A 72,089-nucleotide genomic window follows, 5' to 3' on the forward strand; every position below is an offset into this window, starting at 1 on the left:
AAATCTTGCAAATAAGTCTCACTCCATCATCTTGGATTGAGTTGACTTTCATGTTCCTTCCATCGAAATATGTGTTGAGATTTGCCTCAACAAGTTTGCGCACATTCTTGATGTTTACTAGATTGCTGCCCTGATTGCTCAATCCCATAACCTTGTGAATTAGGTCATTGTCATTGCTAATGATAGAATCTCCTAGCCATAGAAGATCATCATGTACTCTGCTAAGGATTATTCTTGTCCAATCATTATTATCGAAATCTGTGTAGGACATATGCTTAACTAGGTTAAGACGTTCTAGATATCTATGTTTGGATTTCAATGTTAAATCATTGTTGCACATCTTCTCCAAATCCTTTTGAATCTCAAAATCACCTATACTTTAAATCTTTCAGTGAATATAACCTTTGATAACTTCCACATGAAGAACATTTTCTGGAACTCGCAAAAATGTTCTAACGGGGTCATCGAGCAAAGAAACAAATGGGTGTTTCTTGAAATTATACCTAGGCCTATTGCTTACATTATGAACTTCTTGCCTTGCAATTCTTGAAGGATTATGCTCAACAATTTAGAAAATGCTTCAATTTTGCATTCTAGGGTTTCCATTAATTTCACATGCTTGCAAGGCTCTTTAATTTTCCAAATCTTACTTTAATCTCGCACACAAAATTTGCACAAGTAAATGATGTATGCAAGTTAATTCACGTCCTTTAAATCTTTTGCAATCTGTACTGTGCAATAAATGCATATCCGCTGCTAGTTTAGTATACTATCTCTGTGCAATAGAGAGTTTTGTCCTTTCATATATCCTCATCTTGATCATGTCAAACAATGCACACTTTACTGTATACTCTTCTCAATGTCTACTACCTACTATTAACTATGCAACCCTTGATATTTTCCTCTAGCATCAATTATCAATAACTGATACTCTGTTCCACTGAGAATACTCAATTCTGGTGAGAGGAGTCACAGATAATAAGTGAATTCATTATCCTGTTAGGTGCATTTTCTATAGTTGTATGAGAGCTTTCTAGTTCCTTTGCCTTCACAAATGATTTCTTCAATTCATTTGGTTGTTCTTTTACTTTATTTCTTCTATTCTTCCTTCTATACTTGTGATTCTTATTTAGATCTCTTCTGTCCATTTTGCAAAACCTCGCTATGTGTCCAAAGTTGTTACATAATTGACATACAAGTACATCTCTTTACTGTTCATTTAGTTTGTCATTAGGTGTTTTGTAATTCCTTGCAATGTGTCCATGATTATTACATCTATAGCAAATAATCTATCTTTTTCCTCCACTTTCATTACTGTGAGATCTTCTTATGGTTCCTGTGTGGTTAGTATTCCTATGCATCCTACTATTTGCATTATCATTATCAAATTTAGGTTTATTATAATCTACTACATAATGACCATATCCATGACAATTATGAAAATAAAATTTAGAAATAGATTTGAAAGACTTACCTTCACTATTGACTTCAGTGTCCTCAAGTTTATCACACTAGGCAAAAGATTCCTTTCTTCTGTTATTCATATCTTGATTAGATTCTTTGACTATCTCAGAGTGAACAACATTCACTTGGTCTTTAGATATATCATCTATCTTGCTTAGGTCCTTATTGACTTTAGAAGTAACAAGTTCTTTTGTTTCAACAAATTTCTTGGTGGATTGACCAAGAAAGAATCCAAGTCCACTTTTTTCATAACTGGGTCTTTGCACACATAATTGTTCTTCAATTTTATCATTGCTGGTATATAATTTCTCAAGTTGTTGCTTGGTTTTTACTAACTCTCCTTTCACAATGGTGTTCTATTTCTCTAATTCTACATTTTCTAACTTAATAGATTCTAGTTCTAATGTTACCTTACTTAACTGGGATATCAGATCTGCATTTTCAGCTTTTATTTCAGAGTCAATCTTTCCTCTGTTTTCCTTAAGACTTAGCTTAAGTTCAACTATCTTTAATTCATGTTTTAGGATCTCATTTTCTTTCTTCAGATCTTCAATATCATCATCATTGGTATGATTAGTAGATCCTTTGTACTTTAGGTCATCTATCTTGTCCTTTAATTCACCAATGTAGCCTTTACCATCCTTGTATCTATCTTTGAGGTCACCTCTTTCATCAGTCAGAAGATCAATTTGTTCAAGTGATTCTTCAAGATTTTTCTTTATTTGTTCCATATCCATAGGGATCTTATTCAAGCTATTAAGCCTCTTCTGAATAACTAAGCTCTAATACCAATCATTAGAAATAGATAATACTAAGAGGGGGTGGGGGGTGAATCAATATTTTCAATCCTTTTATCCACAACTGAATATTATTAGTTACTTTAACATGTGCATAAGAAAATAATCTAATAATGCTTATAAATGTAAACAACCATACAAAAAGAGAGATCATAACACCATATTTTGTTAACTAGGGAAACCCTGGCCAAGGGAAAACCCTAGTGGGGATGAAACCCACTAGATAGTTCACTATATAAAGAATCCAGTTAAGGATATTGACCCTGTTAGGAGTCTATAAAGCATGTATAGTGTCTTGAGTCCCTGTTTGGAGACTGGGCCTTGTTAGAAGCCTCAAACCTATTAGGATTTGGTGAACCATATACAAATGTGTGCAAGAAGATCCCACTACCCTAACATGCAACTTTACAATAAGTTCTTCAAGAAATAAGCATACATACAATACTGACTTGTTTGTTGTACCTTGCAAATCTTCTGATTGATGATTCTTCACACAAGAGTGACTACACACATATCAAACTACATTATATCTTTGCATAATAATGCTATGCATCATATATCACAATGTCACATTCACTTGTTACTCTCATTTTACAAGATCATATCAAATTCGCAATCACTGATTAATCATCATTATTATCATATTCTTTGTCCTTCTAACTTCACAAATGAAGTTCTTACTTATACAAAAAAAATTAGTAAATTCTTCCTTAGTCAACTCATATGACATCATTAGAGTCAACTTAACAAGAAATTATAACTCAAAACAATAAATCAAATTGTTAAACAATTCTGCTGATATGCTCTATTCTGCTCTATGTCATTACTACATTACTAATTCCTTCATAACTCGAACTTGATTGACTGTATAGACATGCACACTGGTATACATCATCATTATGACATCATGCATCTCTGGTCAACTGCATAAGAGAATATTCCAAGGGAATATTCTATTATCATCTAAACTATCTTGTTGCTATAACACTATTTGATACTTAGACAATTTTCTTCTGCAACTGAATGGGGCTAATCTGCAAAACAAATATGTTACCATAAATGAAAACCATAACTTACCTTATTTGATTGATTGGACATATTGCCAACATGAAAAAGCCAAGCTAAACTTGCTTGAGGAAGAGAAGAAGATAAAAGAAGAAAAGAAAGAAAAGGAAAGGAAGGAAAAAGAGGAGAAGGAAGAAGAAGAGAGAAAATCAAGGGAGATAGTAGAGAAGAAACAAAAGGAAGATGAGACTAAAGCATCTAGCTCATCCACTCCACTATCTCTTGTCAACCTTACAGGTGATGATGATGATCAATCTAACATGATCTCATCAATACCAAGTTGATTGAGAAGAACAAGAAAGTCAAGAGTCTACAAAGGATATAATTGGAGGTGACTGGTAGATTGCATAGCACTTTGGCACCCAAACATATAGAAGCAGACCCCAAACAAAGAGCCAAAGTAGTACTAAAATCTTTTGATGATGAATTTATAGATTTGCTAAGTGTTGCAGAGTCTAAGGCTCAAATTTCTCATGATGCTAATCTTTTTAGCACTATTTGTCAAAAAATAAAGAATGATTTGTTGAGTCTTGATACTTATATCAAGGAACTCCAAAGATGTCGACAAGATGGCAAGGTATTGTACATCAAATGTACTTTATCTCATAGATTGACTAAAGATTTGGATAATAAGATTGAAGGGAAGCTGAGTGAGCTAGAAGCTTTGACAAGTCAATTACAACAACCCTCTAGTAGAGTTGATTATTTTGAAGGACAAGTTGCTGGTGTTCACACTAACATCATGAAACTGCAACTCGAAAAAGAGAAAACTTTGAGAAGATTATCATATTTCAGAGAATCTATAGCTCTGAAACTATCAACCATTGAGAGACAATTGGAGGAATGTGTTATAATAAAGGAAACTTATTCCAATTTCATATATTCCAACCTTAATGTAGTTGAGATTACATCGTATGCATTATGTGTAATTCTAACTACTACCAAAGTAGCCAAGGACACATGGGAGAAAGGTATGGACATTCTAAAGACAAATTTTGATGATTATATGAAGATGATATCATTTTGAGGCAGTGAGATGAAACTTTTTGACAATTTTTGGACATTCTAACCTTTGTCATTGATGTCAAAGTGGGAGAATTTGTATGAGAAAATTGTAAGTTATGAATTTTGTAGTCATATCAAAAGGGGGAGCATTTTTCATAGATGATAAGTGTACTAATATTGTAAGTTTTGGTAAATTTTTGATACTTAGCAATTTTTCTACTTTGTTGCCATCAATGCCAAAGGGAGAGATTTTTGACAATTGGCTATATGAAGATATGTAAATGTTGTCATTAATGGCAACAGATGATGTACATGCTTGTAGAAAACCTCAAAAATAAAGATACTTATCTTTTTGGTACTCGGAAAATTGTCCAAGTATGAAAATGGTTTAAAATAGTGTATTGTTTTGTATGCAACTTGTTGTTGACGTCATACTATGACTAGAAAGGTTGCATGTAGGAAGAATGAAGTGAGATGAACATGTGGTAAATGTTTCTTGTAGGAATACTAACTCTAACACTTGTTATTCAAGTTCTAGTGAATGTAGTTATGTGTTTATCAGATAGGAACAAATAATAGTATTTGAAGTATAACTTATTTATATGATGTTATTTTTTAGAGAGAAGTTATATGAAAACAATATACATGTTGATGATGATGTGTATAACCACATACATCAGTACAGATAGTACAAAAAAGAGAAATTTAAGACTTACCAGTATAACTGTGTACAGAACAATGAAATGAAAGGTAAAGGAATTATTTTTTTCACAAAATAATTACTTGACCACTTAGGGATGACATCCTAGATGTTTACTCTAAGTTGGAAAGTTTATTTTTTTCCTAGTTGACCTAGCAACAATTTGTGAAAAGGCATGGTATTTATGCAAAGACATCTTGCAAAATTATTTAGTTATGTATGAAAGATATGAATGTGAAGTTTTGTATCATACGCGTGAAGTGATTTTTTCATAACCTAATTTTGTGATCCGAGATTGAGTTGAAGTCAGAGATCAGCTGAAAATAAGTTACAACATCTATACTTTTGTATTTGAGGAACTTAAAGGATAAATTACTTGTTTGGGCAGTGAGCTCTTCTTGTAATTGAAAGTGCATATTTGGGCAATGAGCTCTTCTTGCATCCATTGTACCATAACTCCTAACAGGGTTGGAATCCCCTAACAAGAATTCAAAGTCTCCTAACAGGGACTCTTATGTACTAAATGTGTTTATAGACTCTTAACAAGGCCCATCCTCTAACAAGGAATATATATATCAGTATATCTTTGTGGGCATCATTCCCACTAGGGTTTTCCCTTGGCCAGGGTTTCCCTAGTTAACAAAATATGGTGTTATGAGTTCTTTTTGTGCATGGTTACTATTACTATTCAGCATTATTTATTTAATTTCTTATGCACGGTTCAAAGTAATAAATAATATCCAGTTGGTAACAAAAGTTTGTAGAATACTAATTCACCCCCCCTGCCTAGTATTCCCTATTTCTAATAGTCGAAGTGCCAAAAACATGTAGTATGAGGAGTACCTAGTGAAGTGGAAGGGATGAACATTGGAAGATTTGAACTGGCTACCCAAGACAAGGGTTTCCTATTTGGGTTTTCCTCTACCAACTATAAAGTGATATCATCACTTTTCAATTTACCTTGGGTGTCTGATGCAAGAGCATCCAATGGTGTAAGGAAAATCTTGTATCACTCAAAAATATGCTTAGTGTTAGTTTTTGTTTAATATTTTTATAAATATGGATACCCATTTGGGCCAAATAGAGATTCCAAGTCTCATAGTTCCACTATTGATTGTTTGGGTTAGTATTTTTGAGCACCTTGGGATGTGCTAGTGTAGAAAATAGGTTATTTTATAATTGAGAAATAATTATGATGTGTTAGAGGATGTAATTTTCAAAGATGATTGTACTTTTAATTTAAAGCATTCCAACATAAGAATTGGGTCAAAAGGATTTATATTTTAAAAGTTATTGTAGTTTTATGTTCCCTGGAGACCCCCTAAGGAATGCTTAAAAGTCAGATTTGAGGCACTAAATTGCCTCGTACGAGTCTAGAAAATGGGAGACAACCTAAGCTAGTCCATATTGCTATAGAGAAATTGGAGAGCTTTTCAAAAATGAAAAAAATTCATCAATCAAAGTGCCATATCAAAAGTTATGTCTTCCGAAAGTTGGACTACCATTTCCAGATTCTTCTATTTTTGCATTGACTTCTGACATATCTTCTAGAAAATTCTTCTTTAGCCATGGATGCAAAATGATATATTATAAAATGTATTCCTAATCCTAAACCTAATTTGGCTTACTTAAGGTCATTTCTTGCATAGTAATGATAATTTTTTGTGGAGTTTGGGACAAGGTCCTATGAAAAGGGTTTTTCTCTAGATAATGGTAATATTGTAAGCCCATAGGGCATGTAGTTGAGTCTATTTTTCATTGTATCAAATGTAATAACATATCATTTATAATAATAAAATCATCCTTTTCTTTTTGTGTTCATTTTGTCTTGGGTTGCACCCTCATCATTAGTAAAGGTTGGAAAATGTTGGTGGGAGTCAAGAGAAGCCAGGTGACTAGTTGAAACCGTTTAGTGAATCCTTTTTTCCATCTTCTTTCAAGATCTTTTAAATCCTTACCTTGTATAAGCAATATAGGCCCACAATTGGATTAGACTTTGTACGAAGGTCATGACCCAACAATCTAGAAAATATTTTAGGTCTTCCAAATGGGTATTTGAGATGGTGATTTGTTTTGGGAGTCATTTGACAAAGTTATGAAAAAACTCTAAAAAATGATAACAAAGGCCTAATTGGGGCTAAGTCCAATTATGTTTGTTTTTCTTTTTTTTGCAAGCAGTGAGCTTTGAGTTCAACAAACCATTAGCTTAACTTGAGACAAGTAAGGGATGAGTTGTTTAAGACTAGTCCACTCCTAATTGAGTCGTGCTTCTAGAATATATTTGTACCTCCGCATAAATGTTTGTCATCTCAACAAAATGGTTTTTTACTTGTGCTTTAATTGTAATGTTTTAAAGGTTTTTTATTTGTGTTTTAATTGTAATTTTTAAATTTTATTATTGTTATTATTATTATGTTTTTAATTAAGAAAAATAGGTTTTGATGGGGCCCTGAAACCCTACATAACTAAAAGATTAACATAGATAAAGAAAATAAAGTATCAACAAAAAAGTAGCCACAAGCTAAAAAACAATAACCTTCCTCGAGATAGCTAGATAAAACTAGAAAAAGAAAATAGGGAAGCAGAATAAAAAACCAAGAAAGGCCTAGAGTCGGGAGAACAACTTAGGCAATTTATCTAAGAATTTTTGTAGCACGAATCTCTAGCTTAGACACTCTTCCAACCGCCTCCTTAAGGTCAAAAAGATCATTATTAGGTTCCTAGGTGTCCTTTTTCTTTGTGCTCGATCTAGTCCTCTTCTTTGATCCATCCTCAAGAGACTTATCCTTACCACTATTGGGAGAATGGTCTTCCTCCTTACTAACCTTGTGTTCCTCAATTTTGTTTATCAACACCTTTATGTTGTCATTAGAAGCTTTAAGAATGTTATAGCTTTGTTCAAAGATTTTCTATAGGGTGCCCTCCATGCTTTGGACTATCCTCTTCACTTCTTCCACTCTGTTTTCCATATCCTTTTCCTCCTCAATTTTCCTATTCTTATTGTTTCAATTGTCCCTCTCTAATTTGCCCACTCTATATATAAGCTCCTAGATTTCATGGTAAATCCATTTTGTGGTTCTAAAGCTGTCAATTGCGCTGTTCTTTGCATTATTAAGCACATTCATCTGAGGGTTTTCCTTAGTGATGTCGTTCAAAATAACAAGGGAAGGATAAATAAGCTCCTCCATTTGAATTTTGTCTTCCTTATTCTCCTTTACTAGATTTTTCATCACCTCTCTATTGAGCCCCATTCTTGCAGAAACATTGTCAAAATCTCTCCAAATCACCTTCCTATCTTTTCTTGAAATCTTACAAGTGTAATTGCCAGACCCATATTCCTCAAAAGCCTGCTCATTATCTTCCCCACTCCCCTGATTCTCCTCAATAATAGATAAGTATTATACATAAAGTTTATAATATTAAAATAATAGATAATGTATAAAATTATTATAATTATACTAAGATACAAATATAAATTATATCATAATAATATAATTATAAATATCAATTGTATATATGAATATTATTATATATCCATATATAATTAGATATTTAAATACATGCTATAGATAATTAATATATATGTACATATATATACTATTTAAGTACTATAGTATATGGCAATTATATCTTTATTATATACTAAAATAATATTGTTATAAATAAATGATTTATATATAATATATAATCATATATAATTTTATAATATATAATATAGTTATCTTATTAAATATAATTAACATTATTGAAAAGGCATGTCTCTATGAAATATCACACACACACACACACACACACACACACATATATATATAGAATATCAACTTTTGAGAAAAATAGGATATGGATTATTATGAAAACTTATAAAAATAAAAAGCAAATAAGAAAATGTCTAAAATGGGACATTACAAGTGGTATCATAGCTCAATGTCATGCCAGCCTGTGGAGAGTAGTTAATGCAAAAACACCAAAGGTATCAGAAACTGTGTTGCAAATGTGAAACAAATAAGTGAAGTGGAAAAGGCTCAGATGAAGCTTGTTGCTACAAAAAATTTGTTATGTTTGTGAAAGCATTGGGACCAGTAGAACACTCATGAACTTTTGTGTTCGGCATTACAAATTTCACAGGGTCCTTATCACAAAGTAAGGAGAGAATTTCTCAAAGAAGTGCATTAGTATCTCAAACAGCTTGCTCTTGATCAAAAATATGTGTGCCTTGGTTCTCGGTATACCAAGAATGGATGATGAGGATTGAAAGAGGTGAAGCAATATCTAGTTGATTTTGTTGAGACATGTTGTTAGGAAATCTAGTTACGACAAACCTATGTCCATTCCAATGGGAACTTATTCACATCTTTCCTTAATATGTTATTACTTGCACTTGCAAATGATCCTAAATTCCCTTCTATTATCAGAGATTTACATGTAGAAACGTTTCAGTCATTGTATCGGCATTGGGAGTAAATCCAAGACTTGAGAAGGTTGGCAGAATTTCTCACTTGAATCTGTTTTTAGTGCCCCATTAACTCTGGTTTCATGGAAAAGCATGTGCTCCAAGATCACAAAGCCATTGTTAGTTAAAAATAATGCAGGAAAGGAAACTAAAGGTGAGAGTGGAAAGTAGGGCATTTCTTGTACATCGAGGGTGGGAGGTCCACTATCATAAAGATGATGAAGATGATGATAAAAAAATTAAGCAAAACCAAAGAATGGTTATTCAACCATCCATGAGTCAATTGCATTGACTCATATCTAATGAATGTGTTCCAAGCCTGAGGCATATGGAAGAAGTTAAAACTGAGGTAGCATGGAGTCTAGAATGTATGCATCACGAGAAGTAGCAGAAACCCTTAGAAGTCATTAACATTCTTTCCATAATAGATTATAGAGTAATTAGTATGACTATGCTTCATTAATATCTAATAGCAAGTATGTTAGAGGCGCATAGTAGCACAACACCCCAGTATCAAAGAGTTGTTCTAAAGCTCACGAAAACCTAAAAAGCCTCATCTTTCCAAAAGAAATAGTGTTGAGGCAATCCAACAAATGGCTCATGAGTACGTTTTGACCTCGATTGTGAATGAGTTGTCGAGCAAAAAGCTTCTGTTGAGCATTAAAGTATATCTGTAGGGAACTGCAAGAAACTACAATTGTATCAAAAGCTTTCTATTATGGTTAATATGTTATTTTTGATCGATGAAGATCAAAAATTTCACCACACTATAGTTACACTTTCACACTCAAGGGAAATTTAGAATCGCTTAAGCTTTCCCGTACCTGAATCATTGTAGTATGGCCTAGACACTAATTGGAAGGCTGATTGACCAGAAGAACAAACCCATTGATTTGCTACAGCAGCATTGTCCCAATACCCCTAAAACGGTTCAAGCTTTTCATTTGCATTATGAAGAACAGAAATAATGAAATCGACCCAGAACCGTTCAGCTGGCAATATCTTTGCAATAAAAATCTATAAAATAAACTTTACATGAAATTTATTTGGATAGAGGAATCATCAAGAAAAAAGATTTTGTCCCAAATTTTATAGGAATAGAGTGGGGACATCAGTGGTGTGGAAAAGACTATCGAATTAGATGCCATTTGTTGATCTATGATGGAGAAATCATATTGAAGCATATATAAGAAAAAAATGAGATAATATATATTTCCAAGTGGTGCCATTATTATGTGAAATATAACCAATCATGGACCAAGGACATATTTATGTTTCCGCGTCAACACCAATCCACACAAGGAGGAATAAATATGATTCAGTCTTTCAATACATCAACTAATAAATAAGATTTGAGGAAGCCATCAAATTGTAGAAAATGGTATCATCATTCATAATACATCCAAAGAAGATAATAAAATAGTATTTGTTCTAGAAAGATCATACTACCATCTATGATAAGGGCAACAAAGAAGTACGGACAAAGTTCATAATTACATAAACTTGGTATGTGTATAATGCAAGAACCAAGTCATTGTGCTACAAGGAGTTAAAGGCATTTGACATCGATTCAATAAAGGTATGTGTACATTATTTCAAATGTTTCTTTTCATATTAATATATAACATGTCAATAATGTTTATAAAGAATATAATATTTAACATTTTGATCTTATAAATATTGGGAATTTGAGAAGAAAATTATTAGTTTTAAGCATGGAGATTATCTTACCATTATTGAGCTACTATTAGTGAAATTTCAACTAGTGAGAACACTATGGTCATCATCCTCCAAGATAAGATAAGGCTTGTGGTGGAATGAGCTGGGTGACACCATTCGAGGTACTAGGTAAGGCCTGCAATGAGATGGGCATTGGGTTGCATCATCCAAGGGTACTAGGTAAGGCCTACGGTGGATCGAATACCCCAGGGTACATCATACAAAGGCACTATCTTGGAGATGATGATTAAGGAGAGATAATAATAATGAGGGAGAACGGTGAGGCCCATGATTGGGTAACAGGGCACCCTATTATAGTTTCTCCTCCCTTACTTAGAAAATGATGAGTTAATAAATGAACTATACTTTTGATTGACAAGTCACTGAATTGAGACCATAAATACCTTGTAAAGGATTGATATAAGGAAATCCAAAAATGGGAATTTATATATAAATGTGTACTAATAATTTTTTTGTTGCAGGAATCACATAACATATGTATTGTGTGTTTACACTATGTTTACTCCATGTCTTCAACTGTATGCATCGTGTATACTTCATGTCTTCAACTGTCTGCATCGTGTTTACTTTGTGTCCTCAACTGTCTGCATCGTGTATACTTCGCTGCTTTCAAGTGTTTACCTTGTGTCTACTTTTTTTCGACTTCATGTTTTCATTTATTAAGATGTATATCTCATAAGTCTTTTAGGGTTTGGTATGCAAATATGTTTTGTGTCTGTGAAGGAGCTTGTGTACGAATGGTTTTGCTTGAGGACAAGCAAATTCGAGAGGGGAGGACTATGATATCCCCATTTTGACATATAAATTAAATTATAGATAAGGATTATTTGTACATAAAGTTTATAATCTTAAAATAATCGATAATGTATAAAATTATTATAATTATACTAAGATACAAATATAAATTATATCATAATAATATAATTATAAATATCAACTATATATATATATATATATATATATATATATATATATATATATATATATATATATATGAATATTATTATATATCCATATATAATTAGACATTTAAATACATGCTATAGATAATTAATATACATGCATACATATATATATATATATATATATATATATATATATATATATATATATATATATATATATATATATATATATATATATATATATACATACTATTTAAGTGCTATAGTATATGGAAATTATATCTTTGTTATATACTAAAATAATATTGTTATAAATAAATGATTTATATATAATATATAATCATATATAATTTAATAATATATAATATAGTTATCTTATTAAATATAATTAACATTATTGAAAAGGCATGTGTCTCTATGAAATACCATCTATATATATATAGAATATCAACTTTTGAGAAAGATAGGATATGGATTATTATGAAAACTTATAGAAATAAGAAGCAAATAAGAAAATGTCCAAAACGGGACATTACATATCCTTCCTCTCTTCCTACCTTTTCTCCTTGGATTCTTTTTTGTTATCTTTCCCTCTTTTCAGCCTCCTGAAAGCCTTGCTAGCATAATCCTCTTTATTGACAAGCATTTTAATAGTAATGTTTATCTTTCCTCCCATCCTCTCCTTATCTTCCTCTTCTTTGAAATTTGTATCTTCCTCCCTATCAATGTTATCACCCTTCATATCCATGCCCTCTGCCCTCTCATTGTAGTCTCTGTCATACAAGATCTCAATGTTCTGTTTAGGGTCGGGAGTCTCCTTTTTCTCCATTTTGATTTTCTTTTTCCCCTTTTTATGCTGTGGGGTAGCATCCTTATTCATATCCAAATGCATCTCTTGACTGTCCTCAGTATCGGATGGGATATAATCTTCTCCTGACTCATTTGACTCATCTTTACCCTCCTTGCCCACCTTTCTATTCTTAATTTCTTTCCCCATTGTGCTAGCCTTAAAAAATTCATAAATTAATAGCAAAAACCCCTCATGGAAAGTGGGATTAACAATGGAATTCTTCCTATAGTCATTTTTGTTCTCATTAATTGATGAATATCAGAAAAAAGAGATCGAAATCTTTGCCCCATACTTGAAATGGTTAAGTAGCACGAAGTGATGAGTGTAAAGGCAATCAAATCTCATGTCCACGGAGATGTACTTGATAATAACCCTCAACACAAACCTCCACAATGGCTTGATAGAGCTTGTTAGGTAGTAGGTACTTTTCTTCACTAAAGCCTTCTTTTCCTCCACATCCTTGGTAAATTCGATCATAGCTTGCCCAGTAATACGTCTATCTTCGTAGAATTTCTTCCTAATAATTGGTATGCTCATCACCATAGAGATAACCTCCTCCATCATTGTGAAATCCACCCCATCAATTTTGACAATCCCCTCATTCCAACTCTTAACCATGATACTCATAACATAGGGTTTCACCCATGAAATTGTTCGATGAACGTGGTAACTTCACCTATTTTCAAAATGCTCCACACCTTAGAGTGTCAATGCCACTTATCTGCTTCATCCTAAGGTTCTCTCTTGTGCCTTTCCCCCACCATAATTTCATCCTCTTTGCAATCTCTTCTTCTAGTATTGATATCTTTTGAAGCTTGATTCCAATTGATATGTATTGTTTTTGCGAAACTTCTTTTAGCCTTATGCAAATTATACCAAAAATCAGGCTTCAAAGTGTGCTAATGAATACTAATAATGTGTTTCATACTTTGGCTATTGTACTTACACATCATTTTTCAGCACATTTCCCATAACATGTAACCTTTCATAATAGACCATTAATGTTTCCTAATCTACCCATGATCCTTTCCCTTTATATCAAATCTAAGATTTCCAACGAAATATTTTTTCCATCCATCCATCTTTTCATTTCATCATTCTTGATTGCCTAGTTAGCTAGTCTATTAGCCACTTGATTAGCTTCCCTATACTCATGCGCCACATATATGTTATCAAAGGGCTTAAGGATCTAAATGCACTCTTCAATGATATTCACAATCGTCCACATAGGCTGATTCTTCTTGTTAAGAGAATCTATTATATTCTTAGGATCTCCTTCCAACCATAGATTTCTGACTCCCACGTCCTGAGAAAGTTTGATAGTTTGGTGTGTTGCAATTGCCTTTGTATAGTGGTTAGTTTGCAAACCTAGAGAAGCAAAAATAGCAACTATTCCTTTTCCATGGACATTTCTAATGATTCCCCCACCCCAACCTTACCAGGGTTGCCTTTAGTAACCCCATCAAAGTTTTCTTTACACCAACCCTCAGGTGGGAGAGCCCATCTGCAGTCCTCCCTCCTATTTCTATCAATTTCCTTTGTGTTGAGAAGAGGGTTGTAACCTTTATTAATAGTATAATTTTATAACAAAGCATTAAGGCTTTTGTGGAAGACAACTTTGGCAAATTAGTTTTTTTCTCCCTAAAAATTCTATTATTATGCTCCTTCCACACTCCTCAATAGATCTAAGGCAAAGTCCATTCCCACAAGCCCTTATTCACATCCCTAATAACGCCATGGTACCATTGTTCAAAGAGTTTTGTAGTGTTATTGGGAAAATAATAGGTCACCTTGAAGAAAGACAAGAAACACTAGTACATTTGACCCCATTTTTAGACCAAAATTTTTGACCATCTATTAAAATGGGGTCAAATTGGTTGGAATAGGCAAGGAAAAATGTGTTTTTTTAAAAATCCATACCCGTGTTGGTCAAAATTTTGACCAACACAAGCTTACAATGTTAAAATGAAAAAGGCTGCAATTTCCTATTTCATTGTTATGTTTACACGAGCACAGGAGCTGCAAGAGTGAAGGAGCAAAGGAGCAAGGTCTATAATAATAAAAATCTCACACAAAATTCAACACTATTAGTTACAAAATTTCACTATAAATTATTTTCCCTATAGGAAGCTTATGCTCCATTTTCCCCTTGCCTAATTCTTTCGAATTGTATTCATTTGGTATCCCACTTTTGCTTGGAGGGGATTCATTGCATTCGAGAATCAATCATTTTTTCTCAAACTCTGAAAGGTACACCATATTGACTCTATTTTTTGTTGTCTTTATTTGTGATAAAAAATCACTGTATATTGATTGTTTGGATTATTTGAATAGATTTTTGTGTAAATCAAACCCCCACATTCACTAGTACAAGTTGTGGGTTTTTAATTGATATGGAAATGGGTGTTAGCAGAGAGGATGCAGAGTTAACTAATAACAATGGTAGGAAAAACTCAAATGAAAATAATGGGCACAGGGTATGGACTTATAAGAGTACCATTAAATAGAATAACTAGGTTTTGAGTGTCCATGGGAATTGAACTTTTGACCACCTGCTAGAAATTTTGTGTGTCTTACGTGATCGTATAATGATCATGCTTGATAGGTAATGTTGAATTGTAGATCAACGGATCTGCCACATATGCTTGCATTGCACTTTGATTATTAAAGCATGGTAAGGGAATCATCTTTTGTGTTATTTTCACAATTAGATTAGTAATCTCACTATGAATCTTTTAATTAAAGGGAAGGTTGTAGTTGAGATTGCTTCCTAGTGAGGTGCAACTGAGGCCACCTTTCAGACAAGGGAGCTTAACCCTTTGACCTATTTATTGAGCTCATGGCATTGTGATCTAACTTACTACAATGGAAGTGGATCTTTTCATGGAAAGTGATACAGTCTATGAGCTAAGACTTATTTGAGTAGGGAAGTCCTTTAACTAGTTTGCAGTGGTAATAGGAGTGGGTTATTATGTTTAGCAAGAGGTTGGGTACCATTATTTCATGCTTTTTTATGGCTAGAGAATTCCTTGGATTGGTGGCATTGCATTCATTTTTGAGTCACTATTTTGGTGATGCACGGTGAAGTGGTGAGTTGTGTTGTAAGCTTCTTTGGTGGCTGAGGTTTGAACTCAGATGATATTAACAACTGATCACAAGCATTTGAACCCTGAGCATTACCACCTCGACATCAACCTAGGCAGTACTTGTGCCACATTAAATCTTTTTTGGGAGCATAGGGATTTATGCTATAGGATGTGTGTGTGTGTGTGTGTGTGTGTGTGTGTGTGTGTGTGTGTGTGTGTGTGTGTGTTCAGTTCAAGTTTTATCTTGTTTGGGATTTTGACTCTTTAACAAAGAGTTTGGCAAGTTTTGTCAACTTGGTAACTCTGTAATTTAGTGTTCTTAATGTTTTATTGGAGTGGAGTTGGGTTTAGGAATGTGCTTAAATATTTGATTGGGTTTGTACCAATAGGGCAGTCTTTGACTAGGAATGCTAATATAAATAATTAATTAACTATAGTATGAAATTTATCTAAATAATTATATTTTTACATACCATTTGTCATGCTAACTGTCCTTTTCAATGGTTTACCCATAAAACATAGAGTGTCTGATGCTGATGAAAATGAAGATGTATAGAATGTTCACCATCCTTCTTGAAGGGGATCATCAAATGGAACTAACCCTTATTCTTCCTAATGCAATTAGGGAAACCATCTTATTTTTAAGACTTCACGGCTTTCCACATCTTATTCTTCTACTAACATATATGTGCAGATACTTTTAATTATTCTAACTTCTACTGTTATTGTTGTTCAAGGACTGCCACCTCTTGATCACAAAGTACACAATTTCTTTAGTATTATTGGTTTAAGTATGGGGACATCATAGACTCTGCAAGCCCAAGGCAGGTAACCCATTGCGATACATTGGTCAAAGTGTTTCTGCAGTTAAATCAAAGAATAAAGCAGATAGAAATATTCATATGTTATGATGAGGCTTGTGAAATTACAAGCACCATTGGTTCCCCTTGTGAATTTTATATGTGTGGTGAAAAGGTACAATAATTAAGGATAAATTACAACACTAAGATTTTCCATAGAAGCTGTGTATGGGTTGAGGGGAATGTTTCAGAGATGGATTGGTGAGTATTCATATAATAAATAAATATTTCAAGTGGTCTTAAGCCTTTGGTTTTGTTTTGTTGACTTACAATGACACAGCCAATAAATGGCATACATAATTGCATCCTACTAAACAATCTACTTGTAACACCTGTATTTCCCATTTTTATCCACAAATGATTAGTATTGTTTGTTAGAAAATAATGTAGAATAATAATATAAACATAAAAAATGTGTGTGAAGAAACTCATAACTCTTAGCTACTCTTTTCAAAGAAATACCAGATTACAAGAATGAAGATGTGGCAATTTTGCCTAGCTTGTATTCATATAATTTCAACAAGAAACAAAGTATTACAACAGAAGATGATATAGAGAAATGAGTGGAATTGGAAAGTGAACTAGTTTAGAATAAGGAGGATCAATCTAATTGCCTCTGGAGGATGCTACCATATTAACTTGGGGACTTGAACCCTAAAATCATGCTCGAGAGATTGATATTTTGAAGATGTGCTTTAAAAAAAAAAAATTTAATTGATCTTCTTTTGACCACAAAAGTAGCACACCCTTAGCTTCGTTCCCATAATTAAGGATTGTCTTTTGCACCAAATTCAGTTGGTCCCTTTTGTTTTGGCTTCGTTGTTTCTAGGATTGGATCTTGGTTTTAGAGTTGGATTCTTGCTTTAAAAGCTTAATCATTTACCATTTATTTTCAATTAATATTTCTCTCTAAGGATCTAACACTGAACTTTTGCTATGAAAGCCTATATATGAACTACTTGAGCTCCTCCTTTCCTCTTTTTGGTAGTTGTAATGATTTTTATGCATCCATAAACAAAATCCACATCAACTCTGATTGAAGACAACACAATTTACAGTTTAGAAACTATCATGTGTATGTCTATTGCTTGATGAAGATAAATACTGACTTAATTCGTTTATTTTGTCATCTCCTATGCTGCATCTTCGTAGTGTGAAAATAGAGGTTGTGATATGTTTGAACATGGTCAAACATGTAGATGGTAGGGTGGGAGAAAAAGTGAAGTATACTGGGAGGTATCAAGTGGTATGTGTGAAAGGGAAAGTTTGTGGAGGTCTATTGAAGGGGAGCTAAGAGATCTTGGAGATTGGTCATGCCAATGCCTTTTTTGTATTGTCACACCAAGAAATGTAGTGTAAGAGATGACATAACTAGGGAAGCATCTGCCATCATAAAGTAGGATATATGCCTTATGGATGCCTGGAAATAGTACTTTGTGGAACAGTGCACATGACCACATTGAAAATCAATGTCCATAACGAAATCAGGGGCAAATAATTTTGAAACATAAGGAAAAGGACTTATGCTCATCTGGATGGAGCTTCTCATTGATCTATTGGACATTACCTATAATTTTTAAAATATTCTCTTTTTTTTATAGTTCCAAGCAAATGAAACATCAGCCCATCGTCTGATACTTTTCGAGGCACTTCTCAATATCTTCCAATTTATGGTTTGCACAGTGATGGAATAGATGAGCAATTGATGCTTCACAGACCAAATTATTGAGTTTGCAATATGATATTATAACCTTTCCACTAATCTACCGAGTTTCTTAAATGGAGTGTGAGGATGCCATTGACCTTAAGCTCCTAGTTGACACTTTACTACAAAATATAGCTCACTGTTGGCCGCTTATCATTTTAAATCTCTTTATTGTCACCAAAATTGTTGCACAAGTAAGGTTTGTTTGGTTTACTAGCTGAAAAATACACTAAATTTACAAGTAACTTTATAGAATCCTTCAAATGTTGCAATAGCAGTAATATGGGGAGATTCTGTATTGCCATTCTTCTATATGCTTTTTACAAAGTTGGCTTGATGTTGCCAATTCTGCACCATTTCAAATAATCTGAATGCATACAATTACAAGCATAAGAGTCTCACAAAGAAAATTTATTTGGAATATTGGCTTCACAATGCCAAGAATAGGAAAAATATGAAAACATGAAGATCAAACTATTAGGTAAGTAAAGAGTTTGGCTCTAGAATAAGATTTTTAAACAAATGGTACTCATGTATTTATTTGATAACATTGTACTCATGTGTGATAATCATGTATTCAGTTGAAAACATTGTACTCAAACTTCTTCTATTTAATAAAAGAGATTTTTTTGGTGCGGCTGGGTTTTATCCCTCAAGCTCGAGGGGTTTTTGGCAATGACTATTTGTCATCTAATAGTGCTGATGTATGTAACTTGATGTCTTTCTATTTTGATTTGTTTAATTTTGTAACAATATTAACTAGTTCTTGTTGTATTCAGATTGGTGGAGGTTCTTACTTGTCTTTGTATTCAAGTCATGGCATGGGTGGTAGATACTTAGGTGGTAGTGGCTCATCCTATTATTAAACTGTAAGTATAATTATCAAATTTTCTATTGTAAAATTTTAGTCTCTGATAGTGAAGTCTAATATTTTGTTTGTGAGAGCTTACTGGGGTTTGAGCAGTAGACTACAAAGCTATCTTAGTATGGTGTCTCCTTAACACATCTCTATGGCATACATATATGTGATCATGAGGCTACCATAGGCTGGAATAGAATCAGGCTCTGAGAGGCATAACTTAATTTTTTAAAGGCTGCATTATTTTTATACGAGAAGAGGCTCTTGTAGCTTGAAGTAGCTGAATGAGAATCGAAGTGCAGAAATATTATACAAGCTACTAGTTGGTAGCTTGAGAATTTGAAGAGATTCTGGTGGCAACATTTACTATTTCACAAATTAAAGATGTTAATATCTCGGGTGTGGGAGGCATAGGATGCAAGATGAGTAACACATTATTGTTTGCTTGTATATGGAACTTTGTTATTTTTGTAGGAATTTTCATAGAATGACTCTTGTAGATAGAGGTTCTATGCATCATCTCCAAATACATATTACAAGTACATTTTGGTATAATGGAGCTTATGTTGATCTACAAATGTTTGCATATTCTTGCCTTTCTAGCACTTCTAACGATGGGATGTTGTTAGATTAGCAAGATATATCTAAGTTTGAACTGGTATATGGAAAACTGGAAGATTTCCTTTGTGATTGCTATAAAGTGCTTCATTATGCCATTGATACTGTCAAGGCCTACCATTAGAAAGAATGTTGGATGGTTTTCTTGTAATTGAGATACAAACCAAGTTGGCATAAACGTTTCCATTATGAGATAATTATTGGTTTTTAGACTATTTTTCATCTAGCAATGCTAATGTATATAACTTGATATCTTTCTGCTTTGATTTGTTTAATTTTGTAACAATATTAACTAGTTCCTATTGTATTCAAATTGGTGGAGGTTCTTACTCGTCTTTGTATTTGATTCGTGGCATGGGTGGTGGATACTTAGGTGGCAGTGGCTCATCCTATTATTAAATTGTAAGTATAATTGTTACATTTTCTACTGTAAAATTTTAGTCTCTATTAGTGAAGTCTAATCTTTTGTTTGTGAGAGCTTACTAGGGTTTGAGTAGTAGACTATAGAGCTATCTTAGTATGATGTCTCCTTAACACATCTCTATGGCATACATATATGTGATCATGAGATAATTATTGGTTTTTAGATTTGAGGGATAGGCATGTCAGATCCTCTACTGTAATGCCCATGTTGCTACTAAACTTAAGTGGATTAATCTAGACTGATTTTTGTTACATTTAGACTATCATCAATAAAATCCTTAACCCACTAATTTGAAGATAAGTTCTTTCTTCAGAAATTAGGATATTGGTTAATTTAAGGATTAAAGTGGGAAGGTAAAGGCTACACTACACTATCAAATCACTATCTTTTATAATGTTGATGAGTCATGCAACATATCTTCAGAGAAATTGGAAGATTTAACGAATTGTATAATCCATAAAATTGATTGCGAAATTATCAAATTGTTTCATAAAACACAATAGAGAAAGAATTACTGTGACTGATACCACTGATGTCAATAGACCTGTATATTGTTGTTAATTGTGCTAAAGGTTGTGAAAACATGTGATCATTCCCTCCTTCAATTCAATCATTCCAGTGACATAATAACATTGCTGTGTTTTTCCTTTGAAACTTCTTTTGTTTTTCGAACTTACACCTGACACATGCATCGTATTTCACAAACACTCTTTAGAATTTTGATCTTCTTTATTTTACATACAACACTGTGTAACAAGTTCACTCAGAAATCTACATTCATGCGCATGCAATTTTTAATCTTTTTGAACACTGAACTGATATTTCTCGAAGTTTTATCTCACATACTCAATATCATAAAAATGGAAATTTATATCATACGAGACACACACATCACCTTCAAATTTGATTTGAAATTTATAATATTAGTAGTCTATTTTGAACCGCACACAGTTATAACTGCTCTGGCTTCTCCAAACAATAAGTTCATAAGGATTAAATTTGAAAGGTAAAGATTTTTCTTCTATATATATAAATTCTTGTGTATTTGGACTTCTGTTATTTTGTTAATTACTATGTAGTTTATCTTACATGTAATTGCCTCACTGCATATTTCACATTTCTGATCATTGGATTTATAACCTATAATCTCACATGGAAAATGTTTGAAAGGTAAAGCTTGTATTTTTTTCTCTATATATATTCTTGTATGTTTCATAATCTTGATAATTACAGTGGTGTTTCATATTTTTAGGTCACTAAAATGCAGCAATCAACAAAAAAAGTTGAGGGGAGTAGCTCTGAGGAGGATGAGAGCTTAGAAGAAAGCGACGAGGAGCCAAAGGCCAAGAAAGGAATTAAGGTAAAAGAACATGCCTTCCTTTACCTATGATCATTTACATCTATGTTAATTTCTAAAGAGATTCTTCATATTATGAACAAGGTTAGAATTTAAAACCTATGTTTATTTTCTTGTAAATTTTATTGAATTATGTTATAAATTTCATCAAAATTAGAGCGAGTTGTTTGAGTGCTCCAATATGTTTTATCTTATGCATTTCTGGAAGAAAAAATTCCTTAGTTATTCCTTTTGATTCAGCTTAGATATAATTTTGATCTTGTTGCTTATCAGTGGTTGCAGTGGTTCTATGTGAGATATGTATTTTCATGTTTGAGAATATATTCTTGGATATAGTTGTATTTTTTGCCATTGTTGAAACTTGCCAAAGTAAAATGATTTTCCCATTTTTAGTGGTTTTTTTTTACCGTTGCATGCCTAGTCAGTAATGATCTTTCCTTAATTGTATTTTCGCCATAAGTGTTGGGAACAATTATAAAGTTGGAAATATGATTGCAGAGGCCTTGAGTAAAGTTGGTAGGAAGGGTATAGTAACCCTTGAAGAAGGAAAAAGTGCAAAAAATAATTTATACATTGTAGAGGGAATGCAATTCGATCGTGGATATATTTCCCCATATTTTTTGATAGACAATGAGAATATGATAGTAGAGTATGAGAATTGTAAGGTAACTAATATATGGATCGAAATCATTTTTTCCATTTTTAGCCTATTTTGAAAATGAGTACTTATCATTTAGCTATTGTAAGAGAGTGGTTGGACATGTATTAGGAATCAGGAAACTTTATGTAGAAATGAATTTATTTTTCTTTACAACCGATAGTTCTTGTTGGTTGATAAGAAAATAGCAAACACAAGAGATATGATTGGCATATTGGAAGATGCAATTTGTGATGGTTATCCTATCTTAATAATTGCTAAAGACATTGAACAAGAAGCCCTAGCTACCCTTGTCGTCAACAGGCTTCGAGGTGCACTAAAGATTGTTGCTTTAAAAGCTCTTGGATTTGGAGAAAGGAAAAGTTAGTATTTGGATGACATTGTTGTGTTGACTTGAGGTATTATTTAGTAGTATGACTATCAAGCGAACCCTGAATTTTTGTCTCTTAATCATTTATCATGGTAGTTTTCTATCCAATGTTAATTATGTTGGTCAGTTTGTCATAGGCCATAATGAAGTAGCCTTTTTAATATTTTGAACGTGAGTTTAAATTAAGTGCAAAAAGTAAGTTGTCATCTTAGGATTATGTCATTTTAGAGTTCATTCTCCTAATATGTTATTCAGTAATATAGACAACTATAAACATCTGAATCATGTATTCTAATGCAGGCACTGTCATTAGAGATGAAGTGGGGCTAGCCCTTGACACTGTTGGGAATGAAGTTCTAGGAACTGCTACGAAGATAATGCTGACAAAAGATTCAACAACAATAGTTAGTGATGGAATGACTCAAGAGGCTGTTGAGAGAAGAGTTAATCAAATTAGGAGCATGATTGAGGTATGCCTTCTTGTATGTGTGTGTGTGTGTGTGTTCTTCAGGCATTAACATGGACTATCAGTCATATGCTTTGTAATTAGAGCACTTTAGTTTTATTCTTTATGTTATTTCTCCTTTTTCTGCACCTAGTATTTCATCATGGTTAACACTTTGTCTTTTTTTGAGCATATCAATATATTAGTGAAGAATAACTCATTAGCGAATTGTGCTATTGTCAACCTATCTTGTAGAATGTATTTGAAAATTGAATATTTTCTTTATTTCCAGGTTTCTGAACAAGATTATGAGAAAGAAAAATTGAATGAAAGGATTGCTAAATTATTTGGGGGAGTTGTAGTTATACAAGTGAAGTTATTGAAATGTGTCTAGTCTTCTGTAGTGTTTCACTGTTAAATACTTCTCTGAGTAATAGATAAATTTTGTCAATGTATATCATTCATTAAGATAGGCTTTATTGTGCCTATATCATTATGATAATAAATAAGCATGAGCCAAGTTAGGTGATGGATGATAAGAAGTATGATTGACAGGTAGGAGCACAAATAGAGACAGAGTTGAAGGAAAAGAAGTTACGAGTGGAGGATGCTTTGAATGCTACAAAGGTATGGCAATGTTCTCTGTAAATAACTTTGTCATTTGATACAAATGCATAAAACTCCTATGCCAATTTCTATGCTATCAAAAATTAACTATTAAGGCATTTGTGTATGGAATGACAAAGTCTTTTGTCTACTATTCTCCAATGGTGTAAAGATGACTAATTCTTTTGTCTAGTATCCTTTGATCCTCCCTTGTAGAATGACAAATTAATTGAAGTTATATTAATTGTATTGGAGCAATTCACTAATTAATTTCTATAAACAGGCAACTATTGAAGAGGGCATTGTTGTTGGTGGAGGGTGTGCTCTTTTGAGGCTTGCTACAAAGGTTGATGCTATTAGAGATACACTTGAAAATGAGGAACAAAAGGTAGCTTAATTTTGTGTTTGTTACACGAGCAAGTATGGTTGGCATGGAAGTGGCTTTATAATCCTTAATGGATATGTAGATAATGCTTTGTCATATAAGACTTAGCTCTGCAATGTGTTTGTAACATCTAGCTTTGAAATTTGTTGGTTCTTTGGTGTCTACTAATTGGTGCAGGTATTGTTAAACGAGCTTTGAGCTGCTCGGTGAAACTAATTACAAAGAATGCAAGAGTAAATGGAAATGTTGTGGTTGAAAAGGTTATTACAACTCCTGAGAAATTGTTGAATAGAATCAAGTATATTTAAACTCAATTCTTTCACAACTATTCAATAAAATATCATTGATTTAAGCTCTTTTGCTTGGGTATGTCCTGTTCAATTTCATTGGACATCAGCCTAAATGCAGACAACTCTTTCTAGTCCTTATGAAGCCTGTTGAATTTAAGTAAATTGACATTATGCCTCGGTGTACAATCTTATTCAATTTCATTGGATTTCGTACTAGATGCAAATAACTCTTTCTAGTCTTCATGGTAGTAAAATGATAACCCTATCCTTGTCTTTTTACAGGTCCTTTCCAATGATAATCCCAATTATGGATACAATGCTACTATAGGTGGTTATGAAGATTTGATGGTTGGATGAATTATTGATCCAACTAAAGTAAGATGCTATATTCATTTGATGTAATTTATTTTTATTTTTTCAATTTCCTAATTGGTGAAATGAATGAAAATTAGTGTCATTTAAGTCCTTGCAAATATGGTTTATCAGGATGTTCACTAACTGTGTATTTGCGTAGTGCCCTTGTTATAAAGAAAGAAGGAAAATGCAAGCCTAAGTTGGATGTGATGTCAATTGTCTTAGGCCCTCTACCCTTTTTGAATTATGATGTGTTTTGTACGTAGGTAGGGATTATACTGTATCATATTTAAATTGAATGAGTACCAATATCTATCATAATATGACACGCAACTAGTTGCTTGCAAATTGTTAGGAAGCTCACCAAGATAAATTGGTCGCTGTAGTCAGAAAAACATAGCTACTGCAATGTCATTTTGGTTGACAATAGGGTTATTTACCATGTATGTTAGTTTACAAGTCTATAAAGAATGCACCATCTTAGTGGTTTTTGTTTTCTTTGAAATATCCCTTATCAAAAGTTAACCCAAACTTAACACAAATTGACACAATTAATAGGAAAATCAAATAGTGTCCAATATGTCTTCCCAAAATTTGTTTTACAAGAAGATAATCTAATGGTAATAACATAAAAATAGTTGTGCTCTAACATTTACTTCAATTTCAGGAATCTATGCGTGACATGAATATCGAATAGTATTTTGAAATCAATACTTCTAAGTCTCGTTATTCAGACATTAACAAAAACAATCTCAGTTCCATTTGAGCATTAGAACCCCTGACTCTGTTGTTTGGAATAGGAAAGATTCCTAAGAAATATACTTGCATGTGCAATCGTGTTATGAAATGAACTTCAGGAAATGAACTTTTTATAATTGAACATGCATAGCCATATCTAATTTCTAAAACCTTAATCTCTTCCAAGTTATATGCAAGTTCCCCAGCTTCATACTCTGCAGCAAGTGTTAGACAGGGTTGGTAGTAGGAGGAAAGGATGTATAATCCATTACATTTAATATTTCACCCTCTTTCTTGGGTCATATATTATATATTCATGGGTCAATGAGTTTGACTCAAAAAATGTACAGTTGAATCCTCATAGTAATGTCACAATTTGACTTGCTGTGGAAAATATCTTAGGCTTATCTATTGATGAGCTCAAGGGGCTTTCTAATGAATGGTTCATAAGGCACAACACTTGTTGTAGGATTTGCAAATGGGATTGCAAGTAGAGTGGTTTAAACCATGGAGGAAACTCCATAGTTACGCCTACTTGAGCTGGAGTAGTACTGGAATGGGTGAGCCTTTGAGGAAGTTGTGGTACTTCAGCTTTGTGAGCACTACCTAGATGCAATGAGTGCTAAGTGTTCCATTCATTCTCATGAGAAATGAGTTTGTGTGAACTACTATGCATGAATCATGGTTCAATGAGTTTGACTCAAAAGCTACACTATTGAATCTTGATAGCAATATCAAAATTTGACTTGATGTGGAAAATATCTCCTACTTATCAATGATTTATGTGTCTTAAGTTTTAACATATTACTTCAATAATAAATACACCTTCAAAGTTCAAAGTTTAGACAATTATGCTTTTCAACATTTTTTGGTTTTGGCCTGATATAAGACAATTATCGAAAATAGTAAGGTTTTTATATTTCCAATTATTTATTATAAAACCACTTCCCAATTGAGGATTGGCTTGTCATTTTGATGGTGCCCTTATCATTGATTTTAATTTGAAAATTCATTTTTGAGATTATTGTTCTTAAGTTTGGAAGTTTTGCTTTGATGATAATTATGCCTTTAGTGTCAAAACTATCTCTATTTTGCAACTTGTGATTTTGTTCAGATATGGAGCAATAATTGCATATGGTTATTGTTTTTAGTTTCAGTGGTTTATCATAAACCAAGTATCAATTAAAACTTGGCTTGTTATTATTATAATTACTTTGTTGTTAATTGGTTTGAATAGTCACGTTTGAGTTTTAGTTATTAGATTTTTTTGTGGATGGTAGAAAAGAGAACTGATGGAAAGAAAATGATGTCATATAAGAGAAAATAGTTTTCTTGAAATGATTTAACTTGTCACCAGTACAAATGTCAATATCCAGTGTTCAGATCCATAGCAAAACCACCACCTTTAGTTTTTTTAGATGGTCTGTTTTAAAAATCTAATCCTTATATTTAAATTCAAAAACTAGTTGTAGTGGCTGAAATATTTTCCTTTTTCATGTCATCAAACAAGTTTGTATTCCTACTTGAAATGATATATTTTCTTCCCTTGTAGTATTGATCATGTGGATTTTTTTCTATAGCACTTGCACTGGGCATCAAAGAAGCAGTTTTAGCATATCTGAATGACAATCTCACCTTAGATGATTTGCTTACAGGAGTAAGCTTTGCTTCAGGTGGCTTTGGCTATGATAATTTTACTATAGAGAGTGGGGTAGGCATAAATAAGTCTTTTTAAAGCATTTTCATTTAAGCATTAAAATGGTTACATTACCAGTGCATGTAATATGGGTAATTTGTTGTTTAGGCTGAGAGCTTTTATATTTTGTGGGAGTTGTGTAGAATGTGATATCATTATGGAAGCAAGTGTAGTATTTTAGGGAATATACATCTCGAATAAAGGCCATTTTTGGGGTAGAGCATGCTTCAAGTATTGTAAGAAATGCACTTTACTACTTGGCTGTAGGGAATGTTGATTGGGGTGTTAGTTATTTCTTCAATATAGGAAATGTTAACAGTAACCGTGTTGGGATCTATACAATGTTGGAGCTAGAAAGTTCATAGTAGTAGGGCTATCCATTTTGGGATGTTCACCTTTAGAAAGAACATTTCTTGCTATGGTAGGGAGGCCATGCAATGTAAGAATAAATGATGCATCACCCTACTTCAACAGAAACTGGGCACCTGCTCTCTCCAACTTGGAGAGCTCACTGCCAAGATCAACTATTGTTTACTCAGACATCTATGACATTGTAGTGGATGTTGTTGCTTATCCATTTAGATATGGTAAGTACAAATGACACTGTAATTTGATTTTTAAATTCAATTGTGTAAATATTTTTAGCATCATCATTTTGGATCAAATGAATTTGTGGTTTAGCATCAATGTTTTGGATCAAATGAATGTGTGGTTTAACATTATTGTTTTGGATCAAATGTATTTGTGGTAAGCATAATCTTGTAGCTAAATCAACATTAATCTATTTGAAAAGTAAATTTTTTGTTTTTCAATTTGATTGTGTATGGTATTTTTAGGATCAATGTTTTGGATCACACTACAAGATCCATCATCAAGAGACAAGAATGCAAGAGTGAAGTGTAACAGATGATTTGGTGCAGGATGTGGAAGTGTTGGTGGTCCCATTGGGGGGCATTTACCACATCAAGGTTCACATCAACCAATTGGAGGTATGGGATCTAGTTTCAACTTTTTTGGTCTTGAAAATCCAGCAAGTCAAACTTTAGTTGGAGGTCCGCTATCTCAAACTGGCTTATTGACTTAGGTAATCATGTATATTTGTTGTCTTTTGTTTGATAGGTAGGAAATACTAATAGTTGTAGAAAGTTGTGGAAAATTATTTTTGAACATTTGACTGAAGTTTGTATTAATGTGTTATGGTAGTTGCCTAATCAAGGATAGAGTCAAAGCCTACGAGATGGGAAATTAAATCATATTATGGGATGTGGATGTCAGTAGCAAGGAAGATATTCTTTGGTCGTAGGCATTTAATGTTTATGGTAGTGAAATTGGAAATTCTATAGGCAGTTGCATGATAGGCTTCCAATCTTTTGCATGATTGCTCTATTTTGTTATCTCACCTTCTTTAGGTTGAAATGCTTGTTTACTAGGTAATTGAATTATGGTATATGTCCTAGTGCGAAGTGTGTTGTATTCATGTTTTCTTTGATTTTGATTGACTTTTCATGCTATAGTGTTAGATGGTGGACTTTCTTAAATAGTTATCAGATTTGGCTAGTTTTAAATCAAATTCAACTTGATCTAGATTTTTTGCACTAAGAAAATGTGTCTAGTTCATCCTTGGCTTTTCAATTCCTATACAAATTTTAGTGAATTCTTTCTTGGGTTCTAGATTTCCAATTTTTATGGATCTCCTAAACAAATCAATTTTTTGGACCAAGTAATTATGGTTTTTGAACATTGAATTGATCAAACCTAGTGGTTTTGAACCTTTAATTTTTCAAACCTAGTACCTATGTTTTGTGAATTTTGATCTAAGTAATGTGGTATAGCTTTATACCTACCCTAGCTTTTACACTTTCAAGAAAGAATTCAATGGCTTACTTATAAGTGATTTAGGCCTTGGGTACCTAGAGGTTCTTGTAGCATGTCTAATTTTTTTAGGCTTACGATGCTGCTTGATATATATCACGATTATTTGCGATTCCATTGTCAATTCCTTTATGTACTTTGATATTTGTAGCTGTTTGATCAAGCCTTAGTTTATTCCTTGTATAATGATTCTTACTGAGATAATATGCATATCCTACAATATTGGCTTACCATTAGATGACATTTCATGGAGGCAGTCAATAAAATAGTTCAAATGCCTTACCTATGATTCCACATTTTGCATGCATGTCTACCAGGGTAGTTGCAACTTAAACAAATATATTCTCTTAATATATCTATTTTGTGCATATCCAACAACAATGGCTTTTGATGACCATGTTACGTTTAGGCATCCTATCAAATAGTTCACATGACTTATCTATGCTTCCATTTTGCAAGCATGTCTCAAAAGGAAAATGCTACTACTTCATCTACACCATCTGAAAAAATCCTTTATGCTTTGATGGATGTCTATAAATTATCCCAAAGTTCTCATTCAATAGTTATGAGATGATCAATCAAGAGGAAACAGTTGAGAGGTTAGAGTGACACAATTTTTAGATGATCATCTGAAATGAAATGGGCATGCGAGTAGAAAGAAACTAGAAAGACATTGTGTACAAATGAAGGCATGAAATGGATGGTTTTGGAGCACTTAGAACAGACACTCAACATTCAGTACATATCATCATTTGAGATCAAATGGGTGTGTGGGATTATACGCATAGTGAATAGTAAAGGAGGGAATTGAACCCTCCCTAAGGTTCACACTTGTTGAGGTCCACTTCATCAATGGCCCTTCCTATGAAATTGTTGTCTAAAACCTTTCTAATGAGATAATGTGTTATGAGCTCTTCATCAGTGTAGATGGAATGTGAATCCAAGAGGCAGTTGTGCATCACCCATATCATGACTGTAACTAAAGTTAAGAGCTTCTATTATTGAATTCTCTTCCCTATTTCCCATAGCAAAGGAAATGAATATGGGCTTTAAGTCTAATTAGGTTTGTTTTTTTTTGCAAGCAGTGAACTTTGAGTTTAACAAACCATTAGCTTAACTCAAGACAAGTAAGGGATGATTTTGTTAAGACTAGTCCACTCCTGATTGAGTAAGGTTTACATTTGTGGGGGTATTGAGCAAACCCATAGACTAAACCTTGTGTGAAATTGGAGGTTTAGTTGATTGGCTTGGGAAACATTAGGAACAAAACTTGTAAAGCATGAAGAAGTTAACAAAGGGAGTCACAAACTTGCAGGACCATCCCTTATGTTATGGAGTAGTGACCTATTGTTGAGACCAAAAGAAGCACTTCTTAGGGCACCCCTATCACCCATGAAAAGTGAATATCTAAAAAATTAAAGTTTTAAATAAACTATAAGTAGGAGGTATTTTTCACAAGAAGTCAAATTGTAATATTGTTATTAGGATTTAACTATGTAGTTTTTACATCAAATTCATTGACCAATGTTTCCTGAGATTGCTGTCATGATTTAAATGCATAGTTTTTGAGTCAAACTCATTAACCCATGTTAAATTTGACTCCAAAATTATACGATTAAATACTAATAGCAATATCACAATGTAAAATAAATGTAAAAGTAAAAAGAATTTGAAAAAAAAAACTAAAACGTAAAATAAATTTATAATTAAAAAAGAAGCGTTTTGAAAAGAAAAAAAACCAAGTGGGCACCAACTACGGTGCGATGTTGATAAGATGTTATGTTCATTTTTCTGACACACTATAATGTCAATTTTTTTTCTGACACATACTACTATGTTTCCATAATATATTTGCACCTTTGCATAAATGTTTGTCATCTCACCAAAATGGTTTTTTGCATGTGTTTTAGTTGAAATGTTTTAAAGGTTTTTTTTTATTTGTGTTTTAATTGTAATTTTTAAATTTTATTATTGTTATTATTATTATTATGTTTTTAATTAAGGAAAACAAGTTTTGATGGGGCCCTGAAACCCTACATAACTAAAAGATCAACATGGATAAAGCACATTAAGTATCAACAAAAAACTAGCCATAGCCTAAAAAACAACAACCTTCCTCAAGATAGCCAGATAAAACTAGAAAAAGAAAATGGGGAAGCTGAATAAAAAATCTGGAAAGGCTCAAAGCCAGGAGAACAACTTAGGCAATTTCTCTAAGAATTTCTACAGCACGAATCTCTAGCTTAGACACTCTTCCAACCACCTCCTTAAGGTCAAAAAGATCTTTATCAGGTTCATGGGTGTCCTTTTTCTTTGTGCTAGATCTGGTCCTCTTCTTCAATCCATCCTCAGGAGAATTATCCTTACCACTATTGGGAGAATGTTCCTCAATTTTATTTATCAACACCTTTATGTTGTCATTAGAAGCTTGAAGAATGTTATAGCTTTGTTCAACGATTTTCTATAGGGTGCCCTCCATGCTCTAGACTATCCTCTTCACTTCCTCCACTTTATTTTCCATATCCTTTTCCTCCTCAACTTTCATGTTCTTATTGTTGCTATTATCCCTCTCCAATCTGCCCACTCTATCTATAAGCTCCTAGATTCATGGTAAATCCATTTTGTGGTTCTAAAGCTGTCAATTGCGTTGTTCTTTGCATTATTAAGCACATTCATCTGAGGGTTCTCCTTATTGATTTCACTCAAAATAACAAGGGAAGGATCAATGAGCACCTCCTTTTGAATTTTTTCTTCCTTATTCTCCTTTACCAAAGTTTTCATCATCTCTCTATTGAGCCCCATTCTCATAGAAACATTGTCAAAATCCCTCCAAATCACCTTCCTATATTTGCCTGAAATCTTGCAAGTGTAATGGCTAAACCCATATTCCTCAAAAACCTTCTCATTATCTTCCCCACTCCCTTGATTCTCCTCTTCTTCAACTCTATCCTTTCTCTCCTCCTAACTTTTCTCCTTGGATTCTTTTTCATTATCTTTCCCTCTTTTCAACCTTTTGAAAGGCTTGCCAGCAAAATCCTCTCGGTTGACAAGCATTTTAATAGTAATGTTTCTCTTTCCTCCCATCCTCTCCTTATTTTCCTCTTCTCTAAAATTTGTATCTTCCTCCCCATCAACGTTATCACCCTCTGTATCCATGCCCTCTACCCTCTCATTACAGCCTCTGTCATACGAGATCTCAATGTTCTGTTTAGGGTCGAGAGTCTCCTTTTTCTCCATTTTGATTTTCTTTTTCCCCTTTTTATGTTTTAGGGTAGCATTGTCATTCATATCCAAATGCATCTCTTGATTTTCCTTAGTATCAGATGGGATATAATCTTCTCCTGACTCATTAGACTCATCTTTACCCTCCTTTCCCACCTTCCTATTCTTAATTTCTTTTCCATTGCTAGCCTTAAAAAATTCCTCATGGAAAGTAGGATTATCAATGGACTTCTCCCTATAGTCATTGATGTTCTCTTTAATTGACGAATATAGGAAAAAAGGGATTGAAACCTTCACCCTATACTCGAAATGGTTAAGTACCATGAAGTGATGAGTGTAAAGGCAATTGAATCTCATGTCCAGGGAGATGTACTTGATAATAACCCTCAACACAAACCTCCACAGTGGCTTGATAGAGCTTGATAGGTAGTAGCTACTTTTCTTTGCTCAAGCCTTCTTTTCCTCCACATCCTTGGTAAATTTGATCACAGTCTACCCAATAATATGTCTATCTTTGTAGAATTTCTTCCCAATAATGGGTATGCTTGTCACCATAGAGATAACCTCCTCCATCACTATGAAATCCACCCCATCAATTTTGACAATCCCCTCGTTCCAACTCTTAACCATGATACGCATAACATAGGGTTTCACCCATGAAGTCGTTCGATGAATGTGGTAACTTCATCTATTTTCAAAATGCTCCACACCTTAGATTGTCAATGCCACTTATCTGCTTCATCCTTAGGTTCTCTCCTGTGCCTTTCCTCCACCATAATTTCGTCCTCTTTGCAATCTCTTCTACTGGTAGTGATATCTTTTGAAGCCTGATTCCAATTGATATATATTGTTTTTGTGAAACTTCTTTTGGCCTTATGCAAATTATACCCAAAATTAGGTTTCAAAATGTGCTGATGAATACTAGTAATGTGTTTCATACTTTGGCTATCATACTTACACATCATTTTTCAACACATTTCCCATAACATGTAACCTTTCATGATAGACCGTTAAAGTTTCCAAATCTTCCTAAGATCCTTTCCCTTTCTATCAAATCTAAGATTTCTAATGGAATATTTTATCCATCCATCCATCTTTTCATTTCATCATTCTTGATTGCCTAGTTGGCCAGTCTGTTAGCCACTTGATTAGCTTCCCTATACTCATGCACCACATATATATTATCAAAGGACTTAAGGATCTAAATGCACTCTTCAATGATATTCACAATCATCCACGTAGGCTCATTCTTCTTGTTAAGATAATCTATTACATTCTTAGGATCTCCTTCCAACCATAGATTTCTAACTCCCATATCCTGAGCAAGTTTGATAGTTCAGTGTGTTGTAGTCGCCTCTACATAGTGGTTAGTTTGCAAACCTAGAGGAGTAGAAATAGCAACAATTCCTTTGCCATGGGCATTTCTAATGATTGCCCCACCCCAACCTTACTAGGGTTGAGTTCTCTTTACACCAACCCTCAGGTGGGAGAGCCCATATGCAATCCTCCCTCCTATTTCTATAAAATTCCTTTATGTTGAGAAGAGGGTTGTAACCTTTATTCATAGTATAGTTTTCTAACAAAACATTAAGGCTTTTGTGGAGGACAACTTTGGCATTAGTTTCTTTCTCCCTAAAAATTATATTATTCTACTCCTTCCACACTCCCCAATAGACATGAGGCAAAGTCCATTCCCACAAGCCCTTATTCACATCCCCAATAACACCATGGTGCCATTATTCAAAGAGTTTTGTAGTGTTATTGGGAAAAAAACTAGATCACCTTGAAGAAAGATAGGAAATAAGACCATATGTCTCTAGTGAAGTGGTAATGAATAATGATATGATCCACACTCTCACTGTGGTTTTTCCAAAGAATGCATCTATTAGGCATCATATGCCCCCTCTTGGTAAGGTTGTCCGCTATCAAGATACAGTTTTGGAGATTAATCTAGAAAAAAATGTTGATTTTGGGGATAATGCTAGAATACCAGGCTTTAGCTGAAATAGGGATTGTTTCAATGTTTAGCATGGTTTCATAGCCTAAGGCAACAATGTAGTTATCATCCTTAATCCCCCCAAATAATGGCATCCTTGTTGAGGGACAAAGGGATATGCATAATTATGTCCATCAACGACTTTAGCTCTTGGGACAACTCAGTCAGATTCACCCATTCATTATTGACCCTGTAGTCACTCACTCTATAGCCAAATCTTTCCATACATAAGTGTTCCCATCTATTATATAGCTCAATGTTCTATAAGAGCCCTTGTCTTAGCTAGTCATCATGCCAAAAATTTATATTTCACCATTGCCAAGTTTCCATTTTGCTTTCTCAATGGCTATGCCCTTAGTCCTCTGAATGCCATTCTAGATGTTGGATCCCCTTGGGTCATAGTCCCTACTGATGAACTATTTAAAATTAAAATTAGTCACATATTTGTCCTTCAAAATATCCTCCATTCCCCTATGGATTTGAAAATCCTCCATATCTATTTTGCTTGCAAAGCCCTATTGAACTGCTTCAGATTTCTAATCCCCAACCCCCTTGCTTTTTGGTTCTACAAATAGTCTCCCAAGCCACCAGCAATTACTTCTTATTTCCTGTAGCACCAAACCACAGAAAATTCCTCTGAATGGACTCCAAAGTATCATACACTTTGGTAGGTATAGAGAAAAGGCGTAATGCATAAGTTGGCAAAGTTTTCAAAGTAGATTTGATTAGAAGCACTTTACCAGCCTAACTCAAGGTAATGCCTTTCCAACCCACCGACTTTCTATTGAATCTATCAATGAGATTGTTCCAAAAGAAGTCAAGGGGTTTGGTCCCTAGAGGAAGCCCCAAATACATAGAAGGGAGAGAGACAATATCACAACCCAAAATGTCGGCGATTATCCTTTGTCTACCCTTAGGGGTGTTAATAAAGAAGACCAAGATTTTGCTCCAGTTAATGAGTTGACTAGTGGTGTTGGAATAGGTATTGAGAATTTTCTTCATGTTTTTAGCTTCTATCACTGAAGCCTCTCCCCCTAGAATGGTGTCATCCACAAATTGCTAATGAGAGAAGATCAGAGTTTCGGAAGAAGGTTTTAACCCAACTAAATCTCCTCTACTCCTTTTGTTATGAATAAGTCTTCCCAAACATTCTACCAGAATGATGAACGCAAGAAGCCCAAGGTAATTTTTTTTAAAAGGTTTCAATGCACTTGTAGATACAGGCAAAGATGAGCATGCAATAATGTAGAATTAAAGGAAATAGAATTAAAGCAACTTCTTAATAAAGGCTTTTTAATAATCGAAATTGAAGTTGTGTTTTTTTACAAACTTATGATGAATTCTTGCAAATACATTAGAAAGAAATTATTAATGATAATAATCTACAACAAGAATAATATCTCAGATCGATGAAAGAGGGTCTCCTTGCCTAAGATCCCTAGAAGATTTAAAAATATCAAAGGGAGTACCATTAACCATCACCACAAAAGTGGGGGTGGAGATCAGTTGAGATATAATCTTTCTTGTTTTAATCATTGAAACCAAAAGCTTCCAGAACATTATCCAGGAACATCTAGTCCACCCTATCATAAGCCTTAGACAGATCAAATTTGAGCAGAAAGCCTTCCTTTTTGCCTTCATCTAAGGAATGGATCACCTCATGAATGACAATGATAGAATCAAGGATTTGTCTTACAATGATTTGTGTTGTTATTATTATGTTAATTTTATGTCTTACAATGATTATGATGTTTATGTTGTTGTAAAGTCTAAATGTTTACTATATTATTATTTATTTTGGGTTTGTAAAAATATGAATTTATTAAAAATAAAAATATATTTTTATTATTATGATTACAAATTGTTAATATAAAGTAATAAAATACTATAGATTATGTTTATACTATAATTTATTAAAATTATTATGATGGTTATGTGTAGTAGGTAAAAATTTTTTTTATTAAAAATATAAATATAATTGTATTATTATGATTTTAAATTATTAGCATATAGTTAGATTAAATTTTAATTATTAGTATAATTTTTACTATTAATAGTTAGTAGTAACTTTTTTAATCGATGGGATTATATTACAATTTATATTGTTGTAAATTCTAAATTTTACTATATAATAATAATAGTAATATAAATATTATTTGTTTTAAATAAGTAAAAATTAATTACATATGCTTAGTAGTAAAATTTATATTATTTATTTTGACATCCCAATTCATAAATCTACTCAAATAATTTTGTACTTTATTAATTAAATTTATAATAATAAAAAATAAACATATTTAATTTGAATTTTTTACTATATATTTTACACATGTTTTATGTTTTAGTCAATTGTGTCTAACTTTCAAAATACAACCATAATAGTAAGAAAATTCTGCAACTAAATGCAACTAATCTACAAAACAAATATGTTGCCATAAATGGAAACCATAACTTACCTTGTCTGATTGATTGGACATATTGCCAACATGAAGAAGCCAAGCTAAAGTTTCTTGAGGAAGAGAAGAAGCTAAAAGAAGAAAAGAAAGAAAAGGAAAGGAAGGAAAAAGAGGAGAAGGAAGAAGAAGAGAGAAAATCAAGGGAGATGGTAGAGAAGAAACAAAAGTAAGACAAGACTAAAGCATCTAGCTCATCCACTCCGCTATCTCTTGTCAACCTTACAGGTGATGATGATGATCAACCTGACATGATCTCATCTTTAACCAAGTTGATTGAGAAGAACAAGAAAGTCAAGAGTCTAAAAGGATATCAATGGAGGTGACTAGCAAATTGCATAGCACTTTGGCGCCCAAACATATAGAAGTAGACCCCAAACAAAGAGCCAAAGTAGTACTAAAATATTTTGATGATGAATTTATAGATTTGCTAAGTGTTGCAAAGTCTAAGGCTCAAATTTCTCATGATGCTAATCTTTTTAACACTGTTTGTCAAAACATAAAGAATGATTTGCTGAGTCTTGATACTTATATCAAGGAACTCCAAAGATGTCAACAAGATGGCAAGGTATTGTACATCAAATATACTTTATCTCACAGATTGACTAAAGATTTGGATAATAAGATTGAAGGGAAGCTAAGTGAGCTAGAAGCTTTGACAAGTCAATTACAACAACCCTCTAGTAGAGTTGATTATTTTCAAGGAAAAGTTGTTGGTGTTCACACTAACATCAAGAAATTGCAAATTGAAAAAGAGAAAAATTTGAGAAGATTATCATATTTTAGAGAATCTATAGCTTTGAAACTGTCAACCATTGAGAGACAATTGGAGGAATGTGTTAAAATAAAGGACACTTATTCCAATTTCATATATTCCAACCTTAATGCACTTGAGATTGCATCATATGCCTTTTGTGTAATTCTCAATACTGCCGAAGAAGCCAAAGACACATGGGAGAAAGGTATGGACATTCTAAAGGAAAATTTTGATGATTATATGAAGATGATGTCATCTTAAGGCAGCGAGACGAAACTTTTTAATAGTTTTTGGACATTCTGACCTTTGTCATTGATGTCAAAGGGGGAGAATTCATATGAGAAAATTGTAAGTTATGCATTTTTTAGTCATATCAAAAGGGGGAGCATTTGTAATAGATGATAAGTGTAGTAATATTGTAAGTTTTGGTAAAGTATTGATACTTAGCCAATTTTCCTACTTTGTTGCCATCAATGCCAAAGGGAGAGATTGTTGACAATTGGCTATATGTAGATATGTAAATGTTGTCAGTAATGGCAACACATGATGTACATGCTTGTAGAAAACCTCAAAAATAAAGATACTTAGATTTTTGGTACTCAGAAAATTGTCAAAGTATGAAAATGGTTTACAATAGTGTATTGTTTTGTATGCAACTTGTTGCTGACATCATACTATGACTAGAAAGGTTGCATGGAGGAAGAATGAAGTGAGATGAACATGTGTTTAACGTTGCTAGTAGGAATACTAACTCTAACACTTGTAATTCAAGTTCTAGTGAATGCGGCTATGTGTTTATCAGACAGGAATAAAGAATAGTATTTGAAGTATAACTTATTTATATGATGTTATTTTTAGAGAGAAGTTATATGGAAATAATATACATGTTGATGGTGATGTGTATAACCACAGACATCAATACATATAGTACGAAAAAGAGAAATTTAAGATTTAGCAATATAATTGTGTACAGAATAATGGAATGAAAGGTAAAGGAATTATTTTGTTCGCAAAATAACTACTTAACCAATTAGGGATGATATCCTAGATGTTTACTCTAAGTTGGAAAGTTTATTTTGGTCCTAGCTAACCTAGCAAAAATTTGTGAAAAGGCATGATATTTATGCAAAGACATCTTGCGAAATTAATTGTGAAGTTATGTATGAAAGATATGAATGTGAATTTTTGTATCATACGCGTGAAGTGAGTTTTTGATAACCTAATTGTGTGATCCAAGATTGAGCTGAAGTTAGAAGTTAGCTGGAAAGCAGTTACAACGTCTATACTTCTATATTTGAGGAAATTAAAGGATAAATTACTTGTTTGGGCAGTGAGCTCTTCTTGTAATTAAAAGTGCATGTTTGGGCAATGAGCTCTTCTTGCATCCATTGTACCACAAATCCTAATAGGGTTGGAATCCCCTAATAGGAATTCAAAGTCTCCTAATAGGGACTCTTATGTACTAAATGTGTTTATAGACTCCTAACAAGGTCCATCCTCTAACAAGGAATATATATATATATATATATATCAGTATATCTTTTTGGGCATCATTCTCACCAGGGTTTTCCCTTGGCTAGGGTTTCCCTAGTTAACAAAATATGGTGTTATGAGTTCTCTTTGTGCATGGTTACTCTTACTATTCAACATTATTTGTTTACTTTCTTATGCACGGTTGAAAGTAATAAATAATATCTAGTTGGTAACAAGAGTTTGTAGAATACTGATTCACCCCCCCACCCGCCCTCAGTATTCCCTATTTCTAATAGTCAGAGCACCAAAAACATGCAGTATGAGGAGTACCTAGTGAAGTAGAAGGGTTGACCATTGGAAGATTTTACTTGGATACCCAAGATAGGGGTTTCCTATTTGGGTTTTCCTCTACCAACTATAAAGTGACATCATCACTTTTCAATTTACCCTGGGTGTCTGATGCAAGAGCATCCAATGGTGTAAGGGAAATCTTGTATCACCCGAAAATATACTTAGTTTTAGTTTTTGTTTAATATTTTTGTATTTATGGATACCCATTTGGGCCAAATAGAGATTCCAAGTCTCATAGTTCCACTATTGATTTTTTGGGTTAGTATTTCTGAGCACCTAAGGATGTGCTAGTGTAGAAAATAGGTTATTTTGTAATTGAGAAATAATTATGATGTGTTGGAGGATTTAATTTTCAAATATGATTATACTTGTAATTTAAAGTATTCTAGAAAATGAATCAGGTCACAAGGATTTACGGTTTGAAAGTTATTGCAGTTTTATGTTGCCTAGAGACCCCCTAAGAATGCTTCAAAGTAAGATTTGAGGCACTAAATTGCCTCGTACGAGTCTAGAAAATGGGGGAAAAGCTAAGCTGGTCCATATTGCTATAGAGAAATTGGAGATCTTTTCAAAAATGAAAACAATTCATCAATCAAAGTCCCATATCAAAAGTTATGTCTTCCAGAAGTTGGACTACCATTTCAAGATTCTTCTTTTTTTTGCATTGACTTCTAACGTATCTTCTATAACCTTCTTTTTTAGCCATGGATGTCAAATGATATATTCTAAAATGTATTCCTAACCCTAAACCTAATTTGGGTTACTTAAGATCATTTCTTGCATTGTAATGACAATTTTTTGTGGAGTTTGGGAGAAAGTACCGTGAAAAGGGTTTTTCTCTAGATAATGATAATATTGTAACTAAGTCTATTTTTTATTGTACCGAACGTAATAACATATCATTTCTAATAATAAAATTATCCTTTTCTTTTTGTGTTCATTTTGTCTTGGGTTGCACCCTCATCATTAGTAAAGGTTGGAAAAAGTTGGTAGGAGTCAAGAGAGACCAGGTGACTAGTTGAAACCTTTTAGCGAATCCATTTTTCCATCTTCTTTCAAGATCTTTTAACTCCTTACCTTGTACAAGCAATATAGGCCCACAATTGGATTAGGCTTTATACGAAGGTCATGACCCAAAGATCTAGAAAATAATTTAGGTTTTCCAAATGGGTATTTGAGATGGTGTTTTGCTTTGGGAGTCATTTGACAAAGTTCTGAGAAAAACTCTAAAAAATGATAACAAAGGCCTAATTGGGGCTACGTCCAATGAGGTTTGTTTTTCTTTTTTTTGCAAGCAATGAAATTTGAGTTCAACAAACCATTAGCTTAACTCGAGACAAGTAAGGGATGAGTTGTTTAAGAGTAGTCCACTCTTAATTGAGTCATGTTTGCATTTGTGAGGGTATTGAGCAAACCCATAAACTAAACCTTGGGTGAAATTGTAGGTTTAGTTGATTGGCTTGGGAAACATTAGGAACAAAACTTGTAAAGCATGAAGAAGTTAACAAAGGGAGTCCAAAACTTGTAGGACCATCCCTCATTTTATGGAGTAGTGACCTTTTGTTGAGACCAAAAGAAGCACTTCTTAGGGCACCCCTATCACCCATGAAAAGTGAATATCTAAAAAATTAAAGTGTTAAATAAATGATAAGTAGGAGGTATTTTTCACAAGAAGTCAAAATGAAATATTGTTATTAGGATTCAATTGTGTAGTTTTTACATCAAACTCATTGACCCATGTTTCCTAAGATTTCTATCATGATTTAAATGCACAGTTTTTGAGTCAAACTCATTAACCCATATTAAATCTAACTCAAAATTTATACAATTAAATTCTAATAGCAATATCACAATGTAAAATAAATGAAAAAGTAAAAAGAATTTGGAAAAAAAAACTAAAACGTAAAATAAATTTATAATAAAAAAGAAGAGTTTTGAAAAGAAAAAAAAACCAAGTGGGCACCAACTACACTACAATGTGGATCAGATGTTATGTTCATTTTTCTGACACATACTGTAATGTCAGTTTTTTTCTAACACATACTACTATGTTTCCAGAATATATTTGTACCTCCGCATAGATATTTGTCATCTCACCAAAATGGTTTTTTACTTGTGTTTTAATTGTAATGTTTTAAAGGTTTTTATTTGTTTTTTAATTGTAATTTTTAAACTTTATTATTGTTATTATTATTATGTTTTTAATTAAGGAAAAGAAGTTTTGATGGGGGCTTGAAACCCTACATGACTAAAAGATTAACATAGATAAAGCAAATAAAGTATCAACAAAAGACTAGCCATAGGCTAAAAAACAATGACCTTCCTCAAGATAGCCAGATAAAACCAGAAAAAGAAAATAGGGAAGCAGAATAAAAAACCAGGAAAGGCCCAGAGCCAAGAGAACAACTTAGGCAATTTCTCTAAGAATTTCTACAACATGAATCTCTAGCTTAGACACTCTTCCAACCGCCTCCTTAAGGTCAAAAAGATCTTTATTAGGTTCTTGGGTGTCCTTTTTCTTTGTGCTGGATCTGGTCCTCTTCTTCGATCCATCCTTAGGAGACTTATCCTTACCACTGTTGGGAGAATGGTCTTCCTCCTCACTAACCCTATGTTCCTCAATTTTTTTTATCAACACCTTTATGTTGTCATTAGAAACTTTAAGAATGTTATAGCTTTGTTCAACAATTTTCTGTAGGGTGCCCTCCATGCTCTGGACTATCCTCTTTACTTCCTTTGCTCTATTTTCCATATCCTTTTCATCTCAATTTTCCTGTTCTTATTGTTGCAATCGTCTATCTCCAATCTGCCCACTCTATATACAAGCTCCTAGATTTCATGGTAAATTCATTTTGTGGTTCTAAAGCTATCAATTACATTGTTCTTTGCATTATTAAGCACATTTATCTAAGGGTTCTCCTTAGTGATGTCACTCAAAATAACAAGGGGAGGATCAATAAGATCCTCCATTTGAATTTTTCCTTCCTTATTCTCCTTTACCAGAGTTTTCATCATCTCTCTATTGAGCCCCATTCTCGTAGAAAATTTGTAAAAATCCCTCCAAATCACCTTCCTATCTTTGCCTGAAATCTTGCAAGTGTAATGGCTAGACCCATATTCCTCAAAAACCTGCTCATTATCTTCCCCACTCCCTTGATTCTCCTCTTCTTCATCCCTATCCTTCCTCTCCTCCTACCTTTTCTCCTTGGATTCTTTTTCATTATCTTTCCCTCTTTTCAGCCTTCGAAAAGGCTTGCCAACAAAATCCCCTCTGTTGACAAGCATTTTAATAGTAATGTTTCTCTTTCCTCTTGTCCTCTCCTTATTTTCCTCTTCTTTGAAATTTGTATCTTCCTCCCCATCAACATTATCACCCTTCGTATCTATGCCCTTTGCCCTCTCATTGTAGTCTCTATCATATGAGATCTCAATGTTCTATTTAGGGTTGGGAGTCTCCTTTTTCTCCATTTTGATTTTCTTTTTCCCCTTTTTTATGCTGTGAGGTAGCATCCTCATTCATATCCGAATGCATCTCGACTATCCTTAGTATCAGATGGGATATAATCTTCTCCTCACTCATCTTACTCATCTCTACCCTCCTTTCCCACCTTCCTATTCTTAATTTCTTTCCCCTTTGTGCTAACCTTAGAAAATTCATAATTAATAGCAAAAACATGTCATGGAAAGTGGGATTAACAATGGACTTCTCCCTATAGTCATTGATGTTCTCATTAATTGACGAATATAGGAAAAAGGGGATTAAAACCTTCGCCGCATACCTAAAATGGTTAAGTAGCATGAAGTGATGAGTGCAGAGGCGGTTAGATCTCATGTCCAGGGAGATGTACTTGATAATAACTCTCAACACAAACCTCCATAGTGGCTTGATAGAGCTTGATAGGTAGTCGGTACTTTTCTTCACTAAAGCCTTATTTTCCTCCATATCCTTGGTAAATTCAATCACAACCTACCCAGTAATATGTCTATCTTTGTAGAATTTCTTCCCAATAATGGGAATACTCGTCACCACAGAGATAACCTCCTCCATCACTATGAAATCCACCCTGTCAATTTTGACAATCCCCTCGTTCCAACTCTTAACCATGATACACATAACATAAGGTTTCACCCATGAAGTCATTCGATGAACATGGTAACTTCACCTATTTTCAAAATACTCCACACCTTAGAGCATCAATGCCACTTATTTGCTTCATCCTCAGGTTCTTTCATGTGCCTTTCTCCCACCATAATTTTGTCCTCTTTGCAATCTCTTCTTCTAGTAGTGATATTTTTTAAGCCTGATTCCGATTGATATGTATTGTTTTTGTGAAAATTCTTTTAGCCTCATGCAAATTATACCCAAAATCAGGCTTGAAAGTGTGCTAATGAATACTAATAATGTGTTTCATACTTTGGCTATCATACTTCCACATCATTTTTCAACACATTTCCCATAACATGTAACCTTTCATAATAGATCGTTAATGTTTCCCAATCTACCCAGGATCCTTTCCCTTTCTATCAAATCTAAGATTTCCAACGAAATATTTTGTCCATCCATCCATCTTTTCATTTCATCATTCTTGACTACCTAGTTGGCCAGCCTATTAGCCACTTGATTAGCTTCCATATACTCATGCACCACATATATATTATCAAAGGACTTAAGGATCTAAATGCACTCTTTAATGATATTCACAATTGTCCACGTAACCTCATTCTTCTCGTTAAGACAATCTATTACATTCTTAGGATCTCCTTCCAACCTTAGATTAATGACTCCCATGTCTTGAGCAAGTTTGATAGTTTGGTGTGTTGTACTCACCTCTGCATAGTGGTTAGTTTACAAACCCAGAAGAGTAGACATAGTAGCAATTCCTTTTCCATGGGAATTTCTAATGATTCCACCACCCCAGCGTTACTAGGGTTGCCTTTAGTAGCCCCATCAAAGTTTTCTTTACACCAACCCTCAGGTGGGAGAGCCCATCTGTAGTCCTCCCTCCTATTTCTATCAATTTCTTTTATGCTGAGAAGAGGGTTGTAACCTTTATTAATAGTATAGTTTTCTAACAAAGCATTAAGGCTTTTGTGGAAGACAACTTTGGCATTAGTTTCTTTCTCCCTAAAAATTCTATTATTTTGCTCCTTCCACACTCCCCAACAGACATGAGGTAAAGTCCATTCCCATAAGCCCTTATTCACATCCCCAATAACACCATGGTGCCATTGTTCAAAGAGTTTTGTAATGTTATTGGGGAAACACTATGTCACCTTGAAGAAAGATAGGAAATAAGACCATATGTCTCTAGTGAGGTGACAGTGAATAATGATATGATCCACACTCTCACTATGGTTTTTGCAAAGAATGCATCTATTAGGCATCAAATGCCCCCTCTTGGTAAGGTTGTCCACCATGAAGATACAGTTTCAGAGCATAATCTAGAAAAAAATGTTGATTTTGGGGATAAGGCCAAAATACTAGGCTTTAGCTGAAATAGGGATTGTTTCAATGTTTAGCATGGTTTCATAGCCTAAGGCAACAATGTAGTTTTCATCCTTCATCTCCCCCCAAATAATGGGATCCTTGTTGAGGGATAATGAGATATGCATAATTACGTTCGTCAATGGCTTTAGCTCCTAGGACAACTCAGTCAGATTCACCCATTCATTATTGACCCTGTAGTCACTCACTCTATAGCCAAATCTTTCCATATATAAGTGTTCCCATCTATTATATGGCTCAATGTTCCATAAGAGCCCTTGTCTTAGCCAGTCATCATGCCAGAACTTTATATCTTCACCATTGCCAAGTTTACATTTTGCTTTCTCAATGGCTATGCCCTTAGTCCTCAGAATGCCATTCCAGATGTTGGATCTCCTTGGGTCATAGTCCCTACTGATGAACTGTTTAAAATTAATATTAGTCACATATTTGGTCTTCAAACTATCCCTCCATTCCCCTATGGATTTGAAAATCCTCTATATCTATTTAGCTTGCAAAGCCCTATTGAACTGCTTCAAATTTCTAATCCCCAACCCCCCCTACTTTTTGGTTCTACAAATAGTCTCCCAAGCCACCAACAAGTACTTCTTATTTCCTTCAACACCAGCCCATAGAAAATTCCTCTGAATGGACTCCAAAGTATCATCCACTTTGGTAGGTATAGAGAAAAGGCTTAATGCATAAGTTGGCAAATCTTGCAAAGTAGATTTGATTAGAAATGTAGTGTGATCATGTTTTAAACCTCTTTCTCTCTCATCCTGATGATGGATCACATAGTGTGATTCAAAACGTTGATGAAAAAAATCTTTACACAATCTAATCTAGAAACTCAATATAACTATAAGCACTTTACCAGCCAAAATCAGGGTAATGCCTTTCCAGCCCACCAACTTTCTATTGAATCTATCAATGAGATTGTTCCAAAAGAGGTCAAGAGGTTTGGTCCCCAGAGGAAGCCCCAAATACATAGAAGGGAGAGAGACAATATCACAACCCAAAATGTCGAGAATTCTCCTTTGTCTACCCTCAGCGGTGTTAATAAAGAAGACCAAGATTTTGCTCCAGTTAATGAATTGACCAATGGTGTTGGAATAGGTATTGAGAATTTTTTTCACGTTTCTAGCTTCTTTCACTGAAACCTCTCCCCCTAAAATGGTGTCATCCACGAATTGCTAATGAGAGAAGATCAGGGTTCTGAAAGAAGGTTTTAACCCAACTAAATCTCCTCTGCTCCCTTTGTTATGAATAAGTGCTCCCAAACATTCTACCAGAATGATGAATGCAAGAAGCCCAAGGTAATTAAAAAAAAAAAGGTGTCAATGCAGTTGCAAATAGAGGCAAAGATGAGCATGCAAAAATGGAGAATTAAAGGAAATAGAATTAAAGAAACTTCTTAATAAAGACTTTTTGATAATCGAAATTGAAGTTGTGTGTTTTTTTACAAACTTATCATGAATTCTTGCAAATATATTAGAAAGTAATAATTAATGATAATAATATGCAGCGAGAATAATATCTCAGATCGGTGAAAGAGGGTCTCCTTGCCTAAGAATCTCCCTAGAAGATTTAATGAAATCAGAGGGAGTATCATTAACCATCACCCCAAAAGTGGGGGTGGGGATCACTTGAGATATTATCTTTCTTGTTTTATCATTGAAACCAAAAGCTTCCAAAACTTTATCCAGGAACATCTAGTCCACCCTGTCATAAGCCTTAGACAGATCAAGTTTGAGCAGAAAACCTTCATTTTTACCTTCATCTAAGGAATGGATCACCTCATGCACGATAATGATAGAATCAAGGATTTGTCTTACAATGATATGTGATATGATTATTATGTTAATTTTATGTCTTACAATGATTATGATGTTTATGTTGTTGTAAAGTCTAAATGTTTAGTATATTATTATTTATTTTGGGTTCGTAAAAATATGAATTTATTAAAAATAATAAAATATTTTTACTAATATGACTACAAATTGTTAATATAGAGTAATAAAATACTATTGATTATGTTTATATTATAATTTATTAAAATTATTATGATGGTTATGTGTACTAAGTAAAAAATAACTATATTAAAAATATAAATATAATTTTATTATTATGATTTTAAATTATTAGCATATAGTTAGATTAAATTTCAATTATTGGCATAATTTTTACTGTTAAAAGTTAGTAGTAACTTTTTTAATCGATGGGATTATATTACAATTTGTATTGTTGTAAATTCTAATTTTTTACTATAGTAATATAAATATTATTTATTTTAAATAAGTAAAAATTAATTAATATGCTTGGTAGTAAAATTTATATTATTTATTTTGACATCTCAATTTATAAATCTACTCAAATACTTTTGTAATTTATTAATTAAATTTATAATGATAAAAAAATAAAAAAATAATTTGAATATTTTACTATATATTTTACACATGTTTTAGTCAATTATCTCTAACTTTTAAAATGCAACCATGATACTAAGAAAATTCTTTATCAACTCCATACTTTTTAAAATAAAAGATATTAAGATTTGAGATGAATAAAATTATGTATAATCCCTATTTTAACTAGTTTTATTTATTTATTTAAAATTAAAGTAATGTTTTAAATTATATTTATCAGTTTTTCATAACTATTAATTTTAAATTATTTTTTAAAGTTAAATTTTTAATAATTATTATAAATATTATAAATTAAAATATGATTATGTTATATTATTAAATTATTTAAAATATATTAAATTCTTCTATTACATAAAAATATACTCAAAATTTATAATCGTATTGAATATATATATATATATATATATATAATATTTTTATACAAAATAAATAATGAATATACTAAAAAATTACAACACAAACATTTGTAAGATACAATCTACACATAATAGTTTAATAAAAAGTAACAATAAAAATAAAAATAAAAATAATAATATAGTAAACCTTTACAATTAAAACGCAACAGTTAAAAGATAGCTTTGAGAAGCCGGTGCAAATATGTTGCACCAACCAAGTGTGCAAGCAAAGTTTTTACCATAACTTGGGGAATTGAACCTTGACCATGTAATGACGTTCGGTGGCGACAGGCTGAATACGGGAGTCTAGTTGATAAAGACAGGTTTTGCCCTAATTTCCAGATGTGACGATGGAGGGAGAAGATGAAAGGGAGGAATTGCAGGAAGATGTAACAGAGCCACGGAATTCTACTGACAGTGTAACAGAACCAGAGAATTCTACAGAAGGTGTTGCTGTTCCATATCCTCACTATCGACTGGTGCGCCCCTCATACTGGGTATCCGGGATTTTGGGCTACGGTGGAGCTTGGTCTACGTGTGCGTGAAATAAATTGACATTTTCATTAGATTCCTGTAAAAAGAGAGGTTTTTCCTTGTAAATAATAGATTTTAAATTACGGCATCGAACTGCAGGCTGCGTGACGTGCTTCTATCCATGTGTGACTTTTGGGCGGATCGCGCATGCTGCAGACAGGGGAGTTTCAAGTAAGTGAGAAATTCAGAATTTTGAACTTTTATTAAAATTTTGAAAAATCTTCTTTTCTTTTGATAATCTCAGGTTTCTGTGAGAAATTGAGAATTTTACTTAAGTTTTTTGAAAAATCTTCTTCTGTTTTGATAATCTCAGGTCTCTGAGGTGCAATTTTATGATTCTGGTTGTCGAGAATGTTCAAATTCTAGTCATTTTCTTTCTATTGTTCTTTATCCCCAATTTAAACCTAGGGTTTGTGAGCCCTAATCTATGCTTCAGGTTGTTGGCTGTACGGCGCACTGTATTGTATGTTAAGCTTCTTGTGTGTGCAATGCTTGTATTCATTCCTCTATCGGAAAAAACTTCGGGCGATGTACAGTCTGCCGGAACTGCCCTGTAACGACCTTTGCGTCCATTGCTGCTGCGAGAGATGCGCTCTCTGTCAGGAAGAGAGAGAAATTTTATACCGCTCAGGTAAAAGATTCATTTTGATGAGTTTTTCTTTAAAGGTTTGGAAATCTCGGACCAAATTGTTGGTGTTGGTGCAGGTTGGGGTGAGCCTGCAATGTGCCCTCCTTCGGCTCAGAAAATCGATCCGAAAAGCAATTCGGATTAGCCGACATTTTTGACAGAATCGAAGAGTTGTTGGAATATGTGGTCGGGCCGATCGAAATGATTGGCAGGCGAGGTGTTGGTGTCTACCATTTATTCATTAATTGCAACTGCTTTTGGCCGACTTCTGGAAAGAGGACGGTCTGTTGGGTCCACTACTTCTTTGAAATGCCAGCAATAAATAACATGTGTACTCATTTTCACAAGCTAAATGATTACTATTAGACGCTTCAGTGGGGAGCTTTTGCAAATGTAAAGAATGGATGCGGCTATCCTCCTAAAAATTGAATATTGGAAAATTTAAAATATATGAATGTTTTTTCAAAATTTCAACGTTTGATCTTCTTGATTTCTACAGTTTGTAGTCAAACAACACAATTTTTTGGGTAAAAATCACTATGTCTTGGTTAAAAAATCACTATGTTTTGATGAATCTGGAAAAAAACAGTGTTGCTTTGTATAATATGTAATTATTCTTCCTATCATCTAGTAGGAATTGGCTAAACAGCAAACTAAATTTTTAATAATAAATTGCATAAAAATTAATTATATCAAAGAATCTTATAATCACACAAAGGTATTCACATTGAGGGAATTTAAATATATATACCTAACTTGGTTAATTTTCTTTGTAGAGCATATGCAATTAGATGGTAACCAGTGTCTCAAAGCAATTCACTTTATACATATTTTATTGCTATGCCAAGTCTATAATATGAAATAAAAAATTATATTGAATTTTTTTATTCCCTTAATATGCTTTGAATCTATTTATTGAAATATTGTTTGTAGTACTTTTGTAAGCATACCAACGAGATGGTTGTGTAAGAAGTTGAATTAAAACCATATCATATCAAACTATTGCTTTTCTTTTGAACATATTCAACCAACATAGAGAAGGATCAACATATCAAAAACAGAGCAACATCAAGAAAAGAGATTAAAATGAAAAAAATAACATTTGACAATTAAGACTTTACGAACTATAAAATCATTTTTATTGGTTAAGGAGAACTATAACCAAAGAACAAGAGATCATTAAAACAAAAATTCCTTGAGCAAACAAAATAAAATAAGACGAGGTTAAAAAAATAGTATCTACATTAAGAGACACCATATAACAATGCATGTACAACACTAATTCACCAAACTGAAACTTTCAAGATGTTGTTAAGTAAAGAACCATGAAAACACATAACAAGGTTAGTAGATCACTAAGAATTGGTCATGACAATTGAGGCAACTTGAGATAGGAAATAAATATAAAACATGTTGTAGGCTATTATTAAGGAGATTTCTACATTTATTGATTTAGCTAGCTTTCTAGGAATGAAATAAAAGAATTTATGAAATTAAGTTAGATGAAGGGACAAAAAAAAAATCCTAAGAAACATACAGATGAAGTGACAAATAGTATGTAAGAAAAACTCTCATAGAAGGAAACATAAGTATGAACTAGCACTTGCACCAAAGCGAGGTGCAAGGGATACCCCAATAGGTGTTATTGGAAAGGTAAATTGAACATATTGTATAATTCAAAGAAATATTTATATTTGATAGCACAGGTTTAAGTTTTTATTATTAAAAAGGTAAAATTGTAGAGATTGTATAATTCAAAGTAGGATTTAAAATTGATAGCATATAATTAAGTTTTTATATAGAATGAAGCATATATACACAACAATGTAAATTGTACAACTTAATATTTCATTTAATGTACAACCCTTCAATTCAAGAGTTGGTATGGAGTGTACAATTGATGGAATAATTTCTTTTGTCCAAAAAATAAAAAATAATTGGAGTCATATTCGTGGATAGAAACAAAAAATGTTCATGTAAAAAGAAAATGAGATTAATTAATATATACACACGACAAAATGTATAAATTGTATAATTTAATATTTTATTTAATGTACAACCCTTAAATTCAAGAGTTGGTATGAAGTGTACAATTTATGGAAAAATTTCTTTTGTTCGAAAAAATAAAGTAATTGGAGTGATATTCATGGATAGCAAGAAAAAACATGTATGTAAAAAGAAAATGAGATTAATTAATAATAGGGTGTACTAATCAATTTTAAAAATTAAAAAACTATTCAAATAGTAAAAGCATTAAATATGTAACATGACATACTTCAAATTCTTTTGATCTTTTTTTGGTGGATGAACATCTTCTTTGAATTCAATAAATGTCAATATGTAGATAAGAGAAATGGATTATATTAGAAGTGAAAAAAAAACCAAAAAATGAAAAAAATTAGAATGTTAACATTACCATTTTTTGTAGAAGTAGCTTCATAGATTTGGTTTGTATGCGACATTAAGTGCAAACATGCTTCTTCTTTCTTTCTAATAATACTATATGACTTTTTCTACATCTTGCAAAATCGTTCAAAAGAGAAGGAAGGCTCTATACGAAGTCCTTGGATGGATTTGACTCTGGAGATTGTTGTGAAGGTGAGGCCTTGTCTTTCAGTTCTACCTATATCAATTGTAGCTCTGCCTAGGGTAAGGCCTTGTGATTTGTGTATAGTGATAGCCCAGGTTGTGGTGAGGGGTATTTGTGTACAATTGCCTTAAGAAATGAGTTGTATTGGAATGGTTTTTGGGCTTTTAGGATCCCATGGTGGACCAATATAGCTATTGAACTCTATCGTAACATAGGAAGGCGACAAAGGAGGTTTACAACCCATCGCATACACTATGTCTTTTACCTCTCCAAGAGATCCATTAACTAGACCAGAATCATTTTAGAGGTTTTTTGTAAGCATAACACGTTGGAGTTTACATAATAAGACTTCTTTAGGTAGTTGGTCGTCATCAAAAAATTCTTCAGGCCTACAATGTGCATTTATCGCAGTACAAAGTGCAATCAAGACATTTAGGTCTTTTAGCATTTTTTTTTTTTGTGGAGTGAAACATGCTCATTAGTAGAAAATAAATGTGTTGTTTGGTCAAACTCAAGTTGTTCATTTCGTGTGAGATTCTTGTTTGCATTAGTCATTAACAACTCCCAGTCATGTAGCGTTGGTTCTACATTGCATATGTTTTGTAGTTCTCGGTGGAACTGTATTTGGAGTGGATCATCACCTATTTGTCTAAACATTGTTTTTAATGTTACAACTGTATTAAAATTGTGCCACATTTTCTTGGCATTGGTGTGAGATGCATAGATAGGTTTATCCATAACAGGTGGAAGTTGGGCTAGGTCTCTTACAAGAATCATTGACATGCCACCATAGAAAAGGTGATGTTTTTGGGGTATAGCTTCACATAGTCTAAAATTAATTTTTAGTAGTAGTTTGGAACCTATGAAGCTCATCTCATTTATTAAAATGTATTTAATATTTTTTATGTCTTCTTGATATTTTGTCAATGATTGTCCATTTCCAGAAAATTGGTGAGCAACTTTAACTTCAGCCCTTTAATTGATTCTCTTTGATTTTCACAAATATATTTTTATACAGCGATATATATATATATATATATATATATATATATATATATATATATATATATATATATATATATATATATATATATATATATATATATATATATATATATATATATATATATATATATATATATATATATATATTGGTGGTAATATATTGAGTACATTTGTGGCATTAGATTTCTCCATCATTAGATATGATCTGTAAACCACTTATCAGCCATTTGAAACCATTTCTAGACGGTCAATTTATAGCGTGAGTCAATTTCTGGCTAGAGCCAACTCTAGAAGGAAAGCCTATCAGCTAATAATGTGTTAAGGTAAATTAAAAGTCACGATTCCTAGAAAAACTGTGTGCCTTAATAGGAGAAAAGATCATGCTAATGAAGGATGAAGGAATAGTGCCAAAATGACATTGATGAAGCACACCTCATGTAACTATGTCTATAGTCAAATACACTCACACAAGATACTAACAACATTCAAAAGATCAAAGATAAAGGCATCTTCACTCTCAAACACATAACAAATAATCATTTCAAAATAACATCAATTCCAAATACTGTCTACACATACCATAATAAGGAATGTTTCATAGAAACCAAAATACATGGAGGGGAAAGTCATGAAAGCAATTGTCAAGAAAATAACATTTTTTCACAACAAACATCAATCTATTTGGAGGATGACAATTTAATGAATTCAATGCATTCAACAATGGCCTCCACTTAAAAAGAATTTTGATTCCCCATAGTAGGGATGTCACGTAGGAGTAGAGGAATACACAAAAGGATGCCTCTTGGAATGTGCAAATGAATTGAAGCCAAAGGAAAATTCTCTAATCACAATAAGAAGCCATCATACAACCATACACTTTCTTCATTTTCTCCAACAAACTTAAAATTCAAAGCCTAGAGTGTGGCCTACATCTGAATCCCTCTTCCCCACTCCTTCATGCCCTATTTCTTCCATGATGCATAGTCTTCCCCACATCCCAACACTGGGGACATGACATGTGGCGCTAGACGACCAGACTGAACAATAACAAACCATGTGTATACTGGAGAGTTATCATTTCAACATTTCCTAGTGTTGTTTTTTCGTATTTAATGGCATAAGACCCTCTGATTGTTTGATTAATCCAACCACAAATTCTTTACGAGAAGAAGCCTATTGGACTAATAATTTTTCCTAATTCAACTTTGTATATATGACACTAGTATTTGATAAATTCCTTTAGCTTCTTGTTTCAAGAATGATAGTAGGAAGATTCATAGGACTTTTTATTTATGAAATATTTCATAATGTATCTTAAATCATCTTTTCTAAGGGTACAAACTTGTAGATGTGGGAGAAAAATACATTTGTAAATTAGTCTTCAAGTCTGGGCTCATACATGTGTTAATGAAGTTTGTATCTTATATTTTTCTTCAATACTTGATCTAAGGTTAAAATATCTTCAAGAGTTGTGTTTTGTCACAGTAATATAATTCTCCTAAATCAATCAGCAGATATTTTTAGAGATCAAAGAAAGCAATAAAGAGCCCTCAATTAAAAAATTTGTTACTCTTTTTAGTGCACCAGATCCAAATATTCCTTTATCGATTGATTATTATTTTCTCTAGAATGAGGGACTTTTGGTGATTCATTGATGTGTTAAATGTGTTAGTCCCAACTATAGGTCAATATACTGAGGGGGGGGTGTCAGTGAATCAATATATACACTTTGTTTTCACTATAGATCTTTCTTTTCTTCAATCTATAAGTTAGTGCAGGCAATAACTTAACTGATTAGGATCAACCAAAAATACATCACATGAAAATACCAACACATAACACAATATTTATCTCGTAGAAACCCAATAGTTCTAAGAGAACCAAGCTAATTGTAATCACAAAATGTTAAAGAGTGAAAGTGATAAGTCACGGACAACGTGAAGAAGCCAGTGTGTTGAGGAGAAGCTAGTGACCCCAAACAACACTACTCAGAATGCATTAAAGAGAGATTAGTTTCAAGAATGTATCGTGTCTGAAGTTGCAAGGATGAAGGAGGGAAGATCATAGTTGCAAACAGGTCAAGGAGTGGCAATGAGATGTATACTTAAGCTAAGTGTAGTATTTATTCCATTATAACCCTTTTTTGTTGGTTAGTAATCTCTATAACAACAAATCCCATCGAGGGTGGACATTAACAGGTTTTTTGTACTAAATCACCTAGAAAGGTGACACATTGACTTGTGTTTTGAAGTCCTTTAACTAGGTTCCTCCTTACAAGGAAAGACTCTCATAGGCATTATTCAAATCCCTTAAAACCAGGTGGCACTTAACAATGTCTTTGTAATCTTCTAATAGAGGTAAGCTCTTCATTGGGTGTACTTTAGGAGAGTGCAAGCTTTGTGAGGATCAACTCACACATTGTGGTTTTTACCCTAGAAGGATTTCCATGAGATACATATTTTGTAATGTGTTGATATGATTGTCTTCATTATTTTCTCCAATTGGGCTCTTACCTTGGTTATCATTCCCTGATTAGTTATTACAATAGTTCTTACTTGTGTTAACTATTTCAAAGATTCTTTGAGTTTCCAACCTTATAAAGGAATTATTATTGCTTTTATGAGTAATTTATAGAAAATGATAGAATTTTTTATGGTGTATTATTATTCCTCAAAGAATCCAATATTCTTTGAATTTGATCATCTATAAACAAATCATCCTCCTCCTCCTCCTCCTCCTCTTCTTCTCATATTGTTGTTGCTAAGTCAATATTGAATTCAATAAATGACACGTGTAGCACTTCATCTATTATCCAAAGCTACAATGCTCATGTGTGAGATATAATATTAGTAAGCTTTGCTTCTCTTTAATCTTGGAAAGGTTATATACATAACGCAATAAATCAATCTAGTAGAATCTTGCAAGAAATAACACACCATGACAAAAGATTCTAAGATAGAATAATAAGTTTTATTTTATCTTTTGCAACTGAGAGTAACCAATTTTATTGGGTTTTCTAATTGAGGTAGCCAATATTAAATAGTCAACAACTTAGATCAGTGTCAAACATAAAAAGTCATTATTAGATAATGAGTTATCTATAAAATTCTCCACTTTTGGTTCTCTTAGACTAGGGTAGGTGAACCCAAATAATACCTTTGTGATCCTAAAAAAAAATTATCTCACATATTATAACATATTAAATGTTCTCTATACATGAAATCATGCATGTGGAAGGTTTATAGTTCTTTGTATATATAATTCACTTAATGAGTTTAAGACCATGAGAATATGCCATCATCTAGACTAATAACTAAAATAAGACCTAAAAGTAAATTGCTTGAAAGTAAATTCTTTTGGATTTAGAAGGTATATTGCAAGCTAATGAGGCCATCAAATAATTTCTTGATCCAAGACATACAGAGTCACAAGAAAACCAATTGAGAAAACCTATGAATCCATAACTCAAAATATTTCATGCATTGATTCAACACCTTGTATTGACTAATTATAACAATGAAAGGTATATTCTATAATAATTAAACATCAATCAGATTCACATTAGCATTTTAAGAAATATCTAAACCCTTTCTTCAAAGATCTTCATAAAATAACTCCTAAAACTTATAACACAAAGTGATTAAGAAATTAAAAACCATGTATTTTGATTCCATTAGATTTTGAAAGTATATAAAAGGACAACATGGAAAATCATTGCGCTTTATTTCATATTGCTTTTTGTAGCTACAAAATATTTTACAAGGGATATGAAATGAAAGAGAATAAGAAGTTCTAATTGACATACTCTACTAAGTATAAGTATATGTGATGATCGACTAAGGCCTATCATATCTAAGTACCAAACACACAACTATAAAAATGAAAAGGAGGCCCTAAATTCTCTTTTATTATCGAAGGGAGAAACAAGCTTTAAGCCTTTGCGATAAAACTATGCTTGGAAGTAGACAAATTCCATCGAGACAAAGAAAAAAACAATTAATGACCTTCTGAAAACTTTTCAAATATTCTTTCATCTACCTCTAGGGAAGAAATTGTATGGGATTTTCAAAAATGGTCTTCCATAAAGATAGAGAAAGTTGATAAGTAGGAGATAATTTCCATAGCAAGTCAAATTGTGAGATAGAGAAAGTTGTTAGAAAGGTGGAAAATGTGTCCTTGTCTCCTAGGGTTTCATGATAGAGAGAAATGTGTAGTGATCTTTTCAAAATATATGCATTACATGTAAAAAATCACATTAAAACAAGTCAAATATTCATCTTTAACTAGAAATCATCTTCAAGATAGGATTAGAATTATCAAATACCAAAGTTTGGGTGAGATCCCTAACTTTTCAATATTAAAAAAATTGATGAGAGCCAAAAACCAATTATGCTTATTAGTACAAAACATCACTTACACTAGAAAATTTGGATACAATGACACTAATCAACAAGAAATTATAGTCACACAAATAGGTTGGTGATGCCAATCGGCCCTTAACATTCAAATTTGAATATTCATGAAAATGCAATAATTATCAAGTTGTTTGATTCTTAGTCGAATGAAAATAAAGTTCACATGTCTCCTTTATCCCTTGACATAAATTCAAGGTTAGCTATCCCTTGCCACAACTTAATGGTTAACTAATCATGCCAACTTTGTATGCTCAATGATTCATGCATCTTTGGTTTAATCATGCAAGCACAATTCTCTGAGAACTCATCATGATCAAGATGATTGTAAATTAGCTTAAAACTTGAGGACCGTTGGGGGCCTATTGAAAAGAGTACACACGTTGCACTATTATTTAGTGAAGAGGATGTGTCATCACCTTGGCTTGTCATTTGACCTTTCTAATTGTGCACTTACACTCTTAGCTTTTTTGATAGTCTATTTTTATCAGATAGCAAGGATGTGATGTGAGTCATTGATTTGGGTAAAGTTGATGGATTTTTAAATTACTTTATTTCCAAAGGAAAGTTGCCTCATTGGAACTGAGAAGAGAACTATAACACATCGTGTTATAGTGAAAAAGATGAATGAGATGAGTAGGAATCATCCATCAAAGCAACATTTTTTAAATTTAGTATACACATTGGGTTAGTTGTGCAAGTAAAATGTAAATGTAATCCTCAATATTACATGAGATTATTAATGATTAACCCCTTTAGTTGTAAGAAAGAATTAGATCCATAGAGATGAAAAAATGACACCTAGAAAACACCCATTTGTAAAAGTCATAGACAAAGAAGGGTACCCACCATCACCCTTACACTCTATATTATGTCAAATAGTTTGATGCAACTGCACATAACCATGAGGTGATCTAGACTATCCACATGCAAGTTAAATGTTTAGTTATTTTAACACAAGGTAAAGTGCACGTGACACTAGAAAACCTAGTAGCTAAGAAAAGGGGCCAATAAACAAAAAGACTTAAAATTAGGACAAGAAGAAACTAGTTAGGAAATAAGGAAAATAACTTTGACAAGGATAACCAATTAAACTAGTGGAGGGGCTCGTCACCAAATGTGTACAAGGGCCTTGAGAGGTAAATTAGCTGACTAGAAACCACTTAGAGACAACCAACATAAAAGTAATACAAAAGGGGTAAGCCTCTAGGATTTAGGGTTTAAGGACCTATATGAAATCTTGAAACAAACATTTTATTTGTTACATTATTGAACACAACCTCTCATATATACTTGTAGGAGAGAAAATAATTTAAAAAGATTTATGTCATCAATAGATAGCTCAGTCTAGCACCATGTTATTTGAGAATCATAATCAAAAGATTTTCTAAAGATCTTGAGGCTTGCAAATCATGAAAATAGGGCAATGTAACACAAAATTTTAGCACTCCCAATATAATATTCTAATTTCTTACTAAAAATAAAACTAAAAATTAAAAATCTTCCCAAGAACTCTTTTAAAACCTCATTCATCAACCTCATAAATGTACAAGGTTCATTAGTTGGTCCAAAAAAGGAATGACCACCCATTCAAACAAACTTTCTTTACCTTTAAACACAATCTTCCACTTATCCACTTTCTTATTTGAATATGTTTATTTATTTATTTTACCTTTCCAATATATCTTTGTGAATTGATCTGCTACTCTCAAATAATCAATAATGTCATTCATCCTTGGTAATGAAAATATACACTTAATGGTAATCGTGTTAGTGACTATGGAACCAATGTACATTCTCCATCCTCCATTATTATTTGGAGATAACATTGCAAGCATTGCACAAGGACTCAAGATTTCTTGGATCAATTTATCCATCAATCTAATGACTATCCTCATATGTTGAGTCCTTCAAGTATATTGTTTAAAACAATATCCTTGAACTCCTACAACAAATCTACAATTTCTACTAGGACCTCTTCCACAACTTCACAATTAATTTTTGTAATTGAAGAAAAAAAACCTTTTCAAGTCCCATACCATCTAAAAACATTCTAGTGTCAACCAAACATACTCTTGCTCTTCCAAAAACTTGAGCCAAATATTTTTCCATAGATTTCAACTCATGTCTTTAACTCCATCCTTACTTAATAAGGAAACATTAGTATATCCATAATGAGGGCTTTCCTATTAAATTGCCAAAGTCATCTTGATAACATATGATATGCATCCATAGAAATTGTACCACACTATCTCATCATAATATATATCCACCTATCATAAACTTGACTAAACATTGTTCATCTATCAAAACACTTTTTTCATCATTTCTCACCCATGTTATCCAATATGGATTTGAGTGATTCTTCCTCTCAAGTTTCAACTTACTTTTTCTTTAGACACAAGGTTGTCTATGCTTATGCTATCAATTATGACATCACAAAAATTTCCTTTATACTTGCACCTTGTTTTGAACAACTTCTTTATTTGACTAGGTTCATTTTCTTCACTTGCCAAGGGTCTTCTTGTTACCAGGCTTCATGTCTTTTAGCTTGATTTGCTTGAGATTATTTTGCTTCTTCATTGATGTTCTCTGCCCTATTCTAATTTTATGTTTTTCTTCTTGACTATTTGCCTTCTTGAGGGTATTTAATGATCTTGTGACCTCCTTCACCACACTTAAAAGTTCCTTTTATGGAGCCTAATCCTTCTTTGCCTCTTAAATTTTCATCTTTTGTGCCATAACAATCATCATTTATCCAATCATTTATGCTGCCTTGATCTTCCAAATTCTGAATCTAATGATGACCTTCATTGCTTCTTTTTTTTTTGTTTCTTCCACCTATCTTTCTACCTTGACCAGTTCCTTTTTGTTTACCCTCAAATCTTTTGTTTACTTTCTCTTCAAAATTTAGAGCAAATTGAGATGCATCTTCCATGATATAAATCCTTATCAAACCCAACTCGGTCTCAAATCTGTGGTCTTAGCCCATTGATGTAATAAGCTATCCTCTCCTTGTCTACTTTATAATAGCCTGTTGTAATTAGAATGTTTTGAAACCCCATATATTCTCTCACTATCCTACTTCCTTGCTTCGGACTCTATATGTTCCTCAACAAATCATATAAGCACAAAATCAGCATGATTAAACTGTCTCCTCATCATTTCCACCATTTCATGCAACTTACAAATCTTGATTTTTCCTCTTCTTCCTCTTCTCTTTTAATTGACACCTCTTTTCACCAAATTTTAACACGACCATTCAATTTGATATTAACTCCATGTATATCTTCTATTTCTTCAAATAAGAAGTATTCTTCTATATCATATGTTCAAGCTATTAGCTCCTCTACATCCAAGTTCCTATTGAAGGTAGGAACTTCAATTGTCAATATCTTTCCCATCGATGGTAGTCAAAGCTGTTGTTGTTGCTTCATGTTCAACATACTCTTCTCCTTCTAAACTTTCATTAATCTCATCGTCATCCTCACCACTTTCATGTGCTCTTCTACAAGCAAGCCCTCTTCTGATTTTTTCTAGTATAACTTCAACCTGCCTAAAATCATCCATATTGAAGATTTCTTCCTCTATTTCTGACTCCACCTCTACTCCATCAACATGGGCGCCTCTTGTACTTATTCTCCCAACACCTGCAAGCTTGATCCTAATATAGACTGCCTTGTTCCAGTGAGATTTCCTACACACTCAAAGTATTTTGGCTCTGATACCAGTGCTGAAAGAAGAGAGAGACAACCTTTTGGCAAACACTTGCAACATAATTCAAACATTCAAGCAATCTGATCTGTAGCAGGAAATTAGATAGATTCAAAGATCAACTTAAACAAAAGAAGAAATAGCTTTACAAAACCATGAACCAAGTCTATTAGTTTGTCAATACAAATCTGAATTGGTTTGTTCACAGACCTGCAATTTGGTGTGTGATGGCTTCCTCAGTACTCTTCCCTAAAACCCCCACAAAGAATGGGTAAAAAGAAAACTCCTCAAAAACTTGTCCTGCCCACACAGAAAAATAATAATAGAGCCCTCCCCTCTTCCTTATTTACTAAACAACGACATTACTTTACTTGTTTACAAAATATACAGCCCTCTCCTAAACACAAGAGAAGGGAAATTTCAATTTTCAGTTTGTATTCTTCCATACAACAATGAATTCGGTTATAAGCTTTTTTACGATCTTTAATGCAACCAGCAATAATATAAAAAGCGCACTGACTCTATTTTGGAACTCAAGCATTCAACTCAGACAAGAAGATAGAGGCCAAATTTCTCTTTAAAAAGGTAATAAAAACTCTCAGGAATTCTACACATAGAATATATAATAACATCAGACGAAGAGTAGACGGTTTATTCAAGAACAAAAGCTACTTAAAGTAGGATTTCTTTGGCTCTAGGACACTAGACCATAGGTTGATAAATAATTTTATCAATAGGCAGGATTGAGACACATTATTCTTCGCCATCTTAGAGCTATAAATCACTTCAAACAGTGTGACAGCGTCTCAAAGGCTATGCATAATATGACATACCCTCACTTTTCTGCACATATCCTTACAATTACACTTCAAAAATATTAAAATCTTTCTAATTTAAAAACAAAAACAAAAACAAAAACACTAAAATCTTTCTAATTTAAAAAGAAAACTGTTCAAAAATATTAAAATCTTTCTAATTTAAAAACAAAAACAAAAATACCATGCATACCCTCACGTTCTGCACATATCCTTACAACTACACTTCTGGATTCAACATATAAAATTAATCACTTCAAACAATGTGACAGTTTCTCAAAGGCTACAAAGATAGGTTTATTTGGCTTTATAGAACTTCTTCAAAAGGTCGAGGTGTGTATATTCTGTCTAAATATCTTATCTGCCATGTCTATACTTTGACATTCTATAAACAGAAAAATAAACAATAAAATGTTTTGAAATTTTCTATTTCTTAACCAGTCTTAGCACTACTCTCAGTTTGCATAACCAGAACTAATTGCTTTTGAAATATTGTTTGTAAAGATTCAGACCCACCATAACACAAATATAAAAGAATCATATTCTTTATTTCACAAATTGCAGAACTTGATACATAATATAAGCATTTAAAAATAATAATTTCTAATCCAACCACAAATAATATTTAATCCTAAACTCTTGTGTAACCCATGATTGCTGGAGCAGCACATAGATTTCATAGGTTCAGGAAATGAAATCAAAATGACAGAACGACAGTAGAATGATAGAATAGCAGAAGAAAGCAGAAGAATGATGGAATATCCAAGAGCATCAACAAAAGCTCAGCGGCGTGGACAGACATTTTCTGACATTGAACATAAAGGGGTAGACTTCTGGCCATACTTCCAGTTCCCCAGTTTCTAGATCTATACATATTAGATGGGTAACATGGCCATCTGTTTCTTCAATGATCCAAATATAATCCCCCACAGCACAAATCGTTCCAGAAATGAAATCCTTGGGAGATAGAATCGCTTCATATTTAGGTTTCCACTGTCTTTCAAGCTCATCAAGCTCATAAAAAGTCATAGGATGTGTATATGGTGGGAGCTCCATTTGTTCACCTTTACAAGCCATTATCATTTTGCCCTTATACATGACAATTCCGAAGGTTTCATGGATAGGTTTCACGCCCGGAAAATAAAGAAACCTAATGTTGCCATCTCCATTCAAATCGTACTTACCCACTTCTATCCCTTTTCTAGAAAACCAGTAGATATTTTGGTTCTGCATGAATATGCTTGGGAAAAAGCTAATTGTCATATGCCCAGACACTCTTTCCTCCAAACGAACCTCTCTTATTTCCCACTTCTGTTCTTCAGATCTATAAGTCAAAACAACAAAAAGCTTTCTTCTAAGTAGATAAAAATTTCCAATTATAGCAATTACCTGGTAAGTCTTTTCCTTTGGATCACACTTGAGGTGCACAGCTACATCATCATGATATTTTTTCAGGTAAAACGAGACCCTGCTTTTTCTGGTCACTTTTGCATCTTCAAGACAACGGTACTGCATAGTAAGTGGATTGAAAACTCCAATTTTTCCATTTCTTCTACAGCTATAAACCAAAAGTCCCCCATCTGCAGCCCTGAGAAGCCATTCTGAGTTACGACTCCACTCTTCACCAAACATCTTCATGTACTTCAGCCTTCTACTGATATCATAGAGAGCGAGCCCATTAGAACACCCACTTGTTTCATCGCAAAGCTCCATTACTAGCCAGCTTTGCGCATTGCTCTGTTCCCACAGATTGTGAAAGTAAGAAGAGCTAGAAATAATGCTTTTCCATGAAGTAGAAACAATTTGAATCTGGAATAAAGTATGAAGAGGAAGCTTGCAAAATATTTTGTTCAAGACATCCTCTGGAATATGATGTACAAAAATTGATTCTTCCTCGCCTTCTACTCTCTTGTCCGAGCCATCCTCTCTATTTGATGAAGTCTCCCCTTTGTTTGCTGCTTCCTTGTCTCCATTCATGACATATTTATGCTTGTTGGATCCATCCTCGATGCACAAGCCAACTTTAAGGATAAGCTGATTGTTATAAACATCCCCTGATCTAGAATCAGCTATTGCTTTACCCTTGCCATATGGATCTTTGCTTGAACCTGAGCCATCCTCTCTACATGGCCCAATACCAAGTGTGAGCCACTCAGTATAAGGCTGCTTATTTGATATACTTCGAAAACAATCATTTCCCTTCTCCTCCCTGAGAATGCTATTCCAACAGATTCTCATCCTCTTAATATTACGAATGACCATTGAATTGTCCGCTTCTCTCTTGGAGGCCATCATCTCCATGTGAAGTGTCAAGCTCCTATGATTCTCTTCCATTATAAAGAAGAGTTCGGTGCCACGGGGATTTCCCAATAACTCAAGCATTTTGGAGCCTTGCGTTGTTGTGTGTCAATGTTTTCTCGAGTCCTCCTTAATTTTCAATTAAAATTGACTTCAAATTCAGAATTTTGCCTTGGACAATCCCAAATTCCTTCTGTATCACATGACTGAACAATTATTTTGAAATTTTCATTCATTTCATGATCTGGAATCTCGAACATTTAGTTTCCCATGCCAAGCCATTCCTACAGAATCTGGTGTTTTGTGAATGTATTTTCCAAATTTTTATCATTGTCATGAAAGTATTCGTCATTTTTCACATGTTCAATGAAAAAGAGGTTATATTTGATATTGAAAGTTCTGGCAACGGGAGTACAAGTGGAATAGGTATATGTATATGCTTAAAGTTTTGAATTCTCTGTTTGGATGCACCAAATCGAAATTGGAATAGGAATAAAATTGAAATATGTATTCCAATTTTGGCCCAAAAATGATTATTTGCTATTCCATCCAAATAGGTGGAATTGGAATACGTATTCCTATTCCATTTTTAAAAAAAATTTAGAAAACATAAATTTTGAGTCCGTGAATTCTGCATCAAATTCTAGTGAACCAAACAAAAAAAAGAATATGTAACTCCATTTTTTATTTGAGAATAAGTATTCCAAAATAGGTATACCTATTCCCATTTTTATATTCCTGTAGCCAAACAGACCCTGAATGAAAAATAGGTTATATTAGAGTTACATGATATTGAATGAAAAAGAGGTTATATTAGAGTTACATGACATGGAAATCGTGGAATTTCTAAAACTCAGTTAATACTAGCTATATATACCTCTATTTTTATTTAATCCCAAAGTTATTTTAATCGAAGTTGGGATTAATGAAAAAAAATAGGCGCCTCGAGAACGATTACTCTCGGCGTAATATATATAGAGGTATATATAGCTAGTGGCAGTCGCGGCGCAACCAAAAAAGTAATTTTAAATTTTTCTATTTTTTATAAGGTTAGTAGTGATTTTTTTATTTCTTTTTAAATATAGTTGTATAAACTTACTATAAAATAGTAGTAGTATAAAATTATTGAACATTTTTTTAAAAATCCTTATCAGTTTAATCGAGTTTAATTTTAAGGATATTGTTAGGTAAATTGTTATATTGAAGAGTAGAGTTAGGGTTAGGGTTAGGGTTAGATATAGGGTTAGGGTTAGGGTTATCGTTAGGGTTAGGGTTAGGATTTTAAATAGAGTTAGGGTTAGGGTTATGCTTATAATTAGAGGTAGAGTTAGATTAGGATTAGAGTTACAATTAGAGTTACGGTTAGGGTTAGGGCTAGGGCAAGGGCTATTTTAGGATTACAACTATTCTTAGGGTTAGAGTTAGGGTTAGGTTTAGAATTAGAGTGTGTTAGTGTTAGGGTTAGGGAAAGGACAATGGTAAGAATTAGGGTTTAGGTTAGTATTATTGTTAGGGTTAGGGTTAGAATTAGAGTTAGGGTTGAGGTAGAGTTAGAATTAGAGTTAAAATAAGGGTTAGGTTTTTAGTGAAGATTTAAGTAAGGGTTAAGGTTTGGGTTAGAGTTTTGAATCGGGGTTGAGGTTAGAGTTAGGGTTAGGATTTTAGTGAAGATTAAAGTAAGGGTTAAGGTTAGGGTTAGAGTTTTGAGTTGGGGTTAAGGATAGAGTTAGGGTTAGGGTTTTAGTCAAGAGTAAACTAAGGGATACAGTTAGGATTGGAGTCTAATTATGGTAAAGTTAGATTTATAGTTAGAGTTAGAGTTACGGTTAGAGTTATGGGTATGGTTGGGGTAAGGTTTAGGGTTAGTGTTAGGGTTAGAATTAGAGTTAGGGTCAGGGTTAGAGATAGGTGTATAGAAAGGTTTAGAGTTAGGGTTAGGATTTTAGTGAAGATTAAAGTAAGGGTTAAGGTTAGGGTTAGAGTTTTGAGTTGGGGTTAAGGATAGAGTTATTGTTAGGGTTTTAGTGAAGATTAAAGTAAGGGATACAGTTAGGATTAGAGTCTAATTATGGTAGAGTTAGATTTATAGTTAGAGTTAGAGTTTGGGTTAGAGTTATGGGTATGGTTGGGGTAAGGTTTAGGGTTAGTGTTAGGGTTAGAATTAGAGTTAGGGTCAGGGTTAGAGATAGGTGTATAGAAAGGGTTAGAGTTAGGGTTAGCTTTAGGGTTAAAATAATTGTTAGGGTTAGAGTTAAAGTCCATTTATGGTAGAGTTAGATTTAGGCCTACAATTAGAGGTAGGGGTAGGGTTATAGTCATGGTTAAGGTTAGGGTTGGAGTTAAAATAATTGTTAGGGTTAAAGTCCAATTATGGTAGAGTTAGATTCAAGGCTGCAATTAGAGGTAGGGGTAAGGTTACAATCAGGGTTAGGGTTAGGGTTAGAGATAGAGAAAGGGTTAGGCATAAGGTTTTTGTTAGGGTTATGTTTATATAGAGATAGTGTTATATATAGAGGTAGCATTAGGGTCAAAGTTAGCGTAAGGGTTTGAGTTAGGGTCAAGGTCAGAGTTAGGGTTAGGATTAGGGTTAAAGTGTAGATATGGTAGAGTTAGATTTACAGTTAGAGGTAGGGGTAGGAGTAAGGTTAAGGTTAGTGATAGGCTTAGAGTTACGGTTAAGGTTAGGATTAGAGTTAGGGTTAGGGTTAGGGTAATAGATAGGGGTAGAGAAAGGGTTAGTATTAGGGTTAGGGTTATGGTTGAGGATAGGGTCACGTTACGGATTAGAGCATGAGTTTGACTTAGGGTTAGAGTTAGGGTTATAGTTTGAGTTAGGGTTATAGTTAGAGATAGAGTTACAGTTAGAGTTTGGGTTAGAATTACAATTAGGGTTAGGGTTAGAGTTAGAAATAGATTTAATATTACAAGTAGGGTTTGAATTAGGATTAATGTTAGAGTTAGGGTTAAGGTTAGAGTTTTAAGTCAAGTTTAAGGATAGATTTAGGGTTAGAGGTAGGGTTAATATTAAAGTAAAATTATGGTAGAGTTAGATTCATAGTTAGAGTTAGGGGTGCAATAGGGTTACGATTAATAAAATGGCGGAGTTAGACAAAGGGGTAGAGAAAGGGTTAGATTATGGGTTATGGTTAGGGTTAGGTTTATATATTGAGTTAGCGATATATATATATATATAGTTACATGAGGGTTAAGGTTAAGGTATGGGTTTGAGTTAGGGTTATAATTTCAGTCAGCATAAAGTTAGGGTTAGGGTTAGGGCTATATTATAATTATGATAGAGTTATATTTAGAGTTAGAGTTAGGGGTAGGGGTAGGGTTAGGGTTAGTTTTAGTATTAGAGTTAGTGTTAGGGTTAGGGTTATAGATAAGGTTAAGGTTAAGGTTAGGTTTCAGTTGATGGTTAGAGTATGAGTTAGCATTAGAGTCAAAATTAGAGTTAGGATTAGGTTAGGCAAAAAGTAGGACAATGGTTAATGGTACAATTAATATTAGTGTTAGAGGTAGGGGTAGGGTTAGGGTTAGAATTAAACATATGGGTAGAGAAAGGGTTAGGGTCAGGGTAAGTGTTAGGGTTAGGGTTAAAATATGAGTTAGGGTTAAATGCTAAGTTGAAATTAGGCTTATAGTTTGAGTTAGGGGTAGAAAAAGCATTAGAATTAGGGTTAGGGGAAAAGTAGGATGATGGTTAGAATTACGATTGGTGTTATGTTTAAAGTTACATTTAGGAGAGTAGCTTGTTCTCCTTACACATGCCTCTTACCATAATAGAGCAATATAAGGATTACAATATTCCTTATGTAGTTTTATAACTTTAATAGTTGCATTTATAAATAGACAATTTATTAATGTTAATTATGTTTAGCATGAATAGTGTACAATGAAGGACTACTAAATGTTATTGAGGCAATGATTGCACTTAAAATGAGTATAAAATGAATATTCTACTTTATAGTGGATTAATAGTTAGATATAAAACATCAATTTTATACATAATTTGTTATGTTTAGCATGAATAGTGTACAATGAAGGACTACTAAATGTTATTGAGGTAATGATTGCACTTAAAATGAGTATAAAATGAATATTCTACTTTAGAGTGGATTAATAGTTAGATATAAAACATCAATTTTATACATAATTTAATGATCGACATATAAATGATATATCTCATGTTAAAGCTTTAATAATACAAACACAAAGGTCAAGGAAAAAGATTTGAAATATTTGCAAGTATAGTTGAGAAGAATTTGAGCTAAGAAGTTAAATTGTTTATTTATTTTTTCGATACATAGATGAAAGCAGAACAACATCTACTAGTACAATTCTCTAGATAAAGTAATAAGTGAAATACTAAAAATTGTGAAATCATCATATGGACCATGTATATAGTTCTCCATAATGATGTAAGTACATCACATATTGTTCAGAGATTAAAATTGTATTACGGCCTTTGTTCGTAATATGATCATCATAGACCTCTTTCATCATGGATGGAAATGCATCTACTTTTGTAGATGTGTTGCATACATATTTTGCAACATCTTCCATCTCCATTATCTCTATCTCTTGTACATGATCAATAGATAAAGCTGCATTATCAAGAGCTTTTACCATAGTTGTACAACACTGTTTAATTATTCGTGCACACTTCTGAAACTCTATCTCATAAAAATGATTTGAGTCCACTGAAGAAGTTGGGCTCATGTCAACAATGCTTAACTGTCTATCAGAGGCTTCCATGCCTAAAAAAAAACATGGAAAACAATTTAGAAAGCATTATCACCAATTTAAAAAAATAGAACAAATGTATACTTAATGAGAGGGATAAATATTTTATATCAATAATGGTCTTGAAAAAAATAGAACATGTCACTTAGTACAATCAATTGTGGAGAAAATGAATACAAAACCAAATTGTATTAAAATTTGTAATGAAAGTTTGGGTATTGAAACATGGTAATATTATGACCATTCATGGATAGTGAAGAATAGACAAACATAGATTTCAAATATTGAGTACCAATGTATTGGTTGAAAGTAATGAAGCACAAACATTATGATTTATTTGAATTGAAGAATGCCTTTATAATTTGAAATAATATTATAAACTTAATTTGTGGACCCAATTGATGATCATAGTTAAATTTACAAATTAGAGAGTATAATAAAATTTTAGCGTAATGGTACTTGCAAGCATTAAAATGTGCAAATAAAAAGGTTATCATGTGACATTGAGCATATCAAATTATACTTTTCATTAACTGTGGAATATGAACTATCAATGTGCATAATAAGAATAACAACATAATAGTTGATGATGATGATCACATAATGTAGTAGAACAAATAAATCTTTATTATTAAATAATATGTTTCAAAAAATCAATGATTTTCAAGACTTCTCAGTCTACATTCTTATACTTTTCTCTTTGAAAGTTGTTTCCCACTTTTCATTTTCTCATAACGGTCGTATGTAAAGGGTGTCATTATCCTCAAACCTTCCAGTGACTTAACACGAGATATCCCCACAAATGTCAATCCTGGTCTTTCTCTTGGACCTATGTCAATTGTGGCTTTTGAAAGAGTTAGCCCTTGAGATTTGTGAATAGTCAATGCCCATGCCAACCTTAATGGTAGTTGGAAGGTCCTACCCCTTTGCAATGGTGCTATTGGTATTACGTTTGGATGGTGATCATCAAATGGTACTCCAGAGTAATTGTCAAATTCAACTGTAACATATGATGGTGGATCAGGTGGAGCAGTTCCTGGTTTGTAAACAATATTTTTTATATATCCCAATGATCCATTGACAAGACCAGCTTCTATCCATAGATTTGTAGTCAACATTACTCTTGCATTGTTACTAATCAATAACTCTGTATCAAGTTCATCGCTTGATAAATCTTCATTTCCATTACCATTCCTTGACTTGGTTGCAAGGCTACGTGCGACTGGATGTCTTAAAGAATACAACATCCTCATGTTATGGTTACGAACATTGTCATTTGTAGAGAATAAATGCACTGCCCTATCAAACTCATCATTGCTTGCAACATCTAATCTTATAGGTGTTCGTGTCATAAGCAAGTTCCAGTCATCTATTTGTGGATTCGCATCTCTCACATTTGTGAGATGCTGACGAAATCTTTTTTGTTGGCTATTTTCTCCATCTTGCCTAAATACTCTATCTAGTGTAACCACTGTCTTGAATTCCTGCCATAATAACTTTTCCCACCTATTGCTATCATATGCTGGTCTATCATTAATAGGAGGTAATTGCCCCAAATCACCAACTAAAATAATAGATACACCTGAAAGATAGTTGCAAAATTTTTAGTTACATATATAAAGTAAAATCAAAAGATATGCATTGTATATGACCAATCTTAATAAGAATTAGAAGACATTAATAACATCATGTGATGTACGGAAAGGGATACCTCCAAAGCTTATGTCTGCTTTATGTGGGAAGGCTTGTCGAAGTCGACTATCTATATTTTCCAGCATGTTTTGGCCAATGAAGCTCATTTCATCAATCAAAATATATTTGATATTTTCCATCTCTTGTTGAAAGCTTGTAAGTCTTGTCCCTTGTAGTTCAGCAAAATCTGCAATTGGAATTCGCAACTTTGAATGAATGGTAGATGCTCCTATATTGAAAGTTGCAACTCCAGTTGGTGCAAGCAATAGAAGAGGAGAAGGATTTGTCATGGATGCCATTTGAAAAGATTGATTGATGGCACAAATTAGATAAGACTTTCTCATTCCTGTTGTTCCTTGAATTATCATAAACAAAGGATTTCCCACTTGATTGCTATGGTAGTGTGTCAGAATAATGTCGACTGCCTTTTGTTGCTTGGGACTAAGAGTTGTAAAGTTGATACACTGTGGAATGTCATCATACATAAGAAATCCATGCTTTTTCATTTTAGGTATGAAATTTATTGCTCGGATTGTCTCCTCTTCACTTTGATATCCACTACACCAATTTGTATTTCTATCAATATCTCTTCTCCCCAACATGTCAATTTTCGAAACTAGCATATGTTGACCATGATGTAACCTAGATATTATTTCCCACTCATGTTCTGTAGTATTTTCCTGAATGGCTCCATTATCTTCTGTCTCTGAATCAGTTGAAGGTTCATTATTTTGTGCATGTTCTTGCCTTTGGACATGCCAAGGATTATAATTGAGGGAGTCCCAATTTGCTACTATAGTATCATCATCATGACCAATGTCTCTCTTAACATTACGAAAAGGTTTGTATAGTAACAACTCAGACAAACAAAAGTTCACCCACTTATCAGAATCTCGTGGAGGAATAGAAAAATACCTAGGAAAAACTCTAACAATAGCTGCTTTCTTTCTTGGCCCCCATTTATTATCTCCTCTTCTTTTAGGATTATATAACCAGGACCTTGCTGCATCAATCAAACTGATACATTCCATACAAAGTGGTCTTGTTTTATAACCATCAACAAAAGATTTTGTGAGTTCTTCCTCATTTCTATCATCATTGATTACCACAGGTTTGAAAACTTCACGTGAGACATTTAGATTGACAAACTTTCTACTACACTCCACCAATGGAAGTTCTAATAACATATGGCATGTTTCTTGAGCTCCAATATCTCTTTCTATAACTGTCTCTGTTAAAATCTTTCTATATGCCCGTGATGCTAAATCATCAGGATTTGAAAGATTTGAAAGACGCATCAACATTTGTTGATATGTTTCAGAGCTTCTCTCTGCTTTTGCTGCATACTTTGCAATATATTTGATAACTGCATGTCTTGAAAGGATAGGTTGCCAATCAACATTAGCCCTCCACAATTGCAGTATGTATCGGTTATGTGTATTAACTCTGTCATCATTTCTTGCTGGTTCAAATTTGTTCTCACCTGATTCTGCATCAGTATATAACTTTGATCCCTCCAAATTTAATTGCCAAGGAGCATTATACCTGAAACATTGGTGAATACATATGTAGTTAACCCAACTTGTTAAAAAATGTGAAATAGAAAATTTATACATAATTTTTTTTTGAATTTGATTAACCTGCAAACCATTCTTCCTCTTTTTTTACGAAGGCATGCTCCCTCCTTACAAACAGTGTGTCTCTCAACACAATTGAGTATCTGTTCATAATCCTGGTCTATATCCATCTCAGCTAGTTGCATTGTATGCTTCAGGTATGGATGCTCACCAAAATTCTG

General features: G+C 33.1%; 1 protein-coding gene and 2 pseudogenes across 2 annotated transcripts; all 3 read left to right on the forward strand.

Annotated features, from left to right (window-relative positions):
• Positions 1-15,375: 15,375 nt before the first annotated feature.
• Positions 15,376-25,041, forward strand: LOC149534620 (chaperonin 60 subunit beta 2, chloroplastic-like; annotated as a pseudogene).
• A 1,246-nt stretch (positions 25,042-26,287) lies between these two features.
• LOC149534621 (GDSL esterase/lipase EXL3-like) lies at positions 26,288-28,511 on the forward strand (annotated as a pseudogene).
• Positions 28,512-48,048: 19,537 nt separating this feature from the next.
• LOC149534622 (cell number regulator 10-like) lies at positions 48,049-49,487 on the forward strand. Of its 2 annotated transcripts, none has more exons than XM_089805974.1 (4): positions 48,049-48,394; positions 48,491-48,562; positions 48,828-49,022; positions 49,097-49,487. In XM_089805974.1, the coding sequence occupies exons 1-4, from the start codon at positions 48,208-48,210 to the stop codon at positions 49,162-49,164; spliced, it is 522 nt and encodes a 173-aa protein (XP_089662100.1). In that variant the 5' UTR covers positions 48,049-48,207; the 3' UTR covers positions 49,165-49,487. The 2 variants fall into 2 exon arrangements, 1 of the variants encoding a protein (XP_089662100.1); XR_016357502.1 differs by having other exon boundaries at positions 48,076-48,394; positions 48,800-49,022.
• The last annotated feature ends 22,602 nt before the right edge of the window (positions 49,488-72,089 follow it).

Source organism: Cupressus sempervirens, chromosome 10, assembly GCF_028749045.1.
Source record: "Cupressus sempervirens isolate cs-2001-9-10 chromosome 10, ASM2874904v1, whole genome shotgun sequence".
NCBI classification, from domain to species: domain Eukaryota; kingdom Viridiplantae; phylum Streptophyta; class Pinopsida; order Cupressales; family Cupressaceae; genus Cupressus; species Cupressus sempervirens.

Bases quoted from the DNA above. Each gene is read 5' to 3' on its own strand.
- LOC149534622 (XM_089805974.1), top strand. From the start codon at position 48,208: ATGGAGGGAGAAGATGAAAGGGAGGAATTGCAGGAAGATGTAACAGAG. The intron at 48,563-48,827 runs GTAAGTGAGAAA...TCTATGCTTCAG, and splicing joins TGCAGACAGGGGAGTTTCAA to GTTGTTGGCTGTACGGCGCA. The intron at 49,023-49,096 runs GTAAAAGATTCA...GTGTTGGTGCAG, and splicing joins AGAAATTTTATACCGCTCAG to GTTGGGGTGAGCCTGCAATG.